Below are 72,089 nucleotides of genomic sequence, written 5' to 3'. Positions count from 1 at the left end.
GAGCACACAGCCACCCTGCAGGCCTGAGGCCCTGCGGACTCACTGGCACTCCCTGCTGCCTGGAGAGGCGCACGGCTGTGGGGCTCTGCTGCCCTGCATGACCTGCCTGGCTGCCTGCAAGGCTGCGGCCCTCAGAGCCGCAGGGAGCATGCGGGGGGCTTCCAGGCAAGCGCGGCGACTTCATCTCTCTTCTCTGGATGGCACTGCAGCCGTTTATGGCAAAACAGAGGTGGGCTCCATATCAATTCCATCCTTACTGAAAGGGCCTGGTAATAAACCTTGTCCTCAGATAAGAGATGAATTAGACTGAAAACACCATCTCTTCCTTAGTACAGGGAACTAAGGTGCAGGGCCCTGGGGCCGGCAGGGGCTTGCCAATGGTTGGCTGGCCCCAATAACCATGACTTCTGGGCCTGGGCTAGTGTCCCAGGTAAGGTGAGCCCGGCTGGAGTGAAGAACGACAAGCGCCTCACACGATTACCTTAGCTGGTCACTTTGGACCCTTTAGTTCCGAAGGCGGCTGGGATCCAGAACGGGTGTGGGTCCTGGACATTCAGCCTTACCTCCAGGCACTTACCTCCGAGGAGGGCTTTGGGAAAGCACGACAGGCGCTGGCCAGACGGGCGCAGGGGAGGAAGCAGGGCCGCATCCAGGCAGAACAAGTCTGGCTCTGGAGTAGGAACCAGTCCCGCGTGTTGCCCACCCCGGGCTGAGAGCAGGTTCGCCTCCGTCAGAACCACACTCTGGCCTCAGCGGATGCAGCCTTGAGGTCTGGGTTCCCATGTTCTGCTTTGTTCTTGCTCCTTCAGCGTTGGAAAGAAACACCTGCCTGGCATGTTTGGCCCTAAAATCTGACCCAGAGCAGAGGACAAGTTCATGGCCGTTTTGCTGAGGTCCTGAGAAGCCCATCAGGAGGACTTGTGGGAATGGCCGGGGGACCCCGAGTGCAGGGCCAGGCCTATGCCCCAACCTGCAACATTCCCTCGGGCAGCGGCTGCATCTGCGGTGCCGAGACCCTGGTCCTCACGGTGACCTGGTCTGCTGTGGGCCCCCGGCACCACCAGGGCCTTTGTGCTCCTCCAACACAACGTCCTGCCACCCATTTCATGTGCCTCCTCAACCAGGCATGGGTGCCTTGAGCATAGTGCCTCCACTGGGCACAGTCCTGGCAGTGCAGGCATTTAGACAGGGCTCTTTAGGTTGCAAAAAAAAGGGACAAATTTACTGTAATTCAAATGCAAAAGGTATGGTGGCTATTGCACTGCTCTTAGGTGGGGCTGACCGCAAGACACAGAGCTGGTGAGCAACGTGACACAGGCCAAGTTGGTCGGAAGGCAGGACCTCCCAGAAGTGGTGGGAGCAGAGGCACTGAGGATGCCGCAGACATCTCGGGTCAGGAGATGGACAATGGCCCGGCTGGTGAGCCCCTGAGTGCCTCCTGCTGTGCAAGGCCTGACACAAGACCCAAGAGCCGAAGGAAGGCAGTCACTTTGGGTACAGAAGTGGCCCAGCCAGATATCATCCTGACCCGGCTGCAGCCTGGGGGGGATGGCTCTGCCGGTCTGCAGGGACTTCAGAGGGTGGGAGGGCTGCTTCCAGAAGGCTCTGCTGGGGGCACCTCCTGGCACATGCAGTAGTCACTGCCAGTGAGGACAGAAGGCATGGTGGCCAGCGAGTACTCAGGGAGGTGGCATCGCATGCTTGAGAACGCTCTGGTGACAGTTTTCTTGCATGACCAGTGCAAGCCTGCAGGGCCCAGGGACAAGAACTGGCTGGGGCTCAGAGCCAGGTATGTAGCAAGGACTGGCGTCCCCACGATTTTTCACCTGGGCTGGAGGGCTGGCCTCACACAGACTGACCCACAGCGACCACGGCGGCTGACCAGGAACCAAGGTCACCTCACCTAGTCCCCATTTCACCTCTGAGAGGTGGGAGAGGGGGCAGAATGGTGGCCCCCAGGCCCTTGGTCTCCAGATCCTGTGAATATGACCTTCCATGACAAACAGGTGGGTATCACCTTCCATGGCAAAAGAGAACATTACAACATGGTTCTTCAGAGGAGCTAATTCTGGATGATCGCAGCAGGCCCTGCACGCCACTGTGTGCTCTCCTAGAGGGAGGCGGAGGGAGATTTGAAATGGACGCAGAGAGGACAGGCCACGTGAGGAAAGAGGCAGAGCCTAATGACCCGGCCACACGCCAGGGATGCCAAGGACTGCCTGCAGCCGCCAGGGGCCCCGAGAGGCGGGGGGGGCCAGGCCTTCGGAGGGAGCACGGCCCTGCTCACACCTGGTCTCAGGCTTCCGACTCCGGACTGTGACAGAGTAAGTTTCTGCTGGCTTAAAATGAATTCAAACAGAAGATGATGCAGGCGGGGATCACTGCCCCCGACCTGGCATGAGGATCCCAAGCTGGGAGCTGAGCCCCGTGCGGAGGAAGGTAATACCCACCTGAGCCCCGTGCGGAGGCCTAGGGGGCACTGGCGGAGCTGGGCGCGGGCCTTCCAGCCTCGGCACCCCGGTGGCCCCTCTGCACACAGAGCGGCTCCCAGCCTCCCTCCCTGCCCAGATGAGATCAGACTGTGCCCAGCACCACTTTGGGGGCCTCACCACTGAAAACCCATTAGTCCTCACAGCAGGTCCCTCGGTGTCACCTGAATTTTAGAGAGAAGGAAACGGAGGCACAAGGGGCTTCAGAAATCCACCTCGGGGCCCAGAGCATGGAAGTGGGAGCTGCCACCACCAGGTAGTGGAGATGCCCGTCAGTGCTGAGAGGCGCAGACGGGATCCTTGGCCTGCACGGCCATTTGCCAACTCCTGCGTGGTTCACCCGACCTCCACCTCCCGCCCCAGGCAGCTGCTCGGCTGGGCGAGGCCCCTTCCCAGTGCACACAGACACCACTGAGGCAGGCAGCCGTTCCCAGGAAGGTGGGCAAGTCAGGGTGTGGGAGGCCCCCGGGCCGGGGCCAGGTCTGCAGGCCCCAGTGGGCTGAGGCAGTTCAGCACCAGCACCAGGAAAACACACGTCTCCCATCACATGGGCCGCGTGGTGGGGTTGTTTTGGGTTCTTATTGCCTCGCTATGCAAGGCTTTCCCCAGGACTCCACCATCATAACGTTTTCTAGTCAGGCTGATGATGTCTCCCTTAAGAGGTATTAATATCCGAATAAATTGTTCTTAAGGTGCATCTACTTATGAAATAAACTATAATAAGCACACTGTAGTGTTCCATGGAGCATAGTAGACACCATAATATATAGAAGGCTGTTCGATATTCATGACTTTATTCTAACTTCCTGGATCAGTCTGCAAGGGACGGGATGCCTTTCTAGAACAATCTGTCAGAAAAACTCACCCGGTGCCTTGTCTTAACGCTGTGCAGTGTTGGCAGGAGCAGCCTCACAGTCAGTGGGGATGGAGGCGGCTCTCGGGAACCCGCCTGACGCACGGGTGGCCGACGTGGAGAGCCACGACCTCAGAGCCCTCCTCTCCCCTCTGGCACATCTGGAGATTTCACTGCTGAAACCCCAAAACCACTGCTTGAGGAGAACTTCACTCTTTTCTTTAATTGTAGGTGTCAAATGCTTGGCCATTTCTAAACATTCAGTTCATTAAGTATTAAACATCTGCCCTAAATAGCACCGTGACACGCAAATGCTAGCAGCTGTGCTATGTCTTAATACAAAATGCATTAAATGCATAGCCCCAAACTTTCCAGCTGCATTATAAAGCTGTGCAACCAAAGATGTGTCTGCAGCTTCTTCTGGAAGCCAGGACATCCAGGCTGGGGAAGTGCAAGAAAGAAGCTGGGGGCTGGGGTGACAGCTTGCCCCCTGGAGAAGGGGTAACTACAACTTTGCCAGTTCTGTGCAACCCCAAGAGAAACTATTTGCTCAGTGCAAAGAACTCTCAGGCGTCACCACCAAAGTGAATCTGAATGTGTAAGTGCCTGAGACCATGGTCAGTGGCTCCTCAGTGGGGCAGGGCAGAGTGGACGCTCACCCAGACCTGGAGGCCTCCCATGGAGTGTGCACCCTGCACGGCCAACAACCTGTGTGCAGAGAGGACTAGGAGGCAGCAGGACCCCACATGCCCCAGGGCCCTGGGGAGACAAGCCCCAGGCTTGTCTGGGGACAATAAAAGCAGAGAGGACAGGGGGCTGGTCCTGGAGCTGTCCCTCCTACCACAGACCCTCAGAACTGTTTGCACGAGCCTCTGCTAACCGCGAGGGCACCTGGGGGAGGGGCTGCCAGCCTGTGGTGGTTGATTATCTGTCTGGTTGGCTGCTGGTTGGTTAGTAAGTAGTTGGTAACTGCTTTATGAGCCTTAAGTAACCAACACACAACTGAGCCATTGCACATTCCCTTAGCCCCTTGCGTGGGGGTGCTGGCCCCGGGCACTCGGGGACAATCTCGTGTCACACGGTGCCTTCGGCCCCAGGGCCAGCAGGGTCCGGGACTGGCCGCCTCACTCTGGGACTTGTGCTCTCCCCACACACTGTGAGGCCTCCCTGCCAGTGCGGGTCCACCCTGCATGCAGCAAATGCCCAGTGACTATTTCCTGACCTGTGGAAAGAACAGCTGAATGCAATACTTGGCCTATGAGACCATGTGTGCACATGGGCCCTGCAAGGCTCCACGCCCTTCCTTCCAGCCATGGTCAGGATGCAGAGCAAACAAAATGGCAAAGGCAGTCAATCTTGAAGTCCCCGTGGCCGACCACCGTCCATGTGCAGAGGCGCCTGCCTGTCTGCTCTGTACCTCAGCTGCTATTCTGTCTGCGCTCCCCTCTGCCCTGTGTGGACCCCAGGTGGTGTGGGTGCAGCTGACCTCAGGGGTCAGGCTTAGGAATGGGCTTGCCACTCAGCCTCTGGCCCACAGAGATTTCCAGTTCATTCCTTCCCGAGCCCAGGGTCTCGGGCAGGGCTGGGATGCCCCATGAGGTGTGTCAGCACCGTCCACCACTCCAGTGGGAACCGCATGCACACCGGGCCGGTATGTTCACACTTGTATTCCACTTGTTGCTCACTCTAAGATGCACACTTTGTGGCCTTTAGCATCTCTGAAATGCATTCTGTCTCACAATTGCAGGACAGCCTTAGGAGCAAAAGCTGCCTGGGTCCCCCTCACCTCCCTGGAGTTGTCCATCTTATTGGAACCATGTGGGCTGAACTTAATTTTTGTTAAAATCTCTTTGAACAGAGACACCATGATCAGGCATTGAAATGAAAGGATTTCGAGTATGCAGAAACGTACCAAAACAGGGCGGCTAATTTGAACTAGGTATTGAATAGCAAATTTAATATTAGGGAAGTAAAAAGTTATCATAGGGAGAGTGACCTTGAGGCTACATGCTTTTTCCAAAATACCACCACGTGCTTTATGAACCTAAGAAGGGAAGATGCCCCCCGTCGATGGAGCTGGGTTGGGTTTGGCGATGGGAACACATGCAGCCAAAGGCAGGAGAAATGCCCAAATACGAGAAACTCAAAGTTCCGGGAAGCCGTTATGATGGATTCCGGCCTTTTGGACATCTGTCATTTTATGCCTCTTATCATTGAGCTTTGATTGGCTGTGTTTTCTTCCTTAGTTGTTCATAAATGCATAGTGCATCTTACAGCTAATGGAATTTAACTGATGTAGTAAAAAACACATAGCTGAAATAGGGTTTGCAAACTAATATTCATCTTCAGTGTACAATTCACTGTAAACATTTTCTATTTCATTCTATTTCGTTTAAAAAGAAATTTGGCTTTGACCTACTAAATTGATTTTCTGGCCCATTAATGGACTGTGACCTGCAGTTTGACAAAGACGATGCTGGTAGCCATCTCACCGCCATGCGCAGGAAGCCCACCACAGAGGTGGGTGCTTAGGGCGGCCACTGCGGAGTGTTTATAAACCAGCACCGTCTGGACAGACACACAAAGGGAGCCACAGATGCCGTTAAAAATATTCCAACAGCCACAGCAGGTGAAATTACTTTTACTAATGTATTTTATATAATCCAACACATTAAAAGATATCATCTTTATAATAAATATACAAAAATTCTTATGAGCTATTTTACAGCCCCTTCTTCATACCAAGTCTTTGAAATTGTGCATAGTTTTACCCTGAGAGCCCATCCTGATTCAGACGAGACGTGTCGCCTGTCTACAAGAGTCGCCGTGGCTAGTGGCCACCATACTGGACAGCAGGCTCTAGAGCTGCGGCCGGCAAGCCTTCTGTGTAAAGGGCCGGATGATAAATAATTTAGGCTTTGACAGCCACTGGTCTTTGGCACAACCACTCACTCTACCATTATTGCATGAGAGCAGACATAGTTGATACGAAAATGAATGTCTATGGTTGCGTTCCAATAAAAATGTATTTACAAAAACAGGAGGCAGAAAAGACTCGGCCTAGAGGCCAACTTGCCGACCTGAAGGTCATTCTGTGCCTGATGCCACTCACGTCTCTAGACTCTCCAGTTTGAGCCCACAATTCCTTTCTCAAATTTCCTTAAGTGGTTGTCAAACGTTCCCAATGAACACAGCTGCCCTCTGCAGCTCCTGCCCCACTGAGGTCCTCCGGTCTGCCTCCCCCAGGCCCTGTCACTCACCCTTCGGGGGCACATACTGGCCCAAGCTGCCCCCCACTGCTCCTCCCGAGGGCAAGCCCTGGTTGTCCTGCATTCGAGAAGCATGTGGGGACATGAGCTTGGCCCCATGAAAGCCAGCGTGGTCTCTCACGGACCTGGAACCCCCAGTTCAGGGAGTAGGGAGATTGTCAGGCAGGCTCAGAGCAAGCTGGCCTGACTGGCGGGAAGGGCCCCCCACGCCACAGGTTTCGGGGCTACAGAAAAGCCTCTGCTCCCTCCTCTCTGGTCGCACTGCCTCGGGGCCTTGGAAGGAGCTGATGGACCCAGCACTGGGCTGTCTTCGCACTATAAACACAGCAGGGGTTTGGCCGAATGGCCCCAAATCTGTCGCGGCTCCACACGAGGCGCTTGTCCAGACCTGCGTGCAAAGTGATTTCTATGTCCCATTCCTGCAGCCACGTGCTCGTCAGGAAAGGGAGGCACGCGGTGGGCCTCGCGGACTTCCTGCCGGGCCCTCGCCTACCCACGGGCGATTCCTCTTCTGTGTTGGCCTCCGATGGTCGGGGGCGCCTGACCAGTGAGTGGCTGCCCTCTGGCTGCAGCCTCAGAGCTCCCTGTGGTTGGAGCAGATGCACTTGGGAGCTCTTGGCAGCCACCGAGAGGAAGGTGACTGGGGGAGCCACGGGCATGTGCGTCCCCGGCCCTGTACCCAGGTCGAGCTCAGGCTTTTCTAGGGGCCCACAGACTGTTCTTTCTTTCAGTAAGCCCCTTCCTGCTCCCCAAAGAGAGCATCCCTCTGCCCCAAATTTGAATTTTGAGAGCTCCTTGCATTCCTGGAAAATCCCTCTTGTCCCGGGAGGCCACCTGCAGCAAGAGGGCCCTGCAGGGCTCATTCCTCTGGGTTCCCTTTATCCAGTGCACAGGCTGCTTTCACGATCTCAGAGGATGCCAGCACTTATGTCTGCATGTGCCTCCCTCTCCTGCAAGGCCTCCCGGGGCCCCAGGCATCTCTGCACCCAGCCCAGAAAGGCAACATAAAACTCTTTGCTTGTGGGGCCCCAGTGAGAAACAGGCCCCTTGGTCTGATAGATGCATCAGGAGTGTAGCCGAGACATGCACAGCAGGTGACCCCAGTGAGCCAGGACTGGAAGCCAAGGTCCACCGGACCTATCACCTCCTCCAGCCACCTTCCTGGGCACTGAGAACAGGGCTGGGGGGCTTCCCCACGTCTGACATTCATTGGCCATGACAGAGGTCCTGTGAGTCTGAGACCACCAAGTCGGAATACGTGCGTGTAGCCAGGACGCCCGGCCTGAGGTGCTCCAGGAAGCACAGCCCCCCGAGTGTCACCCACATGGCGGGAAGCAGGAGACTGCCTGTCGTGTGACATCGGCCAGCCTCCTGCAGCCGCACACCTTCACTTCGTGGCACTTTCTCTGCCTTCCTCTTCCACTTATGAGGACCCTGGAGGTCACTGGGCCCACCCGGATCACCCAGGACCACCCCCCCATCCTACGGCCGGCCGGTCAGCAGCTCCGGCTCCCGCTGCCGTGCAACCTGCCGCAGTCTCAGGTTCCAGGGGTCGGGCATGGCAGGGATTTTACACATGACTGTCTACCCCCGGGGTTTTCCCGCATGCCTTGTTATTGATTTCTGATTTAATTCTATCCTTGTCAGGATGTATCTTCTGCATTAACTCAATCCTTCAAATTTATTAAGATTTGTTATGTGGCCCAGCATGTGTCCTCTCTCTTGCAGAGCATACCATGAAAAGAACATGTATTTTGAAATTATGGAGTCTAACTTCAGTATAAATATCAATTAGGTCAAGGTAATTGATGTTTTCATATCACCTATACTTTAATTGAATTTTTCTATATTTGTTTTATCAGTTGCTAAGAGATGGCTATTACAGTCTCCAAGATGATAGAATTATCTACTTTTATTAGGTGCATAACATTTGTAATTATTCTGTTTTCCTGATGAATTGACCCTTTCATCATAATGAAATCTTTCTCTTTATGTCTTCTACTGCTCTCTCTCTGGAGGTGTTTTGCCTGAAATTAATGTAGCCACTCCAGCTTTCCTGTGCTGTTTGCATAGTAAACCTTTATCCACCACTTACGCTCAGCCTACCTGAGTTTTCATATTTAAACTATTTTAAAGAAACATATTTAAAATAATTATTTCGGCTGCGTCTTGCTATTTTTTAATTGTGTTAATTACACATAACATAAATTTATCACCTTAAGTGTATTACCGTTAACATCTTAAGTGCAATTTACCATTTTAAAGTGTCCAGTTCAGTAGTCTATCACATTGTGTGCACCTCATCTGCAGAAGTTTTGCATCTTGCAAAACTGAAACTTGATAGCCATTGGGCAACTCATTTCTCCCCCCCACTCCAGCCCCTCAAACCACAGTCTACTTTCATTTCCATGAGTTTGACTATTTCAGGGACCTCATGTAAGTGGAATCCTCTAGCATTTGGTTTTTGTGACTGGTTTATTTTACTTAGCATAATGCCTTCAAGGTTTATACATGTTGACGTGTATGTCAGAATTTCCTTCCTTTTTAAGTCTGAGTAATATTGCATTGTGTGTATTTACCACATTTTCTGTATCCGCCAGTGGATATTTGGGTTGCTGCCACCTTTAGTCTCCTGGAAACAGCACTGCTACAAACGTGGGAGGCAGCATCTATCAGTTCATGTCCTTGCTTTTCATTCTTTTGGGTGTATACTCAGTGGTGGAATCACAGGATCACATGGTAATTGTTTTTAATCTTTGAGGAACTGCCATGTTGTTTTCCACAGCACCTGCACCATTTTACATTCCCACCAGTATTGCACGAGGGATCCAACTTCTCTACATCCTTGTCAACACTTGTTATTTTCTGATTTTTTGACTGTACCATCCTGATGCATGTGATACGTCTCACTTTTTAAAGTCCACTCTGCCAATCTCTGTCTTGTAGTTGTCATGCTTAGTTCACTTAATGACATTTTTGATATGTTGGATTTAGATATGTAGTTTATTATTTATTTTCTGTTCCCTCCATTTTGTGTTCCTCTGTTCCTCATTTTCTGTCTTCTGGATCATTTCAATATTTTTAAGATTTTTCATTCTAATAAGTCTATTGTGTTTTAGCTGTACCTCTTTACATTAAACTATTGGTTGCTTAGGGATCAAAATACACATAATATACACCCTTAACTATTCAGCCTATTAGAGTTAATATGAGCCATCACATGTCAACTGTAGGAACACGGTGACCGTAGAGGTCCATATGTCATCAGTTCTTCATGCTACAGTTGTCATGGTATTACATACACATACATAAGTAACCCCAGAAGACAGTGTTGTGATTTTTTGCTTCGATCTTACATATTTTGATGGAATTAAGATTTTTAAAGTCTTCTGTATTTCCCATGTATTTCCCATTTTGATATGTTGGATTTAGATATATAATTTATTATTTATTTTCTGTTCCCTCTATTCCTCATTTTCGGCCTTCTGGATTATCTGAATATTTAAAAATATTTTCATTCTAATAAATCTATTGGGTTTTAGCTATACTTCTTTACAATAAACTATTGATACTCTTCACTGCTTCCCAAAATCTGAATTTCTGACTATCATTTCCCTTCAGAGTCTTCTGACATTCTTCATGAGTAGCAACAAACTCCCCAAGTATCCTTTAATCTGAAAATATTTTCATTTTTGAACAATACTGCCCCTGGTTATAGAAGCCTAAGTTGACAGGTGTTTCTTTGAGAAAGTTTGTTCCACTGCCTTCTGGGCCCCATAGTTTCTGATGAGAAGTCTGCAGTCATTCAAATCAAGTTTTTTTTCATGTGCAATGTCTATAGTTTTTCTCTGGCTGCTGTGGAGATTTCTTCTTTCTCTTGATTTTCAGTAGTTTGATAATGCTTAGATGCAGTTTTATTTATATTTATCCCATTTGGGGTTCACTGAGCTTTTGAAACTCAAATTTACATTTTACCAAATTTAGGAAATTTCTTGGTCACTAAAGGCATACCTCAGTTTATTGCACTCTCTTTATTGTGCTTCACAGATACTGTGTGTTTTACAAATTGAAGCCTGTGGCAATCCTGCACTGAGCAAGTCTATCTGTGCCATTTTTCCTTCAGCATTTGCTCATTTCATGTCTCTGTGTCACATTTTGTTATCGTGATCTGTGACCAGTGATTATGGTCCACTGAAGCTTAGATGATAGCTAGCAGTTTTTAGCAATAAAGTGTTTCTTAACTAAGGTATGTATCTTTTTTTAGACATAGTGCTATTTCACACTTAATAGACTACAGTAGAGTGTACACATACACTTTATATGCACTGTGAGACCAAAAATTCACTTGGCTCACCTTATTGCAGTGGTCTGGAGCCAAGCCCACACCGTCTCTGAGCTCTGCCTGCATATCTTTGAGTACTTTTTCTGCTACATTTTTGTTTCTTTTCCTCTTGGAACTCAAACTGCATATATGTCAGACCTTTGGATACTGTCCTATAGGTTCTCAAGCTCTGTTGATTATTTTTAATCTGTTCTCTCTCCTTCGTATCAGACCATTGATATTCATCCATATTCAAGTTCACTCTTAATCTGTTATCTCCATTCTGGCAATAAGCCAATCCACTGAATTTTTAATTTCAGATACTGTATTTTTCAGTTCTAGGATTTCCATTTGGTTATTTTTATAATTTCTATTTCTTAGCCTAGATATCATCTCTTTTTCACTGCTGACATATTTTCCTTTACTTCCCTGAGTATAGTTATATCTTCTTCAAAATTCTTATCTTCTAATTCCAACATCTTGGGGAAATAATCTCAGGATCGTTCTCAGTTGACTGACTTTTCTCTTGAGACTATGACCCATTCTCCTGATTCTTCACATGTCAATCAATTTTAGATCATATCCTGGAATGTCATGTATTGGGAATGTTATGTTGTGGAGATTCTGGATTCTGTTGTAATCCCCCAGAGAATGTTGACTTTCTGGTTTTTAGCAGGCAGTTAACATGATTGAACTTAAAGTGCCAACTCTGTCTCTTTAGTTAGTATCAGCTCAAATCATAGTTTGGTTCAGGTCTTTTAGCTAACTGCTTTGAGTCTGTCTAAAAGCATATGTGGTTCAAGACAGAGTTGTTTTTTTGTTTTTGTTTTGTCCAAAGTTTGTAGTTTTTATTTGCAAGAGGGGTTAGGTCCAGTAGAAGTTTACTGGGTCATACGGTTACGCTTATTTCTCACACACAGGTATCTCGTTCACCTGCCCCACAGCTGGGAGGCCCCTGAGCAGATGACTAGTGACAGAAACAGCTTTAGAAGAGACTGAGGAATAAAGGGCCAACTGTCTAGGCTGAGGGAGGAGGCAGCGGTGGGCAACCCTGCCTGTATTGCTGCTCAGACTGCCACAGCAAAATACCAAAGACTGAGAGGCTTAAGCAACAGAAATGGATTATCTCATAGTTCTGGAGGCTGGAAGTCCACAGTGAAGGTGTCACCAGGCTTGGTTTCTCCGGGAGCCTCTCTCCTTGGTGTTTAGATGCCATCTCTCTGTGTCCCCACATGGTCGTCCCTGTGTGTGCCTGTGTCCTGATCTCCTCTTCTTATGAGGATGCCGTCATGTTGGATGAGGGCCCACCTCACGACCTCGGTTACCTTTATTACCTTTAAGGACCTTCACAGTCACATGTGAGGCCCTGAGGGTTAGGACTTCGACACTGGAGAACACAGTTCATCCCATACATTGCCCTCTCTTAAAAGACTGAGATTAATTCAGTTGCCACCACTCGCCCCCCTGGGAGGAAGTCTGTGTATTTTCTGTATTCTGAGGAGGAATTTGTAGCTCAGGAAGGTGCTGTCATGAGGCTGTGAGTAGTATGTCTGGTGCCCACTTCCCAAGTCAGGCCTGTCTGAGAGGGAAAACATTTTGGGTCTTGGGCTCTGGTTGTCCAAGCCCATTAGGTTGTGGACACCACCACAGACCTCAGAACCTCCTGTCATAGGACCATCAGCACCTTTGTGGCAGTTCCCACATTGGACAGAGGGGTCCAGATGGTTCTGTGGGCCAAGTATGGCTGAGCATCAGCTCCTGACAGTCCCAACAGACTGACCCAGAGGCAAACAGCACCTTCTCCTGGCCCCCCAGCACCTTGCCTGGCATTTCACACAAGGGGCAGCCCCCTTTCTCACCCTTAGCTGCCTTACTGCTGTGTGGTTGCCGTGGGCATCCTGCGTCTCAACGGTCTGTATCTGGCAACCAAAGGGAGCAGCAGACATGGCTCTACAATTAGTGTGGATCATAAAGAAGGTGCTCTGAGTCCCCGGAGTATGGCATGGCTGCAAGACAGACAGGCAGTCCCCCTAAGTGCATGCTGCCCGGTGCCGTCCACCCCCAAGTGGAGTGGGTGGGTATTCCAAGAGAATGGCAGTGCCTAGCAGCGTCCAGTCTTACCCTGGAGCATCCAGCATCCCACTCATCCATCCCCTGCAGGGACCACCCCGGGAATGAAAACCTCTACAGATATGTGTCCCAGATGGGAACGGGTGGCTAAGGGGCGAAACACCTGGACTGAACAGCAGTAGGATGTTTGGGGAAACGTTTTCAGTCATTTTACAGTGCAGATGATATTGAAGAGCATGGCACAGGATGGCTGAAGTGTGGGCCAGCCCTGGAGCCCAGACAGTCCGGGCAGAGATGGAGGAAGGGGATGGACAGGCAGAATGTTCCACAGCTACTGCAGGTTTAGTGGCACTGTAAATGTCAAAGAACATTTTTAACCAAGTACTGTTACTCCCCTCTAGATGTATTCATACAATCATATCCCTGCAGCATATTCATGCAATTTGCCTCAACTACTATCTGGAGAACAGCCTGGCAACCATTAGTTCCCTCTTAAAGAATCCGATGTAAGCAAACTCAGAGGATTGCTCATCATGACCCTGAATGTCACCAGCTTCCCTTTTTGCAAGAGTCAGGATGCTTGAACTCCCAGGGAGAGGCGGGTGGCTGTGACCTGTTCTAAGAGCCTGCCCTCCCCACTGCCCAGCTGCTGCTGGGCCATTCCCTTGCCGAAGGAGATGCCATTGCACGGTGGGCACACAGGGAAAGAGCAGTGCACGTGCATCTTGCCATCAGGTAACTGTAGCCCAACCTGTCGCCCAGTATAGGGTCACAACAGGAAGATGTGCAATTATGGGGACAAAAATACCCCAAGGAAATCAACACGGGACTTATTAATATCAGACCCATAGGTGACAACTGTCAGACAATCGGTCAACAAGGGGCCTCATGTCTGTGTGATCCCAGCTAACCCATTACGATCTTTATGAAGTGTCCTTCTGGGGGGGTCTGGATCTTCAGATATGAGGGGAAGCCCCTTCCCTTTTATTAGCAGCTAAGCTCTTTATACTTTGACCATATTGCAGCAGGTTAGAAGTCTAAGCTTTATTGTCTTATGTTATTGAAAATCCAGATTCCGGCAGGCTTCTCCCTCAGGTCACACTTTGTCTGCGAATATATTCTCATTTCTCCATGTACAGAGACCGTCTGGAGAGAGGCAGAAAAAGATTATGACTGTAATATACTTAAATCCAATTTATTTGCTTGGCTAGAAACTTCTACCCTCCACAATTGCTTCCTACCCAAGATGTTGTCTTTAATTCTTTCATGTCAGAGAGAAACATGCAGTGGCTTCCAGCGGGTACCTGCATAGAGAGCAGGCGGGTCCCCAGGCATCCAGGCCAGTGGGTGACAGAAGGGCCCCAGAGGGGTGCCCAGCCCCTGACTAACATTTCTGGTTCAGAGCTTCTCATTTGTTTACGAGGAGTAAATTTCAGTGTAAGTCATCCACTGGAAGAGAATTACAGGTAGAAAGGATCCCCGGCCTGCGATGCTTGCGCCCACCCTTACTTCTGTTTCGGGCCAATTCCTGCCCAGGTGGCACACCAGATCAGGCCAGTCCCCCCGCCACAGCTAAGGTCTTTATTAGCCTGTTAACATTCCCTCCGGACTTTGCCTCTGGACACAGGCTTGCAGCTCACAACTTGGGGGACTGATTAGTAAGTGTTTGCTCTGTTTAAATGATAGAGCTCTGAGGCCCACCCGGGCAGCTGTGGAATACGGTATGGGCAGGGTTCAACAGCCTGGAGGGTGCCCAACTGTTGCCTGAGGCCCTCCCCACACCCAACCCAACCAGAGCCATGCCAGCCCTGGCCTTGGACTGCCCAGCCATGAACCTGGGACTAAGCTGCCCTGCTGACTGTCATGCACAGGCCTGCCTACAGCCTGCTCAGCGCTGCTCAGGGCACAGCTTCTGAGCACCGGCCGTGCATTCTCTCTCATGCAGGCCTTGACAGAGGGAGGAGGCAGAGATGGCAACCCAGAAGGCGGTGATGAACCAGAGGGTTCTGGGCTCAGGGCAGGGGATGGGCACTGAGCAGGTGTCAGCTGGCACGGAGGACCCAAGAGAAGCCTGGGAGACACGGCAGAGTGACTGAGCGGTGCTGGCGTGCCTGGAATGTTCCGTGCGCGTACGGAAAGTCACGCATTGGAGGACACCTTCAGTCACAGACAAATTGTGAGAGCTGGTCAACCTAGCCACCAGAACGGTGATGCAGGTGCAGCCCAGCATTGCGCCATCCCATGTGGTGACCCCACAAGTCAGCTTACAACCTGGGCCTGTGTTTTCATTCATCAGCTGAGGCCAATAGGAGGACTTGTACCTTAGGAAACTCTTGACTCCTCCGACACTCGTTGGGCCCTGGCCTTCCCCGACGCACTCTGGGCGCCTTAGGGAAGCACAGCGAATGACCATCACTGGGCTGTCCCCAGAGAGCCAATGGGCATTTAGAGATGTGGCAAGTTGCACGATGCCAGTGGTGCAGGGTTTGGGATAAGAACGGCTCGTGTGGGGAGGCTGGCCCCAAATTCAGCAGGAGAAAGCCTGGGAGCTCCAACCTCTTGGCATCTTAGACCGAGGGTGACCCATGTCTGTCCTCTGCCTCTGTTTTCACGGCTATGACAGATGTATCAGTGGGGACACTAGAAGCAGTGTGAGCCTGGGTGCCACCTCTTCAAGGCGATGCTGGGAAACTCAGCTGCCAGTGGCAGAGGCCTAGGTCCGCAGGCTCCCAGCCCCGAGTCCCCACACTAAAGGTGCCCCTGTGCCAGCTAGCCTGTCCCCAAGCAATCCACAGAAAGCTCCCATGACTGTCATAACATATGCTTGTCCCTGCCACATGTGACCCCTGGGTCTCTCCAAGGTGAAGGCCACGTCAAGGCTCCTTACACAAACAGCGCAGGAAGTGAGGCATTTGGCTCACGGACACTGTACACAGCATCAAATTCTTCCTCATTAGAAATAAGACATCTATACACGTCTTTGGGGATCTCTTCTGCACCACCTGACCCTGAATTCCTCCAGATGGTAAACCGTGCTCCAAAGAATTGGACAGAAAGAGGCCACAGTGGCAGAGCTGGCAACCCAGAGACTTGGTACCCTTGGGGGTACCAAGGGCTGTGGAGGGCTTTAGGAAACTGCACTGGCTTCCTCGTTCAGGGGCTGTTCCCCAGCATAAGCCAACATGCAAAGGGATGCTTGGGCTTTCGTGAGGACCCTGCTACCACCCTCGGCCTCCACATGTGGGTTGGAGAGGCTGCACAATCCTAAATGGCATCACCTCCTTCCCCACCCAAGGAGAATCTGAAATTTGTTCCACTTTGAAGCAGACAAGACTCCTGAGTAGACAGCTGTCTGGGGAGATGCTGTGTTTGAGAACGCAAAGCATCTAAGTGAATACTGGTGCTCTGGCCGCTGAGTACAGACAGCTTCCACGAACCCCAATATTTCAGGGAGCTGGCAGGGGTCAGCTTCCACATATGACATTTGACCCCAGAAAGGAAAGAAGATAGTGGTCTCTTCAGTAGGCACCGGGGAACAAGGATCAGAAGGGAGCTTTGGGCATCAATCTATGTGCAAAACCAGTTCTCAGGAGGGCAATATATCGCCCAAAGAGCAGGGGCATTGTTCATATTGAGATTTTGCCAAACTGTCTTCCAAAATGATTGTAACATTTTTCATCGCTACCAATAGTGAATGAATGCCTATTTTCCAACATCTTCACCAGCAATATGATTTGAAATTCTTGTCATCTTGATAGTAAAATAAATACTTAGTAGATCCAATTTGCATATTTTAACTTAAGAGTTTCGACATTTTGGCTGTAGCAAAAATTCAAGAGCAGCCCAAGTGTCTGTCACAAGGATACTGGCTATGTGAGTTACTGCACATCTCTTCAATGTATAATACAGGGCTCTAAAGATGAAAAGCCACATATGTGCTGATGGGCTGTGTTCACAGAAAGACCTCTAGGACACGTTAAGTGAAAATGAAAGTTGCAGGACTCCTGTGTATGATTTTAATAGGCTTTACACACACACATGCACATTCACAAGCAAACTCACTCACACCCACATGCACACCCACCCCCTGTCGTGGGCAGCAGGTGGGAAGACAGGAGCTATAGCAGGCCCAGTGTGATGGTGGCTGTCACTCTCTGCATTTCAGGTTGCAACTAGTGTCTGAGCTAAATCAGGCAATGTACGCAGAGTCGCCAGGTAGATGGAAATATCCTGCAAGTATTAACCACTTAGGATAGTTTAGATGGAACTAAGTCAACTGACCAAAGAAGTGTATTAAAAAATGAAGTATCTGTTCACTAGGTTGAATTTAATCCTCGGAACTGAGTTTGTAAATAAGAAAGTGTAAGTTCCTTCTGCTCACTTTTCCAGGAGCAACACTTGTGAAGGATCTCACCCTCGATTTTCTAAACTAGTCTTGGCCCTGTGTTTCAGCCGGTGTCTCTCAGGCTGGAGACGGGGAGCTTCTCTGCAGAGCTGTCAAGCGACCAACACCAGCCCCTCTACATGGAGACCTCCTTCCTCCCGGCCCGTCTGCTCTCTCCCTCAGCCATCCTGCCCTCGCCCGAGTGTCTGAAATTCATTCTTTGTTTTATAACTGCCCTTTGTTCTCAGATCCATAACTGTGCAAAGCCACATACCACCTTCTTCGTTGCAACCAGAGTTAGAAAGGCTGGTGAGGCCACGATGCCGGACAGGGAACAACACGGAGGGAGCAGACCTCCCCCTTCGGGAGTGACTCCCATGGGTCTGGTCACACTGGGGTGTCGCTGCTTGTTTTGTTAGATGTAATAAGGGTGTAGATGATACCAAGATACCCTAACCACTCAAAGAAGCCTGCAGGAGTACTTAAGGATGCCCTGGATTTGTTAATACACCCCAGGGAAAACCGTGGGTGAGAGAGGAAACAAGCGGATGCAGGGTTAGCACCCGCTGAAGCCAGGCCACCGGGAAGCCCGGTCCCCTGGGCTCTCTCTGCATTTGAGGACGCTTGAATTTTCCACAATGGGAAGTTTTTTAAAGCACCTACCAATAGTAAAAGGAAAAAATTTAAATATTAAGGGAGTGAAAGGGCCAAAATACTTAAAACAAAACAAGTTATCATTATTTACAAGCACTGGTATTCCTATTCTTAAATTTAAGAGAATTAGTATTCTAAATTGGTATTCTCAAACCCAAGAGAATTGGTTAAAATTCATTTATGAGGGGCCACATACAAAAAAAAAAAATCTATAAAAATCTAAAAGTCCTCCCAAATACCAGCTACTGGAAATATCAGTGGAAAATAGATTTTTTAAAAGATGCCATTTACAGTAACTGCCAGTCACAAGACAGGGCTGGGTCTTGTGTGCAGGAAGAGCCTGCCCATCACCCTTGGCCTCCTGGGTCCCGAAGCAGTTGACACGGGGACCTTCTCCCTGCAGCGGCTCGGCCTTCCCGAGGCCCCTGCCCTCCACACCTTAGCTCTAGGGGATGCCCGCACCCTATCTCTGAGCCTGGGGCTTCCAACCACCCAACAGTCAGACCCAAATGAAGGGGCAGAGGCCTCAGGAGTGCGGACCTCAACCTCCCGCACATAAGGCCTGCTTGCCGCTTAGCAGTGGCAGGTGACATTTTAGTTTTACATGTAATGGGTTTGAAACTCTGAGGGTCGGGGCCCAGCCCAGGCACCTGTACAGGGCCCTACAGGTCCTTGCGGCCTGCAGGACCCAAGTCACATGAGCCTGCGTGCCAGCACCTCTCGGCTGGCAGACACCCACTCTCCCTGAGTCCCCGCCCTCAGGAGCTCAGCTCAACGGGACACCTGCTGGGTGACGCCTTCCTCGGGGCCACGACCCAGGGCTGTGGGCCCTGAGGGGGGAACTGGGGACAGCTGGCACCAAGGCTGTGCCAGGCCGAGCAGCAGCAGGTGGTGAAGCACAGAAGGACAGGGCCCAGGGGGCCCCAGACACTCAGGACCAGTAAGGATGCTTGTGCAGCCAGCGACAGACACCCAACCCACAATGCTGTGTGAGGCCATCGGTTTTTCTCACTCGCAGGAAGGAGAGGTGGGGCTGGCTGCCCGACCACTCAGCCTACGCTCCAGATGCCAGCAAGGGCACCCTCTGCTCTGCGGCTCCCAGGGTCCAGAGCATCCCCGGATGGGTGCCCATGATTCCACGATGGCGGCACCACGCTTCCTCTTCACGCTGGCAGAGAGACAGAGACAAACAAAGGAGACAGGGACAGAGTCAGGGATGAGAGAGACAGAGATGGAGACAGATGGTGACAGAGAGACAGAGAGACAGATACAGAGAGAGAGACAGTGAAGACAAGACAGAAGGAACTAGTGGAGGGGGCAGGAGGGAGAGGGAGCTTCAGCACAGGTCAGAGGCTTCCCTCGGGTCCGACCTGCTGGCCTCGCCTGGGCCCACAGGGCTTTGAGGAGGCGCTGGCAGCGGTTGCCCAAGGGACAGAGGTGAGGATGCCCAGGGCACGCAGGCCGAGGAGCAGCCATGCAGGGAGCCGGGCCCAGGCAGGTCACCCCTTGGTGGGCTGCGGCTAGAGGAGGACCTCAAGGAGGTCTCCCCCCACCGAGCTGGGAAGGGAATGGCCAGAATGGGAGCCACCTCCCCCCAGCTGTCCCTCCCCGCCTTCCTCCTGCCACCGCCGCCAGCAGGGCTGTGCCCCCGAGGACAGGGGCCTTGTTGCAGCTGCTCAGCTCCTGCTAAGGACACGGCAAGGCCTCACAGGGTGCCACACGGCACCCTGCAGCGGGAGAGCAGGATCAGGGCACCTGAGGCTTGGGGTGCAAGTACACCCTGGCCTCTGGGGGAGAGGCGTGTGCCAGCTGCTGGCGCCATCCAGCGGGAAAGCCATGAACCCGACACCCAGGGCTGCATCCAGCCCCACCGCTGACTGGTTGGCGGCCTCAGGAGTCACAGACCCCCTCTGGGCATGTCCCCTCGGTCCCCTCAAAGGGCCTCTGTCCCCCAGGAAGGACCTCCTGCGGCAGGAGTCTAGAGGCGGCTGCTACTGACAGGAACACCCAGCAGCGCGTAGGTGGGGCTGGGGGCCAGATCATTCTGCTGCGCCCTGCCACTCCTGTGGCTTGCCTGGATGTGCTGAGCCCCCAACGCGTACCCACGGAGGCTGGTCAGGCCTGCTGCTCCCACAGCCCTCGCCCCTTCTGTCCCTCTGCCCCTGGGGCTCCAGTGTCGCCTGCTGGGGTGGACAAAGCCACCCCTGAAGAAAATTTGGACTCGACCCAGGGATTTGGTTTCCCTGGGAGGCAAGACCAGCTTCATCCTCACCCAGGCCTGGCTGCTGGGGGTGCTCTGGTGGCAGTTCCCGGCTGGGAAGGCCCTGGGGAGGCATCCCACCAGGAGCTGGGCTCTCCTAGCTTCCCCCTCCTGCCTGCAGGGCTCTACTGCGGCTGGCCCTGCCCGTGCTCATCAGATGCAAAGTCAGCACGATCGGTACTGGCCTCCAGAGGCTCTGCCAACAGTGCTCCAGTGTGGCCCAGTCCATGTGCACCAGAGGCAGGGAATGCAGCAGCCGCCATGCCCGCTAACCCCAGGCTCCACATTTCGGCAGCCCCCTGCAGGCCTGGCACCCTCACACACACTTGCTCCTCAAAAATCACAGCACAGTGCTGTTGGTAGCTGCCTTCAGGCCTTCATTCCAGAAATGTTTTTATTTTGCAGCACCTTCATGTGAAGCAGAGGTTTCAAAAAATGAATGCATTCCGTGATCAAAACTGAAAGTTTCTGTGATGACTGCCCTTGTACTGTTCACCATGTAAGAACTTATTCACTGTGTAAGAATTTGTTTACCATGTAAGAACTTGTTCGTTATGCTTCAGAAGATTGGAGACTGACGAGAATTAGGCTTGGGGTGGATTAATGATTGTGCATTGAGTACCCTGTACAGAATTTTATTGTTGTTAACTGTTAACAACCATTTGATCAATAAATATGAGAGATGCCCTCTCAAAAAAAAAATGAATGCATTCAAGAAATGCATTAGGCAGACAAGGCCCATCCGGTCACAGCGCCCCCCACTATTGGCGATGAAGCCACATGCTGTCACTGTGGCGTGGCACACATCCTCTCTACCCACCGGTGCAAATGCAAGGCGTCCTCTAATCCCCTCAAGTGTGTGTCCCATTGTCCAAGGCAGACTGATAAAGTAGTTTGATACAAGGAAGCTGTAGATTAGATCCTGCAAAGCACATTTTCCTAGGAAATCCAAATGCACCTGCTTTGTCTCTGGGCGGCATCCGTCACGGTGCCATCACATGGAACGTGCTCAGGCTGCGAGTGGAAGGTGTTGATCCTTCACCAGGCGGGGGTGCAACGCGGCTGCACGCGGGGATCTGGCCAGAAGGGCCCTCGGTCCGGTGCTGGCTGGCTGCACAGGTGCACCTGTCCCTCCACCAGGCACCTCCCCAACCAGGTCCTGTCCCAGAGGCACCAGCCCACGTCCACACATCCAAAGGCAGGCATTTGGTGGTTCTCACCGCAATTCATTTTAATTATGTGTGACATAAAAAGACCACCTACAGATGAGACAATGCTGCCGTAGAGTCTCAAGGTTACTGTAGGGAATACTTCATAACCGAAGTGTGTTTTCCCCAAGGACTTCTACTACCATTTGATTTAATTTTTAATTTTTACATTTTAATCAAAAATAGATCAAATGGTGGTGGTCTCTCCAGGGAAACATACTTCAGATAGGAAGCCGGCCATGTTCCTCTTAAATATGTAAAGCTGCCATTTCTGTGAGTCACGGATGGCGCCCGCTGCCAGCCGCCCCTGCTGCCGCCTGGGCGTGTTTCCGGAGGAGCGAGGCCACGGCAGCTGCACCTGCTCCGACCTCCCGCGAGCTGTGAATCATGGACCCCAGGTCACTGATGCAACGTGCTCCACACTGTGGGGCCTAAGGTCTCTGGGTAGTCTCTCTCCCTCTTTGGGTGGAGCGGTGGGCAGCTGAAGCACCTCGCAGGTATGTCCACTGACTTTTTAATGCCCTGCACCTAACCACAGGGAACAGAACTCTGCCAGGAAAAGCACCCAGTCTCTGATCAAGTGCCTGCGGAGAAGAGGTGTGTCTCCTGTCCACATCACCAGGCTCGGCACGGCCCGGAGGCTGGCCCAGACTCCTGCTGATACTGAGGTGGGCTCTGAGAACAGCCACTGTGCGAGCCCAGGTGACACACTGTGTGTGTTCTGCAGCTTCTCTGGGCTTGGTGTTCTCATCTGTAAAGCAGCGCAAGGCTGTGATGGGGCCGCGGCATCGTCCTGGGGACCGAGAGTCCATTGAAGCATGTGCCAGAGGACTGGCTGCACACAGGACTGGCTTCACGACTGTCTGTCACGTCATCACGACTGCGGAGAGTAAAGGCCGCCTGCTCGCTCTCATCCTGAGGGTCTGTTCAAGGCCGCGGGGCCCAGGCACTTGCTGGGGAAGCAGCCGGACAATGAGACCGGGGGCCCCTGGCAGCTCCTCCCCTCCCAGAGGCCACCACAGCTCTGCTCCCGCAGGGAATCTCTCAAACACCCGGCTGCCCCCTCAGTGAGCCACTCAGGCTTCCAGACTCCCACTTACAAGGCCAGCAGACCCCAACCAAGCTGGGGGTGGGGCGCGGGGGAGCGCCCCCCACTGTGACTCCGTCCCTGCATCAGCTGACTCCGCAACACCCCGACTACACCATCCTGGCTGGAGACCGGCTTCCACGTGTTTGTATCGGCACGGTGGCCTCGGCCTCTGGTGCCCAGTTTTGGGATGTCGCCCTTCTCCCGTCAAGGTCGTTTACAGAGAGATCCACTGCAAGTATTTTTTCTGATTTACCTCCGGGGAACCAACACAGTGTCTCCTGAAGAACAGGTACCCTCCTTTCTGCGGGCCCCTGGGGTACACATCAGCCCCGCCTTGTGCCTCCGAAGCCCAGAGAAAGCGCGAGCTCGTCGGGCAGTCAGGTTTCCTGCGGTAGGACCATCTGTGCTCTGCCCCCACCTCGGTGGCTCACCGTGACATGCTCTGCAGAGGGCTGTCCAGCCCTCTTGAAGCTGTAGGACAGTGGGGCTGGGAAGAGCCCAGGCCAAGAGTGGGGCCTGAGTCTGTGGGTGCCACGCCCACTGGCCAGGTGGGACCCTTTCCCTGGGATCAGCACCCTACACACCGCACTCCCCACCCGTTATGACCCCAGCCTGCGGCTTGGCTGGACACGGTAAGCCCCCAGCGTCTGCTGCCAGGTCAGCGCAGCCCCATCCATTTGCCCTGGCTGGGCTTTGGGACAACTGTGCCAGCCCCCAACTCAGAACACAGGGCAAGTGGACTAGCTGCTGTTCCCACCCGGAGGCCCCGGGGATGCGAGGAGAGCAGGGACCTGGGTCAGGTCCAGGCTCCTGGGCACCCACTGGCCCCAGGTACACAGGCGCCAGGAGTTGGCCCCATGTTCTCACTGACCATGCTGTGAAGACAAAGCTCAGAGGAGCAAGGTGGGGCTTGGGAGACAACTTAGCCGGCCATTCCCAACGCAGAGGCCCAGCCTGTTCAGAAAGGCTGAGGCTGGCCTGGAGCTCTGGGGCCCCACCCTCGGCATGGCCCAGGTGTGTCCCCGAGGGCAGGGGGCAACTCTGACGTCAGATGCAGCATGCCTGGGCTATCACTCATCCCTCACGTTTGATCCCGACCCACGGAGGGGATCAGAGGGACCATGGAAGAGCAGCACGCTGCCACGCCACAGGGCTTGGGGCAAGCTCCCACTTCTGGGCTGGAGGGCACAGCGATGCCACTCGCAGGTGCTGGGGGTGCAGTGACGAGGCCTGCCCACCACCCATGTTCTGTCCTCATTGCTCGTCCGTCCAGTCAGAACCCGATTCTGACATGTTCCCCAGGGCAGTGCCCACAATCCAGCAGGCAGCTCCTCTCCAAGCCCGAGCATGGCATAGCGGGGGCCTGAGGGGGCCCCAGGGCCTGGAAGATGCTCAGGCAGCCCACCCTCACCTCAGGCGCGTCCTGGGCAGGCACCGCAGAGGCACCGGGCGTGCCATGTGGCTGCTGAGATGATTTCTGACTGCTGACATTTTTGTTAGGTAGGGATTTTTTGCTGCCAAAGGGACAATTCTTTCTTAGGCAACATGTAACATGGGCCACTTCCAACCCTGGTGGGGGGAGCGTTCCTCTGCTGGGGCTGAGTCTGGGTTTGCAGACTTTGAAGCCTTCTCCAAAATAACACGCAGAGCGTCTGGAAGTCATAAACCTTTTAAATGATCAATGAAAAAAGGTATTCTTCAGTTGAGTACTGCTCAGGAATCAAAGCAGAGAAAGGGAAGGTGACTGTCTCTCGGTGTCCAGGGCAGCTGTGCCCCGTGCTCAGGCTCTCTGGGTGTGTGTGCAGCCTCTATAAACGGGCTCATCAGCGACAGAGGGCAGGCAGGGGACCCCTCAGGAAGCTCGCACCCAGGGGCACAGCACCGGCAGGCAGGCACAGAGGGCCGGATGGTGGCCAGGGCTGCTGGAGTTTTGAAGCTCATTCAAGAGCAGTTCAGACGCTTGATGCTCGCTGAGCCCCCCGGGGGCCCGGGAGCTTTGCCCAGTGCTGGGGGCGCCACCCAGCAAAGACCAGTCCTCAAGGCCCCGTCAGGCCAGGGGCAAAGCTTGCTCAGCCACGCCGTCAGTGTTACTATCCGCTCCTTCTCGTCTCAGTCAGATGACGGCACCTACATCGGGGGCGCAGGGGGCTAATGGGGCCACCAGCGCCTGGGAGAAAGCCCTGGCCCTCAAGGCCAGCCCCCGCGGCGTCCAGGGAGAGGCCGACTGCAGGCAGGGGGAGGGATCGAGGCTGAGAGCGGAGCTAGTGTCACTGGGTGGGGGGGCAAGAGCACGGGGGGCCCTGTCAACATCACTGAAATATGAAAATTGTTTCAGCCACAAAATGATGGCAAAATGGAAGAGTGTCATGAGAGGAAGGCTTTGAAATAGCGCTCTTTAAAGAAACTTGAAAACCTACACATGACATTTTCTATGTCAATAAGCAATCAGAGAAATGTGAATTAGCATTTAGATTCAATTAAAAAAATTGTTCTAGAAGATCATTTTGAATACAGAGGACAGGCAGCAACCAAACCGCGTCTGAACACAGGTAACAGCTTTGGAGCCGAGCCCAGCTCTCGGCACGGCCTTGTCTGCACCTTCAGAGCAGATAACCATACTGCCTTGGGGAACTGTGGGGGATCCCCTAAACTGCCGTGGACAAAGCCAAGGTCAATGTGATCACACACCTTCGACAAATGAGCCGACTTGCTCCTTATTCAAAGTTAACTTCAAGGGAACGTTTTAAGAAACAGAGAAAAAAAGACGATAGTACATAACAGGCTTGTTCTCACCACAACTAGCTGTTAACAGTCATATTTGTGTTAGATTCTTCAGTCAGTAAATCATGACAGTTGCAGCTGACGTGCCTTTACCTATCAGAGCCTCATCCCGCTCTGCCCACCCCTCCTCCCCCAGCCACCCTAAGGTCCTGGGTCCGGGCCCCTGGGAGGGAGCTGGAGGCAGGCGCTCCTGTGCCAGTGGGAGGGGACAGCCCCCTCGGGAGAGCCTGGGGCACCGGAGAAGCTGCAGGTGTCAGGCCCAATCTCGGGGGCCTGGGCCCCTGGAGGTGAGGTGGGGGGGGTCTGTGGAGCCCGCATTGGTCAGTTGTTAGTGCTGAACTGCCCATGGGAGACAGGGGTACTAGCCCCAGCCCCCCAATACTGGGAGCCTCCCAGAGATGGTGGAGCAGACACCCATCCCAGAGGAGGCATCCAGAAGCTGGAGGCGCCTAAGCCTCAGGCTGGCCTGGCTGCAGGGAGGCGTGGGCAGGCGCCTGCCCCAGGGCCTAGCCTCGAGCTTCCACAGTGAGCCTTGGCGTCCTCTCCCCTCATACCTGTCCTGCTGTGCCCACCTGATCACAGATGCCCGCCTGCTCCCACGAGAGGAATGTTCTTTAGGAATTGGGACCACAGTAAGGGACCAGATGAGGGGCCAACCCCTGCGCATGTCTTCTTGGCCCAGCAGCCTCACAGACAAAGAACAGGACACTCGGAAGTCCTTGCACTAACTCCGAGGAGAAAAAGACACATTCTAAGAATGTTTTCCAAACATGCCTGCTAACCCCTGTCAATGGTGGGGGTCGTCTGTATAATAAACATTTGCCCCCAAACCCGAGTACTACATCTGGGGCAAACTGTGTGATCTGTCACATTTACACCAACTGTTTTCTGTTAAGACCAAGCTTTCTAAGACTGGCGCACAGCAGAAGAGAATGTAAATAATGCCCGGCAGCTGGGGGACTTCGGTGAGGCTGCGACTGTTAGAAGTTCACAGTGGAGACACCGCACCCGGCCTCCCGGTTCCGGCTTCTGCATCTGCAGTGGCATCTTCCACGATCAGACCGAGCGTGTCAGGGCCTCACAGGCAGGCATCTGTGTTGGTGTGTGTCAGGATTCCGCTGAACGTGAGAACTCCGGGGGCAAAGGTCAGCTGCAAGAAGCCCCACAGTCTAGAAGGGGCAGAGCCAACGCGGGCTTCTCTGAAGCCTGAACTTGTGGGCCGCGGGTCTTGAGTGTGCCTGTCGGTGCCCCGAATGCCAGTGAAAGCTGGAAATGGGGCCGTCCGGAGACGCAGGGACTGCGCAGGGCTCTCCTCTTGCTCTGCTGCCAGGGTGCTGCCCCGGCCCTGAGCTCAAGGATAAGCTGCTGTTCGCTGGGACAGGGGGAAAGGTCCTCCAGCGGCGACCGCGGCCGGCCGATGCCAACGCCCCCTGGCAGCGGTGTCTTCACCCAGCAGGAAGGCTGAGACTGAGCATGGCTCCCCCGCAAGGACCACAGCAGTGACAGGTCTTCTTTAAGGTTCTTGCGGTAAGAAATGTGAGACCAGGCTCCCCAGCTTTCGAGTGGATGGCACAGCACTGTTGGCGATCGGTGCAGCTCTGCACAGCAGAGCTCCAGGGCCTGTGTGTCCCGCAGAACCGCAGCTACACCCGCTGAGCAAGGACCCCTCCAAGCTCCCCCTCCAGGCCCTGGCAACCACCACTTCATTCTTCGCGTCTGAGTCTACTTTAGACGCCTCATTCAAGTGGGATGGCTCAGTATTTGCCCTTCTGCAACTGGCTTGATCACCCAGCACGGTGTCCTCCAGGCCCACCCATGCCGCCGTGTAAGGCAGGATTCCCTCTGTGGGGGCTGAACAGTATTCCACTGCGTGTAGATGCATTGTCTGTATGTTGCTGGACATCTGGGCTGCTCCGTGTCCTGGCTACTGTGGACAATGCTGTTGTGAATATGGGAGTGCTAGTATCACTTCAGGGTCCTGACTTCACTTCCTTTGGATAAACACCAGACATGGGATTGCTGGGTCACATGGTAGTTCCATTTTTAATTTTTTGAGAAACCTCCTCAGCAGCTGCACCATTTTGCATTCTCACCAATACTGCACCAATTCTCCATATTCCCACCAGCACTTGTTTTCTGCTTTTTGATGACAGCCTTCCTGGTGGGGTGGGTGGCATCTCCTTGTGGTTTTGGTTTGCGTTTCCCTGATGAGTAGTGACATTGAGAATCTTCCCAAACACTTTTGGAAGGCATCACCCTTTCTGATTTCATAATGTGTTACAAAGCCATAGTAACCAAAAAAGTATGTACCAGGATAAAGACAGACAGACAGACCAGTGGCACAGAACGGGGAGCCCAGAAATAAATCCATGCATAAGCAGTCAAATGATCTTTGACAAGGGTGCCAAGGACACACAACAGGGAAAAGACTGCCTCTTCAACAAACGCGTGCCAGGAAAACTGGTCGTCCACATGCAAAGAATGAAACTGGACTCTTATAGCACAGACAAAAATCAACTCAAAATGGAGTAAGGACCTAAAGTAAGACCTGAAACTCTGAAACTCGAGGCACACGCAGGGGAGAAGCTTCACACGTTGATTTTGGCAATGACATGCTATGGAACGGAGACGACCACAAAGTACAGGCAGCAAAAGCAAAAACAGGGACGTGGGGCCACATCAGACTACAAGTCTTCTGCACAGCAATGGAAACCATCAACAAAACAAAAAGACAGCCTACCCGGTAGGAGAAAATATTTGGAAACGATGTATCTGGTAAAAAGCTAAATTCCCAAAATGCATAAGGAACTCCCACAACTCAACAGCAAAAAAGCTTATTAACTTGTAATGAATCCTTTAAAACTTGGCTATGGCCTTGTAGGTACTTCTCCAAAGAAGACATACAATGGCCACGGGTCATTCTTGATGATCAACAACTTTTAAGGACTGGAAAAGGCATTCATGGCCCCTAAGATTAAGGTTCTTTTGCTAATTCAAATGAATTAAGAGGCTTGTCAAGAATGTTTGAAAAAATTAAAGAGATTTAGGCAATCACTCAACTGGCTTTCCTGAAACATGAGTAAGTCGGCCTCGCCAGAAGCATGACCAAAAAGCCACTTCACTGTATACATCTGCGTTTGTGTGCATCTTTTTTTATAATTTTATTCCTCTAATAAAGATCATAACTGTGATATCAGTGTGTATTTGTGTAATTACTTCCAATAAGTTTAGATGGAAGTAAAGAATTGCCCGTCCTGAATAAGAGTCCCTGTGTGTTTAGTACGTGTGCAGCGAACCCTCGCCGACCTGAGCCAGCCATTGGGAGTGCGCTCCTGCCCCAGGAGGAAGGGCTGCTCTCCAGCTGTCACTGGCAGGACAAGGATGGGCCTTGAGAACCACGCATGACAGGTTTGGAAGCAGCACTTACCACAGGCTGAGCATGTACTCTAGGCACACTGGGCATTTCACCGAAGGTGGCTAGTAACTGTCACCGTGACTCTGTAAGATGTCAGCCCCAAAATACGCCAAGGAAACCAAACCAACAGACACCTCAGCTGAGTGTGGAGGCAGGAGACACACACTCACACCCCGCCCTCTGTCCCCACCAGCCACTGCGGGACCCAGGTACCCATCAGCTCCAGTTGTGGAATGTGTACCACCCCTTCACCCAACCAGCCCTGCAGAGCAAGCCAGCTTGTCATCCAGTATCTGCACCAGGCAGTTTGTCCACAGAGACTGGACACTAAGGAAGCTGATTTTGTGCCTGACCCTGAGCAGCCCTGTTTCCAGCGGTCCCCCAGAAGGCATTACTGCTCAGTTTTGGCTCCGATGGCTACTTAAATTTGATATAAGCTGCAGGGTTCAGGCAGGGCCAAGATGAAATGTCAGGCAGCTGAGGAAGACTCTTAGCAGGACGTCACTGCTGACCTCAGAGCCTCGAAGAGCGCCTGGACTTCTTTCCCTCTGCCTCTATTTTACCAGCCAGCTTTGCCCTCCCCGAGTGTGAGGGAAGGAAAGGCCCAGAAGGCTCACGCAGGCGGCTGCTGTCTGAACTTCCCAAGACGAATCCAATGCCATCGACACAGCTGTCACCCTGTCCTGCCATCCACTGCCCTGCACTCCAGGCCGCCAAGCCCAGTCATCATGGCGGAGGGCCCAGAGCTACCCACCCCTCCAGGACGCCTCAGCACGGCCAGGAGAAACCGGGCCCCATGTTCCCCCAAGCCAGGGATCAAAGAGGCACCCCAGCCTTCCATGACCATTTGTCCGTGAACCTAGGACAGGGAGGCTTCTCTGAGTCCCTGAACCATCCCAGGGTTTCCAGTGGCTGGAGGAAAAAGAAGCAGAAAATGAGTGATTAGTATTTGGACTGTCCACAGTTGTGACCTGAAGGAGCTGAAGAAAGAAATGCTGCCATTTCTCACGGAAAGGGCAGGACTCGGTCACTGTAAGTCTTCATTTGATGTGGTTTTTTATTGTGGGAAGCACACATGGCATAACAGTAACTATTTTTAAGGGCATGGCTCAGGGGCATTAAGTACATGTACACTGCTGTGCAGCTGCCACCTCCACGCCCAGGACGTCTCCATCTTCTCCATGGAAATCCCATCCCCACTCCTGCCCCAGCCCTGCCGACTGTGCACTAGACAGTCCTGCCTTCCTCCTGGGCTGCAGGAGAAGTAAGTGTTCACATGAGACAGAGGGCTGGAAATCCTCGCCAAACATGGGTACACGTTTGTAAGTAACCAAGAGGCCAGAAGCTTCGAAGGTGTTCTTAAACATGCGCAGAACACGACCACTATCGCGAGCTAAGGGCAACGGGGCCTGGCCCTGAGGTCTGGGATGTGCTCTCCATGCGGCCGGCACTTGCAGGGGAGGGGGCTTCACAACCAGGCCAGTGTCAGAGGCAGAAAGCTGGACTTTGACCTTTGCCACTGGTGTCCTGTGACCCTGCACGTGGGTGGGGCGGGCTCTAAGGCCCAGAGCACATGCCATCAACAATATGGTCACCACCACCAGGCCCCGAGAACAGCACCTCCCACACACCGTCCCCTCACTCACTGCCCACAGTGAGTTATGCAAGGAACAGCTGCCCCGCTCACTGTACAGACAAGGAGACAGGCACAGGTCAGAGCATTTGAGTGGCAGAGGAGTCCCAGGCAGGCACCTACCCCAGATCACGTGATCTGCCAGACATCACTGCTTCAGACGGTGGGCTTGAGGGCTTTCTAGACAGGCAAACTGTTCAAATTATTCTAGAAACCCGGAAATGCTTTCCACACTAGAACCAGAGAACTGTCTATGACCACAAAGATCCCATTTTGTCAGACCCTAAATGACCCGGTTCTCAGAGTGTAGTTGGAAGCATCTCACGGGAACTTATGGGAATGCAGAATCCCAGGCCCCTCATCAGAGCCTGCATTTAATAAGACCTTCCCACCAAACCCCACACCAGTATGGTTTGAGGATCACAGGTCTGGAGGGGCAGATTCAGGGTCCGAGAAGGCCTGGTTTGGACCCGAGGTCTGACTGTGGACAAGAGAGCTGGCTTCACTGAGCCTCTATCCTTACTGGTTTCATGAGAATAATTCTTCTCCAAAAGGTGCTCTGGGGGTAAAAATGATAGCTCAGCACAGGGTCTGAGTAACAGTAAAGAGCAGTTTCCTTCCTTCTGTATTTGCGGAAAAGATGCACTATTGAGTTTTAAAGAGCAGTTTTCCACAAGTGCTCTAGTGTAACTTACAATCAGAAAAAGTAATGGAATAAAGCTCACCTGGAACTGAGCTTACATTGCAAGACCTACACTAAAGAAACAAAAACCAAAAAAGAAAAGGAAACCCTTTACTATACACATCAAAAGTGTTTTTTGTAGGAAATGTACTGCATCTCCAGGTGATAAGTCTCAGTACTGGAAAGCTACTACTTACCCTGCAATTAATCAGTAAACTCAGCAGAAATCCAATCAATGTTTCGTGTGGTTTTTATCTTTGGAAGTTAGCGGAATGATTCTAGAGTCGATCAGAATAAGCGTGTGAGGGGAGCCAAGAACACCCTGGCAGGGAACGGGAGGGTGGAGACAGAGCCCCACACAAGCACGGCCCTGGGCGGCCCGCTCACTTCTCACTCGGGCTCTGCAAGGGCTCTCCTGTGCTGCGCTTAGGAAACAAGGCCACATATGCACGACACAGCCCTGCCCACGGACGCATGCAGCTTTCCAGTCCCAGATGAGAAAGGCAGATCAAAGGACAGAGAAAATGTGCCAGAGCAATCCATACATGGCAGAGGTGGGCTTTATAATCCACGGAGACAAATGTGGTTGCACTTGGGGAAAAAACAGTCAGATACATCCTCCCTTGCCACTGAAATCTGCAGCTAGAGCACAGTTTTAAGTACCAAGAATGAAATCAGAATTGTGCAAAAACGTAGACGAATACTTTATATGTCAATTCGTAAAATGTACATAATCTTGGGGTCAGGAAGATCTTTCTTGAATGATTCTAAGGCTAGGTATCAGAGAAACAGAGGCAGACAGATATGATGGTTAACTTCTGTGTAGCAAAGGAAACTATAAGCATTACTGAAAAGAAAGTGAAAAATTATAAATTTGGGAAAATAGCTGCTAGCCTTATATATAAAGAGCTCTCAAAAATACTGAAAAGACATATGCTCCCCACTGAAAAATGGGCAAAGATGGAAAGTTCACAAAAGAAGGTAAACTTATGGCCAGTGTAATGAGGACACACAGATGAAAAGACCAAAGTCAGTAGCAAAGATCAGACAGGCAAGGCTCAAAAAAGAACTTTTGCCCCCCAAAAATCAAAATTGAATCTAATTAAGCTTTTGGGTCAATTACCAACTTCTGGTAAATACCGAGGTCAGACGGATAGGTGTACCTTGAGAAAGACACAATCAGTAGAATCTCAACACAAACCCTACTAACTAGGTTCTTGAAAATCCACTGCAAGGGAAGAAGAGAGGCCCAGGAACAGATCAACCTGTCAGGTAAGTACGGACCTTATTTGGATCCCAGTTCAAACCAACAAAACAGAACAAAAACAATCACTTATGAAATTGATGAAGCATGTAGAAATCTGATCAAAGGCCAGAGATTTCAAACAGAAGCCATTATTGCAAATTCTGAGGAGTGACAATTGAATTGTGTTTATACCTTTTCAGTGTCACTTTGGGAGGGACACACTGAAATGCAATATTTGGGGTCTGCTTCCAGTACACAGTACGGGGGAGTGGCAGGAGTGGGTGGGCAGGACTGGCCTTGGGCTGACCACTGTTAGAACTGGACAAGAGCTGATGGGATCCCTTGTGTTCACTCTGCTGACTCTGTGTGTGTTTGGAAAAATTGGCTCTACCCGGTGTTGGTGAAAGGGAGGCACACAGGATCTCGGGACCACCTTTCCAGAAGACAGAAAAACAGAATATACCCTCTGACCAACCAATTCAACTTTCAGAATGTTCTCTTTTGAATATAATTGGAAGACTTTATAAAAATGTATGTGTAAGCATGGCTCTCCAGCAAGTTTCATAATAGCAAGTAGATGAATGAAAGAACAGAGCCTATGTGCACCCCGTGGAGGGACACAGAGATGATGGACAAGTGCACCATCGCGTTTATATCAGTGGGACACTGTGGCTGTTAAAAATGACAATCTGATACGCATCTGCTGACATGAGTACATGACGCTCATATCAACAAGTGTGTACATTTGTTGGTGTGTATATTCACAGAGAGAAAGTTTTATAAGGATACACATTGAAATGTTAACATCAGTTACCTCTGAGTAATGGGATTATGGATGACTTCTATATTTTCATTTCACTTTTACTCTACAATTTAATTTTTCTAGGTATGGATTTGAGGTATAATTTTTAAATGTTTTAAAAACAAATTTGGAAATAAATTATATTTTAAAAGGAAGCAAAACATTTCAAATGATGTTAATTTCTGTTAATGACTTACCATGCCTTTGAATGTTCTAAATAAGAGTTGCGTGATTTTTGGTTTAGAAACCATTATAAATTAATCTTGTGAAATGGCAAAAGGTGTGGGTTGATGTACTTTTCCCTACATGGAAAACAGTGATTGATCAGGATTAAAGAACAAACTGAAAATCTATCCAATGGAAATACACATACATAAATGCCTCATCTCATTCCTCAGGGTGTAAGAAATGTCTTTTCCTCCTCTTTTGACAAGAATGAAGCACTTTAAGGGGATAATCACATTTCTTGCTCATCATGGGTGTGTCGGAACCCAGTTTGGGGAAATCTGCAGATTTTGCCTATCACCTCATTGCTTTAGTCTCTGTGGTGCTGGCGAATCACCCGGCAGAGGGAGATGGTCTCAGCAGGAAGAGAGCGGGCATCAGCCACTCTGGGGGTGCGCCTCCCGGCAATCCTGGTGTGCTGTGCGGATCACATCTCCTGCCACCATGGGGAACATCCTGCCTGGCCCTCGCTTGGCAGAGACAGAGGCTTCTCACATACGCACACTTACCCACGGGCATACTTGGTGTCTGATCTCTCAAAACGATGGCCTATCTGTCCCAGACAGAATACCCTGACACCTTGTGAAATGACATTTTCCAACAATGATCTGGGAGAAAGTTCACTAGCTCATGTATGTTAGGAATAAGAAGGAAGTCGTAACTGGAGGGCAGCATGCCAGCAGGTCGACGGTGATCACCTCGGACGAGTGATTTTTGTCTTTCTTTGTTTTCCATATTCTTCTCCAATGAACAAGCATTATTTTTATAATAATAAAAAGGCCAATTAAGACAACAAAGTTTTACCAAAATGCTCATTTCCTGCATACGTCTCAAGCTCTAAAGGAGGTGGACTGGGCAGGGAAGCAGAAGCCACCTTGTAACTAGGGACACCTCTGGAGCTGGGGGTGAGGCCAGAGGCCAGGTGTGTAGGGAAAAGGCACCTGTGATGAGCTGGCTGAGGGGGGGGCCAGAGGACGCGCTGCCAGGCTCTGCTACTCCCAAGGATCTCTGCTCTGGCAAGAAGGTGGGGTCAGGATGGGCCCTGAGACGTGTACAAAGATGGTTCTGGAAGCCCAGGATCTCACAGCATTCCACATTACAACCTGTCCCAAACTGACTGAAAATGTTGAAAGGCTAATAAGGCCACTGCTTCCCCATGCCCTGTGACAAGCTCTTCCACATTGAGTATTGTCTTTACAGTCTGAGAAGTGCAGGAACTCATAAGAAAACTGCTGATGCCCCAATTCTGGCCAGCTTCACCTCACTGCTTTCGTCACTGTCACGCTATCCTAACCTTTTAGGTCCTTCTGCTTTCCCAGAGAGGGGGACCCGCTTTGGGTTTTGAGGGGCTGTGCAGTAGGGCAAGGGGCAGACACTGTGCTGTCACCAAGGTGCTCTGTGGGCGCCCGCACTCCGTGTTGACAGGAAGCCCTGCACAGACGGGAGGAGCGGCTCTGAGATGCAGGATGTCGGGGAGGAGACGGTCTGCGCACCCCTCCCGCCCCCCCTCGGCCCTGGCTGTTCTGAGCTTCCCTCATCTCACCACAGCTCCGTGATCCTCTTCAGGATGACATGTTTAATGACTTCAGAAGGCCTGGGGCAGAAAAGTCCACTTTCCTTCCTGCAGCAGGGCAATGTGTCCGGATTCTGGATGATCCATACTGAAAATGGTGTTGGACTCATTTCCTTTCAACCCCCGGCCTCTTGTCCTCTTTCCAACATGAAACTCCCTCGCGAGCTAATGCGATTGTTTATGGAGGCTCCCCAGGGTGCCAGCACGGGCAGAGACCACGCCACGTGGACAACACTACGGAAACACAGACGCACAGGGGCTTCATCCCCCGCCCCCTGGTTCTGGAAGGGTAAGAACCTGACAGCAATCCTCCAACCCAGTGGCCTTGTTAGGACCTTGTCTATAAGGCGACTAGAACATCTCAGGGAGCCTTCACACCCACAGAAAATGACACCAGCTTCTAGTCGGACAACACATTGAAAACCCAAGAGAAAATGAGCAGTTTCCATTTTAATATAAAAGGAGTCCTGTGCCTGGTAACGTCAGTTGGAGAATAGATTGGATACCAGCATTTAGTAAAACTCAGTTTAAGATCATAAACATTTTAAATATAAAAATAAGCCCTTTAATTAAAAAAGAGTACATACGCAGCCCTGGATACATCCACCAAACAAGTGGGAAGTGTTAAAAATGGGGCTACATCTGAATATGGTTCCAGGCCACAGTGTTCTCAAACCTCATAGGAAATTCTATACTGAACTTTTTTCAACATGTAAGTAATGCAATTGATCTCCTTCTCAAGCAGCTACATTTAAAAGGAGACTCTAACGAGTAATAATCATTTGGAGGCTCTTTTGAAGTGGCGGGGATTCTCCTGGCTCTCACACGCAGGACAGTGGGGTTACCTGCATGACAACACCCAGCTGCTATCTCAACAGGTGACCACATCTGTCCAGAGACTGACATTTGCTGGAGAGTTCGCAACCAAAACTGGATGGAATCTTCCTTTTCCGGCCTGCATCTTCTAATGACTCTGGATGTGGTTAAAATGTCCCTACAATGATAAAACAGCACATTGTGGGAGTTAATTTACCTTGGCTGAATGAATGTATCTTGGCTATACGTTCCCCAGTATGAAGCACTGTATTTAAAATGATGGGCTTACAGTTGTAAATAATCTTATTTCTGAGGTAAGTACACATTTACAGAATGTATAAAACACACCATAATTAGGATATTTAAAGCATGTCCTGCAGTGCCTAGTACACAGAATGTCCTCCATAAATGACAAGTCTCTTTTCTCCTACAGATCTAAGACAGAAAGAAAACAATGAATTTTTAAAAACGATATTGTCCACCTACAGAATACAGACTCAACACAAAAGCACTGCAGCAGGCAGCTGCCAGGAGCACAGGGTCCAGCAGCTGCCAGGTTTCTCACTGTCCCCTCAGGGCCTCTGCCTGCCCTGCCTGCTGGACCAGGCCTCGCATCACTATACCTTCACCCACAGAAACCACCAGAAGAGCCAGAGGGCTGGACAGGCGGCCACACACTGTGCAGCTGTGAAGTGAGAGGCCTCACCCCACCTAGAGACCTTTGTCACATGCAGCCACAATCCTGGCAAAGAGCAGCATGGCTCTGTGGCCCACTGGCAGAGGCTGGCAGGGTGTTCTTGCTCTCTAGGACCACCCCTGGTAGCAGTGGGCCATGGGCCAGCTGAGGCCAGGAAGGGTGCAGGGAGTGGGCAGTCAGGTCTGCGATGGTGTCAGCTCCAGGGAAGGTGGGTGCTGACCGGGCCAAGGGGATCCCCAGGAGAGACTGAGGACCTGGAGGGAGCAGGGAGAGCAGCTCCAGGCTCACAAGCACCTGTTTCACACGGATGGATCATTCAGAACGAGATGCTACGGCGGCCACTGGCTCTGCCTGAGGGTCAGGGAGGCCTTCCCATGAGGCATCTCAAATGGACCATGAAGGTGGAATAGATCCTACAGGACAGGGCATCCCAGGCAGCAAGCACAGCAGGTCAGAATGTTCCAGAACTGGAGAAGCTGTCTGGAAGGGCCACGCCACAGCTCATGGTGCACAGGCGCCAAGACTGGCTGGAGGGTGTGGCTGTGAGGGGCCCTGACACCCTGGGGCACAGCACTGCGTTTATTCAACAGGCCCGTGTTTCCCCAACAGTCTCGTTAGTACACATGCAGCAGGCGTCCCTTCATGGAAGGGCGCTTTGGAAACACTAAGAACTCCAACAGTCTCCCTGACCGACTCCCAGGGCCCTTAACAGTTGAACACACATCAGATCGCCAGGAGGTGGGAAAAGGAGGCAGCATTCCCCAGCCTCTGCAGCCAGGAAGCTCTCGGGACCCCTCAGCAGCAGGACCCCATGAGGAGGCACTGCTCCGGGGAGAGACAAGGTCAGGAAGAACTGCTCCTGGGGAGCTCACTGTGAGGAGCCGTGACATGGGGGCTGGGGGGGCGCAGTGCAAGATGAGGAGGCAAGACCCCAGAGAAGACAGGCCTCTCAGGGGAGGGATGGTAAGACGGGACACACCGCTTTCCAATTCATTTCATTATTGGCATCCTCATGCCCCCCATCCCACGTGGCTCAAACAAGTGATTATTTTTACAAAGGTCTTCACTGTAGTATCTCACTCCTGCCCCAGCCCCCTTCCCAGTGGGATGGGGTGTTATCTGAAAACATGCTGGAGGCAGAACAGAGAAGACTTGAACGACCAGATGGGCAGCTCCAGATCAACAAGTGGACCGAGAACCTTGAACACAAAGGACCTGTGGAAACTGCTCACTGAAACCTTTCTCCAGTGTGTGTCCCCACTTCACCCCAGACACTCAACACATTCCAGTTTGTCCGTGTCCCTCCCCAAGCATGGAGCCCATCCTATCCCTGACTCAGAAGTGAAGTCTGAAGGCCCCGGACTCTGAGGCCAGATGGCAGGGACATCCCTGCCACTAGAGGCACACCTGCCAGCGCCACAGGAGAGCCCAGGACACAGGTCCTTGCCAAGACTCACAGCTGATTTCTCATCAGAAATAGGGAAGGCAGAAGGCAGTAAGACGATGTATTCCAGGAGCTCAAAGATGGAAAATCAAGAATTCCCCATCTAAGAGGACTACCCTTCCAGAAGAAAGGTGCGATTAAGACCCCTCCAGATACACAAAAACAGAAAACCTGTCATCAGCAGACACACCCTAAAAGAAATATTGAAGGGAAGCTTTCAGGTTGAAATTACAGGACATTAGGTAGCAACTCAAATCCACATACAGAAATCATGTGCTCAAGATCCCTTGTCACAGAGGACAGAGGCTGGGCTGGGAAGAGAAGTGGGGGTGGGACGGGGCCAGCTCTCCACGTTCTACTATGTCCCAACGTGGAACTCCGAGAAACTCAAGAACTCCATGTTTGACCCTGGCCAGCTACCTTGTTACGAAGCAGTTGAGGCAGTTAAGCAGTTCAGGAGGGCAGCGCACGCATCGAGGTAAAGGAGGCCACTTCCTGGGCTCATTTTGCCTCTCTGTTTCAGGTTTTCCCACGCGCTGGTACGTGTCCTAACCTAATCCACGTGAGACCCTTCCAGAGGTGGGAGTGGACCACAGGGAGAGAGCTTGGCACTTGGCAGTACACAGCAACAGCTTCTAACGGGCGACTCGACCTCTCCCAGAATTTCTTCAAAGGAAACAAGTTTGGCAAACAATCCATTCAGAGCAGAGAACAGTAAGGGGTAGGTTGTGAGTCCAGGGGGTGGACCAGGGCAAGAGCGTGCTCGCAAGCTCTGCTGCTCTGAGGCCAGGCTGGCGCTCACACTGCAGAGCAGATACAGGGCTGAGGACAGACTGAGGAGGCACCTGCCAGGCGCAGCTCCAGCTGCCACAGAGGGCGGTGGACACGCTCCAGGTCGGAGAGCTGCAAGGGCCAAGAGCGCCAGCCGGGACCGTTGCTGAGCCTGAGAGACAAACAAGTAATCTGAAAACTGCAGAATATGGAGGAATATTATTCTAGGAAAAGTCTTGAGCTTGGGCCAAAAGAAAACTGTGTGCACAGCTTTCCTGGACTTCAAAGCAGGCATTAAGGAGACCCTCCAAAATCCAGGTATTAGGCTTTTCTTTTACATAAAACGGCTTTGTCAAACTCACTGACACATGGGCTCTGAGAGGGACCCCCGGCCCACAGCAGGGATGCTGGCGTCTTCAGCGGGCTGCCTTGTGAGAAGCTCCAGGCGGCTGCTCTGGCCACTGCTGCTTTTAATGTGTGTTCGTTTCCCACCTCCTCGACCCCCCCACCCATTTCCCTCACCTCTGACTCTGGCACCACCCATCTCTGTGCCTGTGAGTGTGTGTGTGCATTTAGATTCCACACAGAAGTGCGATCATATGGTATTCGTCCTTCTCTGATTCTTCTCAACCAGCATAATGCTCGAGGCCATCCACATTGTTGCAAATGGCAGATTTCCTTCTTTTTACGGCTGAATAATATTGTTATGTATATGTGCCAAGTTCTTTACCCATTCACCCATCCTACTCTGCATGTTTGTCTAATATTCAACCTTGACGAATATTAGCTCTAGTAGTCTAACTGCAGATTTTCTTGGATTTTCTGTACAGATAATTCATCACCTGGAAATCACAATTTAGTGTTCCCCTTCCCAGTTCTTACAGCCATTGCTTGTCTCCCTGTGAGGTTTAGGACCCTAGTCCACTAAGGAGAAGTGGTGAGGGCAGGCGTGTGGGTTTCTTTATCAACAGAAAGGCTTCCACTGAGCATGACAATCCTTAAACCCTCCCAGGATTAAACCCTTCTATTTCTGGTTTGCTGAGTTTTACCATAGGTGGAATTTGGAGTGACTGAACACTGCTCTGCATCTATGAAGACGATCGTTGGTATTGTCTTTCTCCTTTGAACAGACAATGCAGTAGTTTTCCTAATGTTAAGTCATCCATGTGTTTCTTCATGGAGGATTTTCTTAACTATAAAACCATCTGGGATAGCAGCTTTTTGATAACTTTCCCGATTTATTCCATCATCACTGGTGTTTATATTCTCTCTTCTGGAGTCAGTTTTGGTACTGAATTCCTCTTGGGGGCATCCCAGCTCTATGCCTGGCCCGGCCAGCCTACATGTTCACACAGACACTGTTCCCTTAGCACTGGAAAGATGTTATTCCAAGAACTTCTGGTATCTGTCAGTAATGCGAGGTCTGCTGTCACATCATTGCCCCTCCGTGGGCGGGTGGTCACTCCTCTCTCCCAGCTCCACAGAACACTCTGCTCAAAGGCCTTCGGCCCTACCATGACGGACACGCAGACACGTCCTGTCCAAGGCTCACCGTGGTTTTCCAGGAATACAAAACAAGTATAAACAAAAACACAGCGAACACTCAGTTCGAGACAAAACATTAGACACCTTGCATGGCCCTCAGCAGGCTGAGCCTCCTTCCTTCAGGACAAACAACCTTATCATCCTGAACCAGATGTTCCTCCTTCTCAGGAGTGTTTTCACTCTTTTAGTTAACATGTATCTATGCTTTTCATTAAAGTTGTATGTACGTGGCATCATTCTATACAATCCTCCCATAATTTCCTTTTTTAAGTCCATCCATTTCCACTTCCCTGTATATTTCATTGAATAAACATACTTGAGTTTACTCACCTCTTCTACTGGTAGATTTAGGTGGCTTCTGGCTTTTTGCTAAGCAAACAATGCCACAACTATTTTGCACACACTTCCTTGGGCATCTGTGAGAGTTTAGATGAGGATGAACTGTCTGGGTCACCGGGGACACCCACCATCCCCCTCACCTGCTCTCTCCCCCGGCCCCAGGTGCCCATTACGCTGCTCCAGTGAAGTGGCACTACTCCACCTCCCCCTCATACATGCTTGGTATCCTCAGACATTCTTATTTTTCCTAATTTTATGCTTTAACTTGCATGTCCTTAACTACCAGTGAGGTTGAACTTCCATTTGGTTTATCAGCTCGCTGGGTCTCTTCTTTGGAATGTCCACTCACAGACTTGCCCGTGTGCTACTCTACTCTGTGTGTCACAGATGTCTTCCCTGCCTTACAATATCTTCCTAAGCAGCGATGGGGAGATTGTGATATGCAACATACCTCGTGCAACTAGTCAAAAGTAGTAACCCCTTCCCTGAGGGTTTATTAGATTTTATAAATCAATCCAACTTCATATATATTCTCCTGTGTTTTCTACTGAAAGTTTTAGATTTATTTATTTTGAACATCAGGTTTATTAACCTTTTCCCCACCTCCCTGTATTTATTTCTGTGTGAGGTAAAGATCTAATCTTCTTTTCCCTCATATACGGATAGCCAATTACCCCAGAACAATTCATACAGTATTCTGTTGTCCCAACTGACCTGTGATAACCTTCTCTGTCATGTATCAAGTTGCCATATATGCACACTTAAAGCCCTCAACATCACCTCGCTGCCCTGTTTGTCTATCCGCGGCCGATGATGGGCTGTCTCAGCCATCGCGGCCTCGTAATATGTCTCGGTGTCTGGTGTGGGCCCCCTCACCTCCTCTTCTGCTTCAAGACCGTCTGGCTACACATGCCTTTCTTCAGTTCTGGGAAATTCTCAGCCACTATCTTTTCAAAAGCCATTATTCTTTTTAAATCAGACCTTGCAATTACCTTTTCCTCTCCCAGTCTCTAAATTTCTTCCCTCTGGATTTCCTGACCCACCTCCATTCTCTCCTCTCTGACTCCTTAATCAGACTTTCTATCTCTTCGCCCTCTTGCTATATGTTGGGTGATTTCCCGAGAAAAATCTTCTAGCCCGCTAATGCTGTCTTTAACTGTGTCTAACCTGGTGATTCTTAGAAACCGCGGGGAACACATCATTCACTTTTAGAAGATTTTTTTAAAACCTTTGAATTCTTTTTCATACTGTCCTCTTCTTTAATTATGGCTCTAGTTCTTCTTTAACCTATTTTTTAAAATTTAAAATACTTGCCTTTATACTGAGGTTCAGATTTTTTACTATTTCAGGTTCTTGGAGGTTTGCATTCTCCTGTTTGTCATAACTCCTGGTCCCCACCCCTCAATGGTAGGCTTGTTTATGAAGCTCACACTGTTTGTTGTGACCTCACCTTTGGTGAGGGCTGTTCTACCTCCAAGCCCGATATGCCCTTGACAGCGGAAGCATGACTACGGGGCGATTCTGCACTTGCCACTATCCAAGGCCTTAAGGATTTAAGAGTCTACCCATTTTTATTAATATTTTAGCCTTGGTTCTTGGGCCACTGTGATAGAATAAACTTGAAGCCTACACCCATGATGACCTGGTATTTTAATTCCTAAGCCCCTTTTAAGTCACAGGCAAATCTTTAAGGTTCAGAGTTTTATGCAAGGGTCCAAATTTTCATGCACATCCCACCCCCACCCCCTCCACCATTAGCCAAAGTCACATGTCCCTCCAGATGTTAGAATTCTAGCCCTAAGTCCCTGGGCCCGTTCTAGGACCCAGCTCAACAAAGGCCAGGGCCCAGCAACAGCCACAGGGATATGTTTCTAGCTACTGCTCGACTTCCGTTTTCTCTCTGCACTTGAAATGCCTATGGATTTCATGTCTTACTTGTAGCAGAAGGGGGCACACTTGCATTATAACATGCTTATAGGACATCTAAATTTTTCTTAAAGTCTTTTTAAAGATTCTTTTTTTTCATTCATTTCACCACCTCCTCACAATTTCACATATTTTATTCATAGACAATCAAAGTTTTTGTTTTGTTCTTCTGGTCATCTGAAGGTTCTCTGTTCTTTCCAAGCCTGGAAATGATCTCAATAACAGAGTTGAATTTTTTTTAAAAAAGAACTATTTTCTGGTATCCATATTCCAAAGAAAATAGTTCCTGTCAGAAGCTAAATCAGACACTTCGCCATGAGTCTATTCAAGCTCATCTATTTCAGGACTCACATTTGTCTACACTGATAGAGACAAACTCTTGGCCAAGTTTTCATTCTGAGTTTGAGTAATTCAGCCTGTGTCTCAGCCAAAAAGCTCTCATTGTGTCTGGGAATGGTGTCCACGAAGACCCAGCATCTGACTGGTCCCTTGGCGCCAGTCGGGGAGTGAGGTTGGCACCTGGCTATACGTGCACAGAGCAGCAGCGGGTGGGGAGGGCTGCGGGGGCTGCAGTGAAAGCCAAAGCTTAGCCACCCTGCTGGCCACAGGGCACAGCAGGCCAGTCACCTAGCCCTGAGGACCTCATTTTCCATACTTTTAAACTGAGGGATCAGACCAGTGAACTCTAGAATCCTTGACACCTCAGAAAACGCATGAAGCACAGCACGGCTGTTATAGATGCTCAGTGAAAGTCTCATTGATCCCTGTGTGATTGTTCTCTTCTCTCAAGACCTAAGAATAAAGGACTGATGGGAACTGGCTATTGCTACAAGAGGACAAAGAGCAAACCACTGCACAATGGCCTTTAATCTTAATCTGTGTCAGCACATTACATCTCCACCCTTGGCCCCGGCCCTGGCCCCAGCCCAACACAGAGACACACCGTGTCAAGCTCCGCAGCCCTTCTGTCTGCGGGCACAGGACAAAGGCAGAGCCTCGTTTACACCAGTTCTGGGTCCACTCCTGACTCAGCACAGAATCTATAGATGCTACACATGCAGGAAACAACTACCAATAAGACAACTAGGTAAATAAAATAAAACAAACATTTTTAAAGGTCAACCTTTAGGACATAAAAAGAAGTACAAAGGAAAAATATTCACTTAGACAGAATAATCATACTTGGGCTCCTCCTGGTGTCCCTACAGGGCAAACAGAACCCAGAGCTTGAACCAGACACCTGACCCCTACCCTCTTATTCACCCCCAACACACACACACACACACACACACACACACACACACACACACACACACACACACACACTGTTGTCAGGCAGTGGATTTCAATGTTAAAAAGTGAGTAACATAGAGACTCCTCCCTCAGCAGTTGCTCTCAACACTAATGAACAGGCTGTGTCCAAATCATTTGTTGGTGGGGAGGGGTAGCCCACAAAACCAAAAACATTCTCTTTCACAGGTTAGAACTTACGTGGCAATTTGGCAATTCTTTACCAGAGTGGGTAATAAAACCCAGTAACCCCAGATAAATGAGAGCCAAGCAATGCCGTCAATGGGCAATATTAAGGGGGCTGAGTGTCTCCGTCAGTCTAACACGCAAGCTCTCCACCCGTGTGACAGCCCAGCCTGGCTCTGCCAGCTCCAAACGCTGAGCTTGCTGGACGAGAACCCGAGACCTGAGGGTGGGCAACAGGGGCCCAGGGGCCTACACTGAAAACAGCAATCTGTTTCTCAGGAGGATCTGTCTACTCACAGGGGACTAGCCCAGAAGGGTCCAGCCAGAAAACAGAAAGCAATCTAGGTATTCCAAACAGGGAGCTCATCATGGGGGTCAAGTACACAGTGACAGCAAGGGAAGATGGCACACAGGGGAGGGCGAGGCGACCAAACACCTCGACCCGCCCCCAGCGGAGAGGACAAGGGCCGAGGCGGGTGACCACAGCCCAGGAGCGGGCGCCACTCGGCAGCAGCTGGGACCAAGGGGACAGCTTTGCAGGCGCTGGGGCCCTGGGGGGAGGTGCTGAGAGCCCGTCTCAGGAGCAGGGACAGCGAGAGCTGCCCCTGGCTTCCTCCCGCCTGCCCCCACACTTCAGTACCCAGGGTCACAGGCCAGAGGCAAGGGAGTGTGGGAACGGTTTGCACCCTGCAGAGCAGGGGAGACGGGCTGAGACAGCACAGGCCCGACCACATGCTGACCCATGAAGGGGGGGGCTCCCCTGCGGGGTCCAGCACGGGGGCGCCTGAGTGCCAGAGACCAGACACCACTGAGACAGTGCAGTCCTGAGGGCCAGGCACTTCCCAACCACAAACACAGTGGCCTGAATCCGCTCTCCCCTGAGCTTCTGCCTTTCACCTGCCACCCATTATCTTCATTCGATTTTTGCAAGAACTGTTCACAGGCTCATTAGGTCTCATTTAACGGATTAGAACTCAGAAAGAACAGCACGACTTCCTCTCACCTTTGGCTACCGTGGCCCATGGAGCCAAGCAAGCTGAGCTGATGGGAAGCGGCAGCTCTGGGCCCCTCCGGGCCCCTCCATGGAGGAAAGGAAGCACCGGGGACAGATCCCTTTATGGATCCCCTGTGACCAGGGGCCGAGCAGATCCAGCGGAGGGGGAGCAGAGCCTGAGGCCTGTGGGGGAGGCCCCTGCCTGCCGAGGAGTCCTGACAAAACAAGGGAGACTTCAGGATTCGGAAGCAGGCAGCAGGGCCACTGGGAGCAGAGCCAGTGCCGCCGCCTCTGCCGATACCCGACTGCGCTCGGGACACAGCGGGGAACCAAGACGCAAGGGAGGGACCGAGGGAGGCAGCAAAGAGGCAGAGCCCACCGCATGCGAGCTTCCTGGAAGGGCGCCTCTCCAACTACCGGCACAGAGGCCACCCCTCGCTGACTCAGGCCGCCTGGGTCAACCCAGGTGCTACGGGCCAGGACGGGGGCGCCCTTGCGGGCACACGGAGTGCGCTTGCGAGTGGAGCCGTGTGTGTAATGAAGTCTTCTGAGATCTGGGATTGCCGCCCATCAGTGATTTACTGCTAAGCACTCCTCTCTGGGATCCTGCATTTCTAAAAATACTATTTGCTCTTTATTTAACACTGAACCTTTTGATGTTCTAGAATATAAAAATAGTGTCTTATTATTTTAAAAGCTTAGGGGAGAAACTAGCCATATTATTAGAAAAAGAAGATATATGCAGCGATAGCCTGTTCAAATATCAAGAGGTGCGACTTTTCAAATTCACATTTCAATCTTTATTTACATAGGACTTTAACAAATAGTGTATGTAAATATTAAATCACCCAAGCCTGGGTGAAATTTTATTGAGAGTAACTACAAATAAAGGGGAACTGATTTTTTTCAAGTTGGTTTCTGAAATTTAGATGAAAAGAATATCGAGCATTAACAGAAAAATGATATATTTACATATCAATATAGGTTTTCTGCTCACAGATTCATTTCCTATGAAACATAACAGAGGCAAGCTTGGGAATTACAGAGGAAGGAAAAACCCTAATCAAATAGGTACTGTTGTTCAAACAGAATATTAGCTAAAATGATCCAATCAGTTGCTTGAGCCAAATTTTTTTTCCCTTTAAGCCATTCATGCCAGAGCACAACCTCTCAGAGAATTAAGAATCCATATTACATTCTAAGTGTTTGCCCAGCAGATGGGGGGGATTTGAAAGATACATTCCATGGAAATGGGGTGAAAACAGGAAGGTTACTACTTAGTCAACAGCATTCACGCAATTTACCCATAATGGAGTCCTGTTCCTCAAGGTAAATGTCACTTATTTGCATTCCAGGGCATGTCTGGCATTGTATCAATCAACCTAAATATGGTAGTTCAAATTGCTGGATTCTTGATTCCACCATTGTTCAGGATTATACAACATACGCAACATAATTTGTGGAAATGCTCCTGACAACAGTACAAAATGGAAGAAAGCACACCTTTGTGGAGTGAAGTTGACACTAAGCTTTTCTTTTCATATTTCCCTAACGACTTCCAATAATCAGCGGTTTACGTGGGTGAAATTTTGACAGTTTTAGGTCTTCATTTAAAACAAAATCATTGCCTCTCATTGTAAAACACAGTAGCCTGCAATGTGTCAACTGAAGACCTCTATAATTTATTGACTCAATCTCTTCTTACCAAAAACAGAGCAATAGGTTTCTCTAAAAATCTTTAGTGGGCAATCTAGGAAATACATAGAAACACACATGTACACATGCTCCCGGTTTCTACGTGAAAATTAAACACAGTTCTATTTTATTGCAATTATAAAGATTCCAAATTTAAGAAAAAAAAACCATGAGAATTACAGATTATCAAAGACATACCATCTTGTCCTTAGAATAAGTTCCAAGTCAATAACAAAGGTATCATTACACCAATGTCTGTTTATTATATTCTGCCAGTAAAGGAGTCTGAGAATGTGACTCGGCAGTGCTGGTCGGCCTGACTTTGAATTAATGGTATGAATGCTGCGTTTCCCCTTCTCAAATCTGTGAAGTTTATGGGAACATGAAAGGAAAACTTAAACATGAAAAAGAAAAAAAATGCTGATAACAAAGAGGAGTAATTAAATGAGATTGGGGTTTTTCTCCAAATGTCCTCAAATGATCTCTATTTTTACCAAACCCAGTGGCTTGTTCCCTTCCCTGAATCCTTCTTTTAGAAATAATTTTAAAGTGTATTTTCAATTTCTACTTCCAGTGTGAAGCTGAAAACAAATTAGTTTGCACCCCAGCATAATGCTAAGAAAAGCTTAAATCAATCTGCACCTTTTTATTTACATCCCTCATTCCTAAGAAATGTAATTGCCATTTTTATTAACTATGTTTTATGGATCTAATATTTAGGAACAAGTCTATCTTTTATGTCACAGCAAGAAGGTTAATGCACTTACAGACTCCCCCGCAATACATCTCAGGCAGGGCTGGGCCAAGTTCCTTCCGCTGTTCAGAGGAATCTATTTAACAAATCACAGCCGCAGATCTATCAGAAGAGTGATTATTTACACTTTTTATTAAAATATTTAAATGGGCTTGCAGCTGATCTGCTGCAAACAGGAACCTACCCCCATACTTAGTCGGCCCTGGAGGCTCTCCGGCGCACCTCTGGGCTGTGCCTCCAGCTCCTCAAGACTCCAGGGCCCTGGGGTGCCCGCCTTCACCTGAGCGCGGCCCCACTCCTGGGTGGCTGCTTGTAATCTCCTGCATGCCCGTTTCTGAAACAAATAGAATTTCACTTGAGATGATCTCATAAAACACACAGCACTCTAATTCAATTTGCTTTCTGAAAACTTCAGTGGCAAATACAGACCCTGTGGGGCTGGGGAAGTTTACAGGATGTTTGAGGAGTAACTTTAAATGCTACCCTTCAGGAATAACCACCATCAATTACATGGAACCTCATTATTTCTAGCATTGTCTGGTATTTATTCAGCTCTACAGATTTAAAATAGTCCTTTTAGACAATTTTGGTCAAAACTACTGTGACTTGTTTACTGATACTGAAAATGTACAAAACCTATAAATTCTGTTCAAGAAACTAGTTATATGCTATAACACCTTTTACCTAGTATCAAGTTACATATTTCCTTAATACAAGGTGAATAATTCACATGTGAGTAATTCTTTGACACTGAAGAACAAATTTTATTTATTTTCAGGCTGCACACATGGTCCATAACTGATAACCTTTGGGAAAGTTAGCATTTGGTTTTTGATTCTCCATGAACTCAAGAAGATAAATCACAAAAGCAGTCCTCTAATGTTAAAGGAAAAAACTTTCATCCTCAAAGTCCAAGACTGTATTCTGAGGGGCAACAATGTTTCTACTGACACAGTCTGAGAGATGAGAGGACCTCTGCAAATGGCCCCAGAGCACACATTCTGCTGGTGCCAGCCTGCATCTGGGTCCCCAGACCAGCCTGTGGCCCCGCTGTTCCCACGCCACTTGGAATGCTTCCTGTTATGCTGGCGGCGTCCTGGACTTGCACACGGACCAAGAGGCCACCATCCTGGACTTGCACAGTAACCAAGAGGTGGTCACTGTCAGACCATCAATAAGACACCGAAAACCATAAACATGACCTCCTGAAAAGCAACCACAAATCAAAAGAAAAATGCAATTCAACACTCTAAAAACATCACTAAACACATTCAAACACTTGAGAATACGAAAACCCAACTTGAACTAGAAACATAAAATTAAAACCAGAAAGGGCCAAAAACTAGAAGAAGACAAAATTGAGTGACCTCAAAAAAGTAATGGAATATAAAACAAAATTATCTCAGAAATGAGGAATAAATGATCAAGTGCCCAAAGAAAATATGGTCAAATGGAAATTAATGGAGGGTCCTGAGAAAAGGCAGGAATCAGCCAAGAGGAGAAACATGGCATGAAGAAGGTAAAATGTAAGGAAGGAAGCCCCGGGGACTGGGGACAAAGAGGGAAAACTTCACAAACCAGAGTTCCCAAAAGATGAACACAAAATAGTGGAACAAAACTAATACTTAAAACCATAAGAAAACTTTCCAGAAATAGAAAAAGGACTGAATAAAATGAAAGGTCTTACAGGGTACCTGGGAATATTAACCCAGAACAATCAACTGTGACATATTCTAATAAATCTGTGAGATATCAGAAATAAAGGTAAAACCCACAAGGCCCCTGGGCAAAAAGATCAATGACACTGCCACCAAACTCCTCAAAATCAACACATGTAAGACAACAACGGACCAACATTTTTTTAAAACTCAACGAAAGAAGAAAGTATGAACCAAGAATTTTTAATCCAGCAAGATGTCCTACAATTATCAAGACCACAGGAAAACGTTTCCAATACACATACATTTAGAAAATATTACCCCCATCAGCCCCGTGTGGGGGTTTATGTAGGGCAAGCTTTATTTGAGTGATGACTGGGAAAAGTCTAGCAAAAGGATTTATGAGGAACATTAAAATATTTAGATGTACATCTAAGACTAAAATAAAGGCAGGGTTAGATGAAAGACTAATGTGCAAATATTACATATTGTGACAAAGGAGAAATAACTCAACTGATAAATGGAAAATAGAGGGAGAGGGAAAATTCTGATTAATGTGTAGGTCACTATTATACAAGCAATAGGTATGTATTAAAGGATCCAGGGAAAAAATGATAAATCATACAATGAAGAACTAAATAATAAACCAGGTTATTAAGGATATCAAATAGGTTTAAATACAAAGGAATCACTAGAAAGCACAAATATGCCTAAGTCCAAAATTTTAAATGTCAATAAAAGAGCTAAGAATACAGATTTCATAGAGAAAGAAATAGCAAATACAACTGAATATACATAATTATAAATTATAGCAAGAAAACAAGTCATATCAGTAAGTACTGAGGGGCTTAACTGACCTACTAAATGAAAAGGAGTTTTAAGTAGGATCACAGAACAAGACCCAACTATAGGCTCTATACAACAAATACACCTAAAATAAAGTAATTCTGAACAGCTAAAAATTAAAAGGATGGACAAAAGCAGATGCGGTAAGTGGAAACAAGGAGGGCAGGAGTGGACCAAGTAGACTCCAAGCCGCGGAGCATTAAACGCACAGAGGACATACTTAATGCTAGAAGTTCACAAGGAAGATGTAATGCTCATGGACATGAATGCATCAACCAACACTTTATGAAGGTAAGTCTACAGAAGATGCGAGGAGACACAGTTAGAAACATACCAACAACACATTTGATGCACTGAGGCAGAGCAAGTATACACAAAGTAAGTAGGTAGATCTAAACAATGTTATCCACAAGGTAAAATGCATGGATATATATACTGAGCTCCATATCCTGCTATTAGGGAACATACATTTTATCAAGAACCTATGGCACATTCACAACAAATGACCATATACAGTCACATGGAAAACATACACGATTTCCATAAGGTAGAAATACTGCACAACACATACTGCTCGTAACACAACAAAATTACCCATATCAGCAAAAACAAAAAACAGAAAGACACTTCCCTCTGGGTATTTTAGAATCCTATCACCGACTCCTAGATGAAAGAGAAAATACAAACCAGAAGTACAGAATTTAAAAAAAAATGATTACAAGGAAAACACTACATACCAGAATCTTTGGAATGCATTTAAAGCAGTAATTAGGGAAAAACTAACTATACTAACATTTTATCAATAAAAATGAAAGGATAAAATTAATGGATTAATAAATCTCAGCTCATGAAAACTAGAGAAAGAACAACACAATAACCCAAAAACAAACACAAAGAAGGAAAAAGGGAGGGAAATGCTGACTGATGAGGTTGTCGCTTTTCTACTGACAAATAGCAGAACTAGTAAATCTAAATCTTGATTTTCTGAGGAGGTGGATTAACAAAATAAGACAAATCACTGGCTAACTTGATCAAGTGAAAGGAGGAGAAAGCACATATACAGAAAATAAGAAATGCGAAATGACATGGGAAATAACCAATGAGACAGAATAAATTTAAAAAATGAGAGACCACTCCATAGACCTTTATGCAAATGAATTTGAAAATATAAATAAAACAGATTAACTTCATAAGGAAGTTCAGGTGACCAAAACTGACCCCAGCAGAGCTAGAAAGCGTAAACAGCTGACTGCCACGGAAGACTTAGAAAGTGATATTATGCAAGCACCCCACAGGAAGCATGAGGACCGGACAGTTTCACAGGGGAAGTCTAGCGAACCTTCCCAGACCAGATGGTCTCGGCGCACTACCCAAGTTACTCCAGAGCGCTGAGAAGGCGGCCGGCCCTCCCAGGTCCCTTCTGAGGCAGCGTAACGACACTGATAGTCCAGGTGAGGAGAGCAAAGGGGGAAAACCCTAGGCCAGTGTCACTCCTGAATATCAATGCAAAATATTAAGATATTAACAAACAGGACCATATTAAGAAAGCACATTCCATGACCATGTAGGATTTTTTTCCAGAAATGAAAGTTAGGCTATTAGGAAATCCATTAGTATCATTCATCACATTAATAAGCCTAAGGAAAAAATTATCTCCCTAGATGTTGAAAAATCCTTTGACAAAATTTAAAACCCATTTATAAAAATTTAAAATACTTGGAATTGGAGGTTATATTCTCAACATGATAAAATATATATGCCTTCCTCCTAAAGCCACTATCCTATTCAATGGGGGAGAGAGGCAGTGTCTCCACTATATCAGAACAAGGTAGGATGCTGCCTCTACTTCCACTCACCACGGTTTATTCCCTGGGTCTGTGACACCTGAGATGATCACAGGAGAGCAGTCAATCAGAGACATCAGAATGGAACCCTCCCCTATGCAGATGACATCATAACGTCTATCTGGAAACCCCCAAAGAATGACCGATAAAACTAACTCAAATAATAAAAGACTCCACTGAACAGTACAGTACAAAATTAACATACAAAAATCAATAGTCTTCAAGTATAAAACAATAAGGTGCTAGAGAAAACCTCAAGTAAGTATGTGCAACAAAGATTAATGTTTAGGAGTAAGTTTAATAAGAACTGCACAAAACCTATGTAAGAAGAATATCAAATATTCTTCAAAGACACAAAAGTAGGTATGAACAGATGAAAAAGTACCCCTTCTTGGTGAGGATAACTCAATGGCACAAAGATGACAGCTCTCACCAAGTTACTTATAAATGCAATGCAATTCCTGAAAAAATGCCAATAAACTATTGTATAGACTTTCACAACTGGATACCAACAGTCACATGGAGAAACAAACATGCAAGAAAGAGTCAAGAAAATCCTGGAAACAAAAGAACTAGACATGAAAACCCCCCACAAAGACTCTCTAGCTGAACAGGGCAGTCCTGGTGATGCACACAGGCCAACAAGACAGAATGTCCAGAAATCAACCTGGGTGTATACAGAATTTTGGCATCTAAAGTCACTGGGATAAAGATGGACTTTGTAATATATGGTTTTGGGACAAGGGAAGGGCCACTGAAAAGAGGCAAAATTAGATCTGTACTTTACACCATATACAACAGCAAATCTCAACTGCACTAGGGATCTAAGTGTAAAAAAATGAAACTATGCAATTCCTAGAAGAAAACATGGGTAAATGCTTCTTGAACGTGGGTGTACGGGGACTTTCTAACTATGATTCAAAATCCAGAGGCAATAAAACAAAACTTGATGAATTTGACTGTATGAAAATAAAAACATCTGCAGGGCAAAACAAAACAAAAGCCCCCCAGACAAGGTAAAACTGACAGTTTGGAGGAAAATACCTACAACATCCACCTAGGCAGAGGGCTAATACCCTTAACATATGAGACTTGCACAAACTGGGAGGTAAAGGGCCAAGGCCATGAAAGAAAAATGGAGAAGATGACAAGAACAACAATTGCTGAAAAGAAGTTATAAAAGTGGCCCCCAAACATGAAAAATGTTCAAACTCCTATTTAGAGAAGTGCAAATTAAGACACTATCAAGATACCATCTATCATCTCTCAGACTGACAGTTCACGTATGATGTACTCTGCTGGGGAGCCTGGAGGGAAATACGCATCTCCAGTGGCCCTAGCGGAATGCAAATCCTGCAGGGAAATCTGGCCACACCTACCAAAGCTACAAACAGACCTTTTAATCCATAAATTACACCCCTAGGAATCTTCCCACAGGCATGCCTACAACAGTGTGAAAATACACTGCACAAGGGCCACGGCAGCACCGGTTAAACTGCATGGGACCGGCACCCACCCCAATGCTCATGTGCAGGACAGCCGCTGGACAAGCAGGGTGCATCCCAGTAGTGGAGTGGCACGCAGCTGCGAGAGGGGGCGGGGGATCCCAGGGCCTGGCTTGCAGTGATTCCAGGACACACTTTGAAATGAAAAAGACAAAGTGTGAAACAGTATCTACAACATGTTATCCTACATGCAAGCAAGGGGATGACAGAAAAACACTCCCCTCTCTCTCAGGTGCAGAACAGGAAGGATGTATCGGAAGCTAAGGTGAATGGTTTCCATGGAGAGTGGGTGGAAAGAGTTGGGACAAAGCGAGTGGCAGCAGGAATGAATCAGGAGCACACGTCCCTGCCCGCATCCCTTGGCAGCTCTGTCTTAGAACCAGGCACAGTTCACATATGCAAAATAAGTACAAAATTTCAATCAACCACATGTCAGAAGGAGGGACCCAAAGGGAATGCAGGCCAACACGAAAAAGCTGGCTGTGCCACAAATGAACAATGAAGCCAGCTGAGGGGCAGGACTAGTCCAAGCAACTCTGGAAACTGTGCTCTGACCAGGAACTAAAGGCTAAGGACAAAAAGACTCAAATACTGACTGCAGTTGGTACATCTGTTTCCAGCAGATCAGCAACTTTGAAACTATTGAATGCTAGGATTGAATAAATAGGAAAATATCTTGTAAATGAGAACAGGGCTTCTCACTGTTAATGAAAGAATACATAGAGTTAAAAATAAAGAAAGGGAGAAGGCTACAGAGAACGCAGTGGCGCTGGACTAGGACGAACTACTAGAATGCACGCAGTTTTAATCCACAGCCAGACAGAAACATAGTAATATATGCAGATGTATGCGTACATACACAAACATAAAGTATACACATATATGTGCACACCAGTACACAGGCAGACCGAATGTGCATGTTTCATAGCTGTGCCTGCTGGGAACACGGCATCCTGGGAGCAAGGCCAGGCCAGCACCAAGGCACTGGTTTCTAAGTGCCAGTCTCCACAAAGGAAGCCGGGCTCCTTGTAACCCGGTTGACTCAGGGATGGAGCGAGAAAACAAGGTGAGCCTGAAACAGCCTGTGGCACCCAAGATAAGGAAGGTTTTTTGAAGGATCAAAAAGACATGGCAGCAACACAGAGCAGACAAGCAGTGATTCTACAGCATCTTACTACGCTGATGGACAGTGACTAATGGGGTATGTGCAGGGGACGTGAAGGGGGGAGTCTAGTAAACATAGTGTTCCTCATGTCATCATAGATTAATGATACCAAAATAAAAAAAAAAGAATTTTATGTGACATATCCTAAAAGCTAAAAAAAATTTTTTTAAAAGACATGGCACCAACTCAGGGGGTTCCTAAAGGCGGAGTAAGGCTAGTAACAGCAGCACTGATGGTCACCCACATGACACGTAGTTACCCACGAGTCTGCCCTGAAATGACAGCTGGGTAAAAACTGGAGGAGAGGGACTGTTCTTCTTTACAGTGAATTCCAATGAAAAACGTAAAACGAACGAGGGAAATACAAAAGCACCCTTAAATAAATATAAATAGCACAGTGAAAATTATTTCAGCAAGATTTACCAGTAGATGCTAAAATCAGCAGGCAAAGTCTGAGGAGGAACAGGCTACCAGAACAGTCTTAAAGTGTCTCCTTCAAGTGTTCATTCATTACAAAGAGAAAAGAGTAACTTCGCAGTGGGAGAAACCACCCGCCCAAGGCTGCTATCACGAATCCCATGGGACACCCTGGGAGGGTGAAACAGCACCTCTGGGGGATTTGTGCCAAAAACGCATGGCCGTAATCTAACATAGAAAGTGCTGGACAACCTGAGTAGAGCACCATTCTACAGGGTAACTGTCTATTGCTCAGGACGCGCGTCATGGTCATGAAAGATTAGGAAGCACAGCTACTGCAGTGAGGGGCCTTGATTCGATCCAGGGACAGAGAAAGGATGCCAGTGGGAAAACTGGTGGAACTGGAACAAGGTGTGAGGTTTAGTTCACAGACTGGAACGAATGACAGTTTCATGGTTTGTTAATGATACTATGATTACCTAGGGTGTGTAGATGTAGATGGATGTTCTACATTATTTTTTGTAACATTTCTATCAGTCTAAAAATATTTTGAAATAAAGTTTTAAAAATGAAGAAAAATCTCTCTTGTACTACTGGTGGTATGTATACCAATTACAGAAATATTGATTTCAGCCAAAGTGCCTTCCCAGAATCTCAATCCACTGATTCTAACTCTTCTCTGTTGAGATACATAAGATAAACAGTCTCTCATGGATAAGGTAAAAATCCTTTCAGATGTTTGAAGACAGCTCCCAGGCACCTCTGAGGCTCACTCTCTCCAACCAAACATTTACATCTTTCGCTATCCCATATCTGAGATATTTTCTCAACTCTTCCTATCCTAGACACCTGGCTCCACAGTTTCTAAATTGTCAATATCCCTCTTAAAATGACCATGCAAAATACTTCCACAGCCATGTGACCACCAAAGGAGAGATGAATTGCCACCTCCTGTGACCTGACCACTGCGTGTGCACAGAAGCAGTCCCCCAGCTAGATGTTCTCAGAGCCACATGACACCATGGTCCAGGAGAGGCCAGCCTCCCCCACAGGCTGGCCTCTTCTCCCAGGAAGCAACCGCCCACTCCTGGCACGTACTGAGTGCCCTTTAAATGTAACTCTAGGCTCTCCTGTGTACCGTCGCTAAATTTAATTTATGTCCATGTTTCCTTCTAGCATATCAAAATATATTCAGTCCGTATTCTGCCAAAGATTGCAGTAATCATGTTAACCATCTTCATGACTTTTGTAAACAATGAGAGCTTTATGTGTTCACTTAAGTCAGATCAAGGTACTGGAGAAGAAATGACCAAGGAGCCACATTTCTGGCTGTTCAGAACCAGCTCGATCTTTCTACTGTAAAAAAAGGTTTGCTCTGTAAAATTGGTTTGTTGTCAACTTTCAATAATCTGGGCTAAAGAGAAAAAATGAAAATGTTAAACATGCTTCCTGTCATTCATGGGTTTTGACTCTCCCCCAAGAGTAACATCAGAGCCAACTAACAGCAATAATTCCATTTCCTTTGCTCCTTCGGAACACCACCAGAGTTGCCAAAAAGGAGAGCAAAGGGGCACAGACGGATGCCGCCGAGCCAAGCCCCGTACTTGCTGGATGAAATCGGCAACACCAGGGAACTACTTTTCAGCATGTCTGTGAGGGATCAGGTGACATCTGGCACATCAAAGCCAGCAGGTGTTGTCGGTTGTCATCCACGGTGACATTCGTCCAGTGGCTCAGGTGGCTAGAAGTCAGGTCCCCACACCCTATAGCCTTTCCCAGGAGGATTTACTATTTACTGCGCATCGGGAACTGACTTGTGACACTGACCTGCACACCTGCTTGGCAACCAGCCCAGCTATCATGGACTGGGCCTGGACCAGGGAAAATGCAGGCCGTGGAGGCGTTTAGTTCTGGATGCTTGCAGTGCATGGGTCATCTTTCACTCCCTTCTAGAAAGGATCTGTTAAGTAAAGGCAGATAAAGGAAGATTCACCACCCAACTGAGACACAGTGCACTGTATACACGAATTAAAATCCCAAGTGTACACAAGGACACCATTACTTAACAATGACAGATAAGTGAACAGCAGCCCCACCAGAGAACAGATGAATTAGGACCATGTGTGAGTGAGAGAAGACATTTGATAAGATGTATCAATTAAAAGAGGAAATAAGTATCATGCTGTCTGGATGATGGAACCAAGCTGCCCTCCACTGAGGTGCGATCACACCTTTGTCGCCATGGACTTTCCCTCTATTGAAAGTGACACCCAGACTCGGGCTGAACTCGGACACACTGCCACGTCCGGAAACCGCTTCTCCACATTCACTGGAGAACAGACAGTAAAGCAAAAAGACGCCAACTTCCTCGAGCACTAAGACAGAAAAGCGATGTATTCTGTTCAATCAGCATAGCAAGGAAATGGCATGATCTTCAAAATTAAACACCTTGAACTAAGCATATGTAATATATATGCTAACATGAGTTAAGCTTATATACTATAAATTAGCAGAGTAATATAAAGCGTTAGAACTCAGCACTGCAGGTAATGGTAAGTCTGAAGGTATTTGAGGATTTTTATTGACTAATGGCCTTTATTCTAAAGACCATTTGTATTCCATGTGTGTAATGCTGCTTAACTGAGTCCCAGGTACCAGAAACTGTTTGCTAAGGGAGGTTTTTTAGTCTGGTTTTAATTCTACCGCAGTAAAGAAAGGTTCTTTTGCTGGAGTAGCTGACGTGAACTCCATCAGCTCTGAACAGAGCCGCTACTGCTGGCCGAGCACGATCAGTGAGGCCCCGCAGGCTGCCATCTAGGAAACGAGCTCGGCTGCCATCAGGCAAAGATCCCTCCTCGATGCTGTCTCCACCTGGAGATGACCTTGTCCTCCCGGGAGGTCTGCCCTCTCCAGCACAATGAACTCTGGCAGTGAGGCCACAGAGAAGCCCAGAAGCCAGGGCTCCTGCTCTCCACTCCCGTGTTAGCAGGACGACCAGGACTTTCGCCAGGGGACCTTAACATCTCAATGCTGAGCTTCATTCAGCCTTGATCACCGTCAGGAGGCTCCTCAGCTCCCTGGGCAGGGCCTTCCAGCCCACACGCTTGACCATGGCCAGCCTGGCAGAGAGAAGGCCACTCGTGGCAGACTGATGGCCGGGAGGAGGGGCGCCGAGTCGGTCCCGTGAGATGAGCAGAGAGCAGCTGTCCCATACTTACGGCGAAAGCATCAAGACACAAATGCACACGCTTACTGAGAATTAACTTTAGGCTTTCAAGGTTTACCAAGTACACTTAGCCCCAACTTATACCTATGATTAAAATTAAGGATGATAAGAGAAGCAGGTATACAAATTCACTGACCACAGGTGAAGCCTAGTAAGTATCCCTTGCAATTATAAAAACTACAGTTCAGAGGTTTCCAGGTTCATTTTCTACTGATTCTCACAATAATCCTGTGATGCAGGAAGAGCAAGGAATTTTATTTCCATTCTGTAGCTGGGGAAAATCCAACAAGCTTAACTAACGTGCCTGAGGTCTAGTGATTTGAAATGGCAGAGCTGGACCTCCCGTGTGCCCTCCCTCCACCAGAGGACACAAGGCTGAAGAGCACAACTAAAGCTCTAAAATGAAACAGTGTATGAAAAAGAATTCAACACTAACACAAACCTACAGTAACCAACACAGTGTAGGGCCGGCATGGGGATGAATACACACATCAGTGGAATAGAATTGAGAATAAAGAAAAAAACCCTCACATTTGTGGTCAACTAACTTTAGACAAGGCTGCCAAGAGAACTCAGAGAAAGAATAATCTTTACAAGAAATGGTGTTGGCATGATTCAACAGAGCCACGTGCAAAGGAGGACTTTAGTGCCCTAGCACATACCATGCACAAAATTAACTCAAAATGGATCCGAAGTCTAAATGTAAGAGCTAAAAGCATACAATTTTTAGAGGAGAACACAGGGGAAAATTTTTGTAATCTTTCATTAAACCAAGATTCCTTAGGTATGACACCAAACATAAGCCTTCAAAGAAACAAACTGATTAATTGTATTTCATCAATATCTAAAACTTTTGGACTTCAAAAGATACCATTAAAAAAGCAAAAAGCTATATTCTTGGCAAAAATGTATAAACATCATCTATATGTTAAAAGACTTGTATTCAAAATATATAAAGACGTTTTTCAATCCAACAAGGCATAATAACACAATTTTTAAGTGGACAAAGGGAAATGAATAATCTCCAACAAAGATATACAAAAGACAAATACATTAAAAGATGTCCCAACATCATTCGTTATTAGAAAAATGCAAATTAAAAACCACCCACTAGAATGGCTATGATCTAAAAGAGACAATAACAAGTACTGAAGGAGTAGAGAAACTGGAACCCTTATTCACTGTTACAGGGAATTTAAATGCAACTGCTTTGGAAAAGAGTTTGATGACTCCTCAAAATGCTAACTGCATTTGACCCAGCAATTCCCCAACTAGCTATCTACCCAAGAGAAATGAAGAAGTGTGCCCAGGCAAACGTGCACATGAATATTCATAGCAATGTTACCTATAAAATCCCCAAAGTGAAAACAATCCAAATGTCCATCAACCAATACATCGACAAACAGTGTGGTATATCCATACAATGTAATACTATTTAGCAGCAAAAAGGAATAAGATACTAATATATGCTTCAACATGGATGGAACTCAAAAACATTATTATGCTAAGAGAAAGAAGTCAGTCACAAAAGACCACATACAGTGTGATTCCATTTATATGAATTGGCAAACTGATACAGACCGTAAATCAGCAGCTGCCTAGGGCTGAGGGAGCAGGGGACGGGGAGAGATTGCCAGTGGGTACCAGCTTTCTTTTTGGGGTGATGAAAATATTCTGAAATTAAATTATTCGAATGATATTTATAAAACTGTAAATACACTAAAAACCACTAACCTATGCACTTTAAAAGAGAGAACTTTACGGCATGTAAGTCATACATAAATAAAGCTGTTTTTTAAAATAGGCGAAGATTTGAATAGCTCACCAGAAAAGGTGTGAGTGGTGAGAGAGCACGTGGAAAGAGGCTCAGCATCATCACTCACCAGGGAGTGTGAACTGAAGCTGCGGTGGGGTACCGAGCCTCAGACCTCCCGGAGCGGCCACAGTCACCACACAAACGATGCAGGGATGTGGGCGGACTGGGGCCCTCACTGGCTCCTGATGGGGACGTGAATTTGTGGCTGCTTCCGAAAACAGTTTGGCAGCTTCTTAGAAAGTGAAACATAAATTTACCCCAGGAACTAAAAATTCCAGTCTTAGATGTCTAACTAACAGAAATGAAGACATACATACCCACAAATGACCTGTATGTGGATTTCCCAAATTTCTAGCACTGTTCATTATAGCCCAAAGGGAAAAACAGCCTGTCTATCAAATGATGAATGGGTAAACAAAAGGCGGTCACTCACAATAAAAACAACACACTACAGATACATGCTGCAGCACGGGTTAGCCTGAAAGACAGGATGCTGAGTGAAAGCAGCCGGATGCGTGGCCACACACTGTATGACCCCATTGCATGGCGTGTCCAGAAAAGGCAGATCTAGGGAAACAGAAAAGAGATTAGTGATTGCCTGGAGCTAGAGGCAGGGACAGAGTGGCTGCAAATGGACACAAGAGATCTTTCCAAGGTGATGGAAATGTTCCAGAGCTGGGTGGTGGTGGTTCTAACACCATTATGGTCTGGATGATAAATTCAAGACAGAAATCTAGCAAGACAAGTCAGTGTCACAGGCACAAAGGGTAATAATGAGGCGTGTTGCTGTGGTTTTACCAGTCAAATTGTAATTTTCCCTAAATAAATGATATTTGGAAAATGCCAACAACTTTATGCATGAGTGTAATCTTCATTTCTTTCCAGTTAAATACACAAACACCCTCACATCGTAATCAACCAAAAACTGTGTGCATAAAACCTACTATGTGCCTGACTTGGCTCTGGGCACCAGGTAATTAAAGAAACAGAAGTCAAATCACAGTCCCTCCAGCATCACTGCTGAGCCCAAAGACCTAGAAGATCCCTCCAGCATGGAAAAGTGCCCCCTGACCAACCTTCACCTCATTTTAACTTTTCTGTGTCATATATAACAAAGAAATCCTCTAAAAGCCAAAAGAAGTGAAGGCTATGTGTAGCTGGCAGTGCGAGCATGTGCAGTGTTAGAGTTATAACTGAAGAGGAATTAGTATTGACACATTTCCTTTTTCTAGATGAGGGGATGGCTAACTACAATTAAACTGAATAAAACAGACAGTAAAAATAGCTCAACAGATCACTCCTAAAATTTGGACTCAGAGATCCAAATAACTTGTTTCCTCAGGAGTGGGCTGCGATTATTTAGGAAGAAGAGTGACCGCAGAAAGGCGGCTGGCTGGAAGGTTTTGTCCGGGGCCACATCACCAGCTAGTGTTCATCAGGCTCCCGCAGAGGGGATCTCAGGCAGCAGGTGAGCTATAAAACCCACATCCTACAGGGTAGAATGAGCAAATTTAGCTCTGAATTTCCTCACTTTATAAGCCAGACCCCTTGAGGTCACTTGAATGGAGTCAAAACCATCAATATGCTTAAGTGGTTTCGCTGATGGGCAATGAGCTTTACTGGAGGATCTCGCAAGTGATGGTAAAGGTAGATCTAAAAGCTAGGCACAGGGCAGAGTGGATATAAAATACCTTCAGCCCTGTAATTTGGGGGCAGCTATTCACAATACCAAGAACTGTTGAAAATGGCAGACTGGAACTTTACAATTCACTCACATCAAAATTTCCACAGTTGCAAAAAACATTCCAGATTCCAACTCAAAATTACCTGCCCTTTTGTAAAGCTTGAGCCTGCTTATCTCGGGACTGACAGCGAGACCTGTGCAGGGATGGAAAGCAGAGGAGAAGCATGTCGCCAACAGAATGTGCATGAGGCCCCGTACAGAGCCATACAGAAGAGTCCAGCACAATCACACACAGTCACACTAACGGCTGGCAAACCAAAGTCTCTGGCAACGTTCACACTGCCAGTGGTCTTTTGATGCTGTTGCAGTACACAATGCACACAGCTGTAAAATTCTGTACATCAAAACAAGACAGAAGGCACTTACACTTAATGTTCTTGAACTTCCTAAGGAGTCCTTCAAGCTTTACTGGATGTGTGTGTGTGTCTCAACTTCTTTCTAGACTTTGAATCAATAATCCAACTAGCTCTTCAGAACAAGATTAAGGAACAGTGAGTGGATTCACCACGTGCATGATATAACTAAAAATGTACACAATAAATGAAGCAACAGATTTCAACAAGTAACAAAGGAAAGTGATCCTGAGATATGGGATACAAATGGGCCAAGCCCTACATCTGCCCAGCCTCACAGCCTTGAGAGTTTCCAGGCTGCGGCAGAGAGAGGAGAACCAAGCAGAGTCCGGCACATTCCCTGAGTTGAGAACCCAATGCTGAGTGTGCAGAGGTAACCAGGAAGGGCACTGGAGATGAGACAGAAGCAGAGAGAAGTGCAGAGATCTGCAGGTACCCAGCTGACTGCTGGTCTGCACATATGTGTGAAATTAACCCAGGGCAGGGAGAGAACCACCTGAAAGAAACAGCAGTGCCTGATGCTCAGACATGGCTGGGAATACTGCCTGACTACCAGCAAAACTGGGAAACCTCACAAATGATGACATGTAGGCTGTATACAGAAGGGTTTTCCTGCAGGAGTAGAGAATGATGAGCCCCAGACTGAGCCTTATCTAACAAATCTTAACAGCAAGACCCCCAAAACTCAAACTGTTTCCAAGTAACAAGTTCAAGCACATGTACAGAAATCTAAAAACATCATTACCCAATAAGGTAAAATCCATAATATCTGACATCCAATCAAAAATCACTGGGCCAGCAGAGAAACAGAAAAACATGATCCATAATGAAGAAAATCTATCAAACTGGCCCAGAACTGACACAGATGTAAACTTTGAAAGGGTTAATTAGGACTACATTCCATGTATTCAAAATGTTAAAGAGGCATGGAAGATATTTTTAAAAGATCCAAATAAAATATTATGAGTTGGAAGCTACAACATCTTTATTAAAAAAAATGCATTGGATGCAGTTGATAACAGATTAGATAATGCAGAAGAAAAGACAAGTGAACTTGCAGGCACAGCAACACAAAACACCCAAAAATATAGAAAAAAAATGTTAAAAATGGACAGAGCCTGAGTGACCTGTGGGACAACTTCGAAAAGCTCAACTGATGTATAAGTGGAGTCCCAGTGGGAGAGGAGAAGGGGGATCGGGAAAATATTTGAAGATATAATGGTCGAAAATGTCCTGAATTTGATGAAAACTACAAGAATCTCAATAATCCCAAGCACAAAAAGAAAATGGAGAAAACCAAAGCACATCAGGAGCAAATCACCCAGAGCCACTCATAAAGAGAAACTAAAAGTAGCTAGAGACAAGACACACTGCCTGCTGAGGAACAAAGACAGGGCAATGGCATACTGCTACGGTAAACTGTTCAATCAAGAAGACAGTGGAGCAACATCTTTAAAGAACTGCAAGAAAAACTGTCAACTTAGAACTCCATGTGCAGAGGAAATATCTTTCAAAGATGAGGGTGAAATAAAGACTTTTTCAGAAATACAAAGTTGGAAAAAAATCTACCAACTGCAGGCCTGTCCATTAGAAATACTAAAGGAATTCCTTCAGGAAGAAAAAAACATTATACCAAATGGAAATATGACCTATACAAAAGAATCATTTGCATAGGAAATGGTAACTGTAGGCAAAGACATTAAGCTTTTTTGTTGTTACTGAAACCTCTTTAAAAAATGGCTGTTTCTATCTTGCATCTACCTACCACTTCAGCATTTTATTAAAAATAAAAATAACAATAATAATAAAGGGAGAAATGTGGGATCCACATATAAATCAAGTATAAAAATCAAACGAATATTCATATTTCACCTGATTGTTTATAGTGCATATGCGTGATCAAAACCGAAAGTTTCTGTGATGACTGCCCTTGTACTGTTCACCATGTAAGAACTTACTCACTATGTAAGAATTTGTTCATCATGTAAGAACTTGTTTGTTATGCTTCAGAAGATTGGAGACTGACGAGAATTAGGCTTGAGATGGATTAATGATTGTGCATTGAGCACTGACTCCCCTATACAGAATTTTATTGTTGTTAACAACCATTTGGTCAATAAATATGAGAGATGCCCTCTCAAAAAAAATAAATAAATAAATAAAAAATAAAAAATGGCTGTTTAAAAAAATAGTAACGAGTTTTACAATTTATGTCAAATATATAATGGGATTTATAATACATGCAAAGTAAAACAACAAGAGCACAGAAGTTGACAGAAGAGAAAAGGAAGTGTACTACTGTAAGGTTCTTATATGTAAAGTAGTATAATACCATCTGAAGACAGACTGTATAATTTGAAGATATACATTCTAAATCATAAAGCAAATAAAATTACAACTAATAAACCAACAAAGGAAGTAACATGAAATCACAAAAAATATCACACTAAACCAAGGGAGAAAAAGCAGAAAAGATAAGAACAGGTAGGACAAACAGAAAACAAACAGCAAGATGATAGATTTTAAACTAACTATACCAACAGTCACATTAAATGTAAACAGACCAAATACCCCAATGAAAAGGCAGAGATTATCAGATAGAATTTTTTTAAAGACTCATTTATAAGCTGCCTACAAGAAAGAATTCACTTTAAAGATACAATTAGATTAAAAGTAAAAGAATGCAATCAGATATACAATGCTAACACTAACAAAAGAAAACTGGAGTTGTTAACATCAGACAGAATAGATGTTAGAGTACAGAATATTATCAGGGATATGAGATATTCATGGTGTTAAAAGGCATTAGTTCATTAGGACATACAATTAATAAACACATATGCACCTAATAACAGAGCTTCCAAATACATCAAGCAAAAACCAATAGAACTGCAAGAAGAAAAGGCAAATCTATATTTATATTCAGAGATTTCAATACCTTTTCACAAAAACTGAAAGAACATGAAGAAAATCATTAAGGATATAGAAGATTTAAACCAAACTATATACCAATTCATCTTAATTGACACAGAACACTCAACAATAGCAGCTACACATTTCCCAAGATGTAATATATTTCAGATCATAAAAGAAGTCATCTCATATGGAAAACAGTATGAAGGTACCTGAAAAAATTAAAAATAGAACTACCATATGATCAAGCAATCCTATTTCTGGGTATATATCCAAAAGATTGAAATCAGGATCTCAAAGAAATATCAGCACTCCCATGTTCACTACAGCACTAGTCACAATAGCAAATATGTAAAAATACCTAAATGTCCGTCCACAGATGAATGGATAAAGAAAATGTAACATATAATGGGATACTATTTAGCCTTAAAAAAAAGGTTTTTCAAAAAAGAACTTTTGCAAATGTGACCACATGGATGGGCATTGAAGACATTAGGTTAAGTCAAACAAGCCAGACACAGAACAACAAGTATGCATGATGCCATTAATATGATGAATCTAAAATTGCCAAATTCATAAAATAAAAGACTGGAAGCTAGTTAACAGGAGGAGCAGGGACGGGAAATGGAGAGTTATTAATCAGCAGACTTAAAATTTCAGTTAGGTAAAATGAATAATTTCTAGAGATTTGCTGCCCAATATTGATTGTACCTTGAGTCAACATTAATGTATTGTACACATAAGATATGTTAAGAGAATAAATCTCATATTAAGTGATTTTATTACAATAAAATTAAAAAATTAGATTTTAGAAAAAAAGTCTACGTTAACTTAAAAAGGTTCAAGTCATACAAAGTATGTTCTCTGGTCACAGTGGAATTAGAAAGCAATAACAAAGATCTCTAGAAAATCCCCAAATAGCTGGAAACTAACACACTTCTAAATAACAAATCCATCAAAGAAGTTTTCAACTGAAAAAAGAAAACATGTCAAAATTTACACTAAAGATGTACTTAGAGGGAAATGTACAACACTAAATGTCTATGTTTGAAAAAATGAAAGGCTTCCACCCAATGACTTCAGTGTCCACCTTAAGTAACTAGAAACAAAAAACAACTGATCCCAACATGGAAAGACATAATAAAGATCAGAGTGAAAACTAGCGGCAAAGTAAATAGAAAAGCAATAGAGAAAAATCAGTGAAACTTAGAAAAACATCCCATGTTCACAGATCAAAGACCTCTTATTATTAAGATGGCAATTATTTCTCAAATTAGTCTATAGAGCAAACACACTCCCTATTAAAATGCCTGCTGGCTTATTTGGAGAAACTGGCAAGCTGATCCTAAAATTCATATGGAAATCCAAGGGACCCAGAACAGCCAAATAATGCTGAAGAAGAACAAAGTTGGAGGACTCACACTTCCAGGTTTTCAAAACTTACTATAAATCTACAGTAAAGACAGTGTGGCACTGACCTAACGTATGGATGGTCAGATCAGGGAAACAGAATTGAGAATCCAGAGAAAAACAGTGGATTGCTTTTCAACAAAGGTGTCAAGGCAATTAAATGGGGAGAAAGAATAGTCTTTTCAACAAATGGTACTTGGACAACTAATATCTACATGCAAAAGAATGAAGTTGGAACCTTACCACACACATGTACAAAATTAACTCAAAATGGAACATAAATCCAAATATAAGAGTTAAAACTAAGACTCTTAAAAGAAAACAAGGTTACAGAATGGGAGAAAAACTCTGAAAATCACACATCCAATAAGGGACTTGTATCTAGAATAAAAAAGATTACAACTCAGCAATAAAAAGGCAACCCAATTAAAAAATGAGCAAAGGATCTGATAGACACCTCTCCAGAGAAAATACACAAATGACCAAGAAACACATGAAAAGATGTTCAATAGTACTAGCCATCAAGAAAATGCAAATCAAACCCTCAGAGATTACACTTCACACCCACATGGGATGGCTATAATTAAAAAGACAAATGACAAGCATTGGTGAGGATGCAGAGAAACTGGAACCTTCACACACGGCTGGTGGGAATGTAAAATGGTGCAGCCACTTTGGAAAGCAACCTAGCCATACCTCAAATGGTTAAAGACAGTACCATATGACCCAGAAAGGCACAACGAGGCTCACACCCAAAAGAAATGAAAACATATGCCTATATAAAAACGTGTCCGTGAATGTTCATAGAAACATTGTTCATAATAGCAAGAGGTCAAACTGTACACTTTAAATACATGCAGTTTGTTGTACCACAAAAACGGTATTAAAAAAAAAAAGACCCAAGTGATAAACAAAGAAACCTCTAATAGCCATTTATTAATCCATCCTTATATTTTATTTCTAAAGGACAGTGACAAAGAATGAAAAGAAATTACAACAGAGGAAATGGCCACTTATCCCTAGCAATCAAAAGGTGGAAAAGGGATCTTGGGTCAACCCAGATGAAATCAGAAAACACACCAATTCTATTGTGAGTCCAGGCACCTCAGGTGCTGCCCCACTCCCATTCAGAACTTGTTCTTTGCAGAACTCTTTAGGAAGAGTCTTTGGAGACAGGAAAGGCTGCCTGGACACAGTTCTTCAGGTGTTCTGGACAAACATTTATTCTGGAACATGTGGTGAGTGAGTCGAGGGCAGGGTCCTTGTGGATAAAATGAGAGCTCCTGTGGCCAGGATGCTCACCTGGCCCTGGTTGACTAGCTCACTGCACACCTGTGGGCAGTACATGGCTGTTGACTCTATAAAAAGAGCTCCACCCAGTGCTCTGGGCACCACACGGTGGCAGAACTGCAAGGCTGCAGGAGAGCAGAGTAGAGGACAGAGGCCCAGAGGATATGCCTATATAAAAACGTGTCCGTGAATGTTCATAGAAACATTGTTCATAATAGCAAGAGGTCAAACTGTACACTTTAAATACATGCAGTTTGTTGTACCACAAAAACGGTATTAAAAAAAAAAAGACCCAAGTGATAAACAAAGAAACCTCTAATAGCCTGTGCGGGACCGCTGTATGGACCGAGGGGCCCAGAGGCAGAGACCAGCTTGCTGCATACAGACTTGCTCTGAGTGAACAGGATTTTAGTGACTGACCTGCCACCTGGAAATAAAGTTGGGTATAACCCTTTCACCCCAAGAACGTTTTGCTGTCATTTTCTTTGGTCACATTGAATCCATAGCAAACTTGCCTGGGGCTGAAACCCATTGGCAAGACAGTCCTGAAAAGAACCAAGTACTGGATGCCCCCAAGTTATTGGGTCAACATAACCACCAACTTTCCTTATGCCAGAGCCTAGAGCAATGCTTGGTATACAATGGGTGCTCCAAATATGTCTTCCCAATGGGAACGATAACTGCTCCATGTGTTCCCACATTAACTAACCTTCGCAGGGTGAGGATACTCACAGGACTACATGAGGCGCCTGACTGGCTCTGGTAAGACTCATTTACAAAGCTATTACAGAGATGGGTGCTGGCAGCTATAGTTTCTAGAACCCCACTGAGGGTTATCATACACTAACTAGTCTGTGAACACAGGAAGGAAACAATTTGCACTTCCTGGGTAACCAAATTCTAGAGGTTGTGAGAGAGAGCAGAGAAGTTGAGACAAGAACTTAGATGCTTTACTGAACTCAGTCTGGATTATTAGATCAAAGACTAGCCCACAACATAAACAAGCACATAATCAAATTAAGAGGCCATACGCACCACAGCTGTAAAACACCAAACCCACTCTTACCTGGTAACAGTCGGGAAGTATTGCAACCTCCAGCTGGGCCCTTAAATCCAGCAGTTCCAACGTGAGAGCTCCTTCAAGGCTTCCCCTCGGCACCACTGCTGCACCTCTCACCCACATCACCTCCGGCCCCACCCTGACAGCCCACGCCATCGCACTTTTCATCATTTTGAGGCTTTGTTGTGAAGCCTCATGTTTTAGTTCCAAAAGCCCCACATCAGAAGCTGCATGATGAGAACACAGGCTCTGAAGGCCGCAGTTCCACCACTGACGGCTGTGCATCCTGAGGCCAGCTGACTAACCTCTCTGTACCTCAGCTTCCTCACGGTAATAAGGCTATTGCAAAATTCAGAAAACCCACCAGGCAACCACTCAACACCTGGCAGTGTCCTCCATGTCTGCTAAGCGTCTCAGGGACACAAAACTCAGCACGGCCTGCCTGGGGCCCCTCAGCACCCCTGCTCCACATCAATCTCCTCTCGGTGACAGCACCCCTGCCCACAGGTGCAGCCCCGGGAGTCATCCTGGACTCCTCCCCTTACACGACCTTCCACATCCACACCAGCACCCTGTCCTTCCTCCAAAATATGAAGCCGAGTCTGTCTACTCTCCCCAGCAACCTGTCCTCTGTCCAGGTCGGGCCACCTCTCATAATATACATGCTCTTTGCACTCTGACCAGCATCCTTTCATTTTCCACAGAGAATCCAGGGTAAGATCTTAAAATGTATTATCATGTCACTATACATGCCTAGAATGTGAGCACTGTAGTGATGAGCCAGCGTTGACCTTGAAGAGGACAACACCCAGCAAGTGCCAGAGCCACAGAAATAAGAAATCAAGGTCCCTGGATGTCTTTGATCTAGTACCACCAGCCCCATACCTGTGTTTAGGGTCCCTGGACTGCTCACCTCCACAGTCCTGCGCAGGATAAACAAACTTCCCCTCGCTTGAGCCACTGTGCTTTGAAGTCTCTGCTACAGAAGCTTAACCTGCGCTCTAGTGACATGGTCCCTGGAAGCAGGGTGCTGCGGGACAGTGGCTTCGTGGCCAGGCAGTGGGAGGGGCGCAGAAAGCTAGTCACCTCTGTCACGCTGTGCAAAACGTTTGAGAAAAACGTCACCGCCTTAACTTGAAAGACAGCCTCATGCTTGTCAGACCTGTGGGTCCAGAGGCAGGCGGCCCTTCAGCTTCCGAGATGCTGGGGCCGCTACTGCGCTCAACAGGGCCAGAGGGCGCAGCCTTCCCGCCCCGCCACCTGCTCCCCGCAAAGCCCCACCCTGGGCTGGTCCCTGTCCTCTATTTTCCTGCGGTCCCACCGGCTGATCAGGGCCCCGTCAGCTCTCAGTCCAGGCGGAGGCACAACGCAGGCGGACACCCGCTGGCCTAGGCCCGGCACGTCAGGCCGCGCGCAACGCGGAGACCCGGGTCCCGGATCCCAGAGCGTGGGCACGGGGGGATACCTACTGGCTGGCCCTCACCTCTGCGCAGGCGCGGCCGAGGGAAACCTAGCGTGGAGAGGCGATCCCGCCCAGGCCACGCCCACCCACGCCACTCCCCAAGGCTCCGCCCACCCACGCCCCGCTTGGGCAAATTCTCCCGCCAGGCCTCTCTGCCTAGGGCCGCGGGTAGATGCGAGGCCCAATTGGGCCGCCGCTCTCCCGTTTCTGACGTCCAGGCCCCCACGGAGCTCACCGCTTCCCCCAGAACCTGCAACTCGTCTGGCCTCCGCCGCCGCCACCGGCCCGGCGTCAGGGTATCCATGGGGCCCCGGGCCGGAGTCCACTCCGTCTCTGGTCCAGTCAGGGCCGGACGCCCCGCCCACGCCGTGCATCCGCGCCTTCTCCCCACGTGCCCGGGAGGAGCCAATGAGAGCCCGGGCCGGCCGCCAGCAGGAATATGGAGCGGAGGAGGAGGGGCGGAGACCGGAGTCCTGGGCAGGCCGTACTTCTGTCCCCGGCCGTTGTTTCACAAGGGCCGCCGGCATGTCAGTTCTCCGGTCACTGAGTCAGCCGTGGGGCGCCGAAAAACCTGCCCTTTCAGGGGTCCCGCCACACTTGAAGTACAGACCTCGCGCCGGTTGGTTGATAGACAGCGCAGCTGGCCAATCAGCATGGGCGAGCCTTGTGGGAGTCGTAGTCCCTGAGGCGGCCGAGGTGCAACCCGGGTGCTCCAGCCGGCTTTGCCCCGGGGCGCGGAAGGTCCCTGTGCGAGGCCCGGGGGAGCGCCCGGCTCTCTGCAGGCCGAGGGGCGTGCGGACCCGGAGACCGGGGACGGGTCTGGCTGGGCGCCTCGGGAGCACGATTCTGCTCGCTTCTCGGAACCGCCGCAGCCGCGCCCGCCTCCGGGACCCGGGCTTCCGCGGGAGCCCCCCTCCCCCCACGACTGACTGAGATGCGCTTCAGCCGCCCCCGCCGGGTTGGCCCGCGGTGGCCAGTGGGAACTAGAGGTCCGCTGAGGGCAGGGCTCTGGGAATGGTTTTCCTTCCTGTTGAAAAAGGGACGGGTGTGTGGCTCGTCCCTGCAGCTGCTGCGGCCTTCCCGCCACCTGGAGGGCCGCTCGGGGGGGGCTGGGAAGGAGGGAAGCACCCAGATCCAAGCAGCCCCAGGCCGTTCGCCTGTCTCTGTGGCTCGGGTCTCTGCGAGGCTGCCGTCCTGCTGCAGTCGAAGACGCCATGTGTTAGAAAGCCCCGTTTTCAATCATGGTGAAAAGGATGACACCCTGTTCAGTTGGGCTATTTGCTGCATGATTCTCAGCAAATCCGGTAGCTGATCTACCTCGGTTTTCTTATTTATAAAAGATAATGATGACTCAAGGGGTATTAGGACTAAATGTATTTATATATATAGTATTTAGAACAACGCCTGACACAGAGTACACAGTACACAGTGTATTACTATAGTAGTGCTCCTATATTAATGCTGTCACTGCTACTCAATCCTATATCAAAAACCCTTGGAATCCTCCAGTTATAAACTAAGTTCTAAAGATGTAATGTACAGCATGGTAACTACAGTTAACAATACTGTATTGCAAATTTGAAAGTTCCTAGAATAGATTTTTAAGTTCCTACCATAAAAAAATTATATGGTGACGGATGAGCTAACCCTTTTGTAATCATTTTGCCATATATATGTGTAAAATTGTAACATTTTCAGATTATCTCGCCTGGCTTTAGTACATCTGCATATCAGTAGGCGTTCAGAGGTGGAGAGAAGTATGGCTTTAGTGCATTTGCGTCATTCCTCAGGGGTGGAGAGAAGTTATCTCCATATCAGTGGGTAATTACCTGGGCGAGGAGGGCTTATCTGCACCCGAGAGGTGAGGGGAAAGTCTAGTTTTGCTTCTGCTGGAGCAGGAAAGAGAGAAGGTCCCAGACTGCAGTTTCTAAGCAATAAACGGATTTTAAACTTTGTTTCTCCTTTTGA

General features: G+C 47.9%; 1 protein-coding gene across 2 annotated transcripts; it reads right to left on the bottom strand.

The window, feature by feature from the left end:
• Positions 1-14,026: 14,026 nt before the first annotated feature.
• On the bottom strand, positions 14,027-70,711 carry C7H10orf143 (chromosome 7 C10orf143 homolog). Of its 2 annotated transcripts, XM_073240116.1 has the most exons (6): positions 69,573-70,158; positions 68,666-68,705; positions 47,597-47,746; positions 47,426-47,488; positions 19,095-19,208; positions 14,027-14,149 (listed from the first exon to the last, which is right to left on the bottom strand). In XM_073240116.1, the coding sequence occupies exons 1-5, from the start codon at positions 69,668-69,670 to the stop codon at positions 19,095-19,097; spliced, it is 465 nt and encodes a 154-aa protein (XP_073096217.1). In that variant the 5' UTR covers positions 69,671-70,158; the 3' UTR covers positions 14,027-14,149. The 2 variants fall into 2 exon arrangements, with proteins under 2 accessions (XP_073096217.1, XP_073096218.1); XM_073240117.1 differs by lacking the exons at positions 68,666-68,705; positions 69,573-70,158 and adding an exon at positions 70,357-70,711.
• Between the last annotated feature and the right edge of the window lie 1,378 nt (positions 70,712-72,089).

Source organism: Manis javanica, chromosome 7 (assembly GCF_040802235.1).
Source record: "Manis javanica isolate MJ-LG chromosome 7, MJ_LKY, whole genome shotgun sequence".
NCBI lineage: Eukaryota > Metazoa > Chordata > Mammalia > Pholidota > Manidae > Manis > Manis javanica.
Note: the sequence above shows the minus strand (reverse complement) of the source record. Positions and strands in the feature narration are given on the sequence as shown.

Bases quoted from the DNA above. Each gene is read 5' to 3' on its own strand.
- C7H10orf143 (XM_073240116.1), bottom strand. From the start codon at position 69,670: ATGTCACTAGAGCGCAGGTTAAGCTTCTGTAGCAGAGACTTCAAAGCA. The intron at 47,747-68,665 runs GTAAGAGTGGGT...TATTTGTTTCAG, and splicing joins TACTTCCCGACTGTTACCAG to AAACGGGCATGCAGGAGATT. The intron at 19,209-47,425 runs GTAAGTGCATTA...TCTCTCTGCCAG, and splicing joins GATGTATTGCGGGGGAGTCT to CGTGAAGAGGAAGCGTGGTG.